The sequence below is a fragment of the Dermacentor variabilis genome, chromosome 9 (genome assembly GCF_050947875.1).
Source record: "Dermacentor variabilis isolate Ectoservices chromosome 9, ASM5094787v1, whole genome shotgun sequence".
Lineage (NCBI taxonomy): Eukaryota > Metazoa > Arthropoda > Arachnida > Ixodida > Ixodidae > Dermacentor > Dermacentor variabilis.
Window position 1 is genome coordinate 125,150,872 of NC_134576.1, and position 58,655 is coordinate 125,209,526.

At 45.5% G+C, this 58,655-nt stretch overlaps 2 protein-coding genes and 2 long non-coding RNA genes across 8 annotated transcripts in view; all 4 read right to left on the reverse strand.

Annotated features, from left to right (window-relative positions):
* Positions 1 to 3,058, reverse strand: part of LOC142557424 (uncharacterized) — a 16,892-nt gene extending 13,834 nt beyond the window's left edge. For all 3 annotated transcript variants that reach the window (XM_075669263.1, XM_075669264.1, XM_075669262.1), the window contains exon 1: positions 2,672 to 3,058. The gene's annotated coding sequence lies outside the window, so the exon portion shown is untranslated. The remainder of the gene's footprint in view (positions 1 to 2,671) is intronic.
* A 2,938-nt stretch (positions 3,059 to 5,996) lies between these two features.
* LOC142557425 (uncharacterized) lies at positions 5,997 to 13,964 on the reverse strand. Its single transcript, XR_012822769.1, has 3 exons — positions 12,562 to 13,964; positions 10,840 to 10,913; positions 5,997 to 8,524 (listed from the first exon to the last, which is right to left on the reverse strand). It is a non-coding gene; the product is annotated as an uncharacterized LOC142557425 (long non-coding RNA).
* Positions 13,965 to 17,535: 3,571 nt separating this feature from the next.
* LOC142557426 (uncharacterized) lies at positions 17,536 to 34,110 on the reverse strand. The gene is made up of 2 exons (XR_012822770.1): positions 33,912 to 34,110; positions 17,536 to 29,255 (listed from the first exon to the last, which is right to left on the reverse strand). It is a non-coding gene; the product is annotated as an uncharacterized LOC142557426 (long non-coding RNA).
* Positions 34,111 to 51,411: 17,301 nt separating this feature from the next.
* LOC142557427 (uncharacterized) overlaps positions 51,412 to 58,655 on the reverse strand; it is a 57,370-nt gene continuing 50,126 nt past the window's right edge. For all 3 annotated transcript variants that reach the window (XM_075669266.1, XM_075669265.1, XM_075669267.1), the window contains 2 exons: positions 53,193 to 53,378; positions 51,412 to 51,549 (listed from right to left, as the gene is read on the reverse strand). In XM_075669266.1, the coding sequence (XP_075525381.1) occupies positions 51,539 to 51,549; positions 53,193 to 53,378 (197 nt within the window). In that variant the 3' untranslated portion in view covers positions 51,412 to 51,538. The remainder of the gene's footprint in view (positions 51,550 to 53,192; positions 53,379 to 58,655) is intronic.

Sequence of the window (58,655 nt, forward strand, 5' to 3'; positions counted from 1 at the left end):
TATGTGTTTCACGCATGTTACAACCGCCCGAGTAGGTTCGCATCCACAAAACCAGCAAAAAACTGCACAATTTGCAGATTGTGTATGTTCGAGTGAAACCATCATTTCCTTCTTTCGTAGTAATATGTTCGCCATGACCACTGTAGGTACAAGTTTTCCTTATTCAAAGCAACCAAGGTGAATATTCCTTGTTCCTGAATGTTCCAGAACTTACAGATTCCGTAAGAATTGCAAGTTTTCAATTTTTTCCCCGACGGCAGACACCCAGATGCTACTTGCATCAACAGCCTTTTACAAGAATTTACTCATCAGAACCATTAGAGTAATAAAAAGCATATTAAATTACCTCTCACAATAATGCCAGAGCAAGAGGATCAAAGAAAAGTTTCATAGAGCGTAACATAAACACCTGTAATGTTTAACCCTTTCTGCACAATAGGAAATGATAAAAATTGTGCCACATTTTCCAGGTACTTCTCAGAAATGCAACATGCAGGCCATCATGTTTTCTATGCAAAGCATTCAAGCTGCCATAATAAAAAACAAAAAATACACACAATGCCACTAGCACTGACAGGTGCTGCTGTGTGTTGTCAAAAAATGCAACTAGAAAGAAACTGGTTCAAACTGAAAGGCACTTTCCCTCATGACAAGAGTACAAAGGGTTAATGATGCCAGGTGGGCTCCTATGAGCACATTCTGTCATTCAGTCTGGCAATTTGTTACCCGAAAGAAATTAAAAAAAAAAAAATGTTATCAACAGGCATCCAGAATTAAGTGCCACCTTTTCCACAGCATGCTTCACATTTCGTAAAGATGCGAACTTTGTCAAAGGTTATCACGAGCATCATTAAAATCTTTGTTGCCTGTGCAATGTAAGACCTCACAAGAAGGGGCTCAAGAGAACAAACTGGTGGGCTAGTTGGTACTGCATAATTTGAGGCAAAGCACAAAGCAGCACGTAGGACAACAAAAGGGAACGAAGACACAGCACTGCGTCTTCCTTCCCTTCTGTTGGCCTACATACTGTTTTGTTTTTGCCTCAAGTTAAGAAGGGGCTGCATCACAACTGCTTCTCAGTGCAATTGCATATCTTCAGATATTTAGCTGCACTTGTATTCTATATTGAACAGTGGGTATAAAGTTGAATAAGTGTGCAAAAAAGTATTTGCCGTAATAAATGTGTGCATGTTAAACACCAAATTACTGCAGCTTTAATTTATCTATATCTAATTTCTGAAGGAACATATGAGCCTCCCATGTCCCCTCTTTCTCAGACACAAGTAGCAAATATAGACATAATTGACAAGAGCCAGATTAAGCTAATGCTACGATTTCACACTATGTGAGCTCTTATCACTGTCTTCACCAGCAGTCTCTTCATCATCATCATCTGCCTGGCTACACAGACTGCAGGGCAAAGGCCTCTCCCATACTACTCCAACTACCCCGGTCATGTGCTAATTGTGGCCATGTTGTCCCTGCAATGCTACGCTTCCCTTCTCTTGGAATCCAGTCTGTAACCCTTAAGGACCATAGGTTATCTTCCCTCCTGATTACATGGCCTGCCCATGCCCCCCCCCCCCCTTTTCTCTTTCTTGATTTCAACTAAGGTGTCGTTAACTCGCGTTTGCTCCCTCACCCAATCTGCTCTCTTCTTATCCCTTAACGTTACACCCAGCAGCCTCTTAAAAAAGTGCCCTCTGAATCTCTCCTTCGCCAATCTCGACAGCAACACAAACAAAGAAGGTTAGCCTAGCTCCATGCATAATATCACATCAGTGCATACGCAACAATACCAGCAACCTTGAGACACATGGATGACTGATGGATGCAGGAAACAATGCTGCCCGTTTGAATGTCTAATGCACTGGTAACGTAAGAGAAGCTGTTTCACTTATTTGCACTAGATTACCTTGCAATCACTACTTTCGCCCTCAAATTATGACCATACAATGACAGCACCAAGCAACTAAGCGCAAGCACATTTGACCGCTCAAGGGAAGATTATGCTAGATTATGCTATATACTGGTATGACAGCAGCGATACCGCATGGTGTCACACAGCTAATTTTCGATCGCGATTCGAAATATACCGCGACACCCGCATGAATCTCAGTTAACGTCTGTAACAAACGTCATTAGGAGGTACTGCTCTCGCCTATAACCAGACAAAACCCTTATTTTCAACAGTTGCGTTACTTATATTCTTTCGCGGCAGCCTTCATTTGAACGTTCTGCCATCGAGCAAACAAACTATTCCGACGTTTCCAGCACGAAAATAGACCTGACAGGAACTTCCGGGACCGATTTCATTGAAAACATCTGCTACGACGTTCTACGGGAACTTGACGAAACGAAAGTAGCGAAGTACCTACCGTCGTTCAACATTTTTATACAGCTCCATTTGAAACGAGACAAACACGTTTTTCAACAGCCCACGCGAATAGACAGCCACTGCGCCTCACAGCTGCTGACAGGCTCGTCAGCGTTCACGAGAACTATACTGTGGCCGCAGCGGTTGCATATGAACGACTTCATTAAAGATCCATACCGAGAGTGCAATTAGGCATCTGCTTACAAGTCCTTATGCTACGCAAGACGCGCCTTTGCTGACGCTCTGCTAGGAGATTACGACAGGTTTCACAGATCGCAAGCTTCCGCGACTCGCCTTTTAACCGGTGGCCTTCTCGGTTCATTCCACTCTCACAAATCACTATAATGCGCCTGGTGAATCGAACACTTCAATCAGTGATGCAAGCGTTCGGATCCGGGGCCGAAATTACGAGGAGACACCAGTTTCACTGAAGACTTGTGACACTCTCTGCGACAGCAAAACTCGTAAAAAGAACACAAGCGCCATGTCGGTGATGTCTATGAAAGAAGGCGATGGTGCTGGCTAAGGTCCCTTTAAAGCTTTAAAAATATTCCGAACATAGCACTGCTATAACCTTGCATTTTAAAGCGAATACTTCCTTTTGTCTCTTTCGGCCGTTTTCGTGGTTGGTGGTACGACGGTGGTAGGTCGGGCTTGGGCGAGAAAAGACGCCAGGGGAAAGGGTGTGTGCTCTCGGGCAACAAAAGTTTCGAAGAGGGGCGGGGGGAATGTGGAAGGGGGCGTCGAGCGTACCCTCGCGTGTGACGAGGAGGAGCGGGAATGAGGGGAGGGGTGCGCACTGTCGCTCGTTAGCACGATCGCTCGTCGTGGCAAGACGAGCGAGATATAACGTTAAACCAATTTGCCCAACAGCTTACTATCCTAGAGAGAAAGGAAGCGTGCTACCTAAAGCCCCTTAAACTTCGTAAAGTAGCGACACTTTCCTCCTCGTTTTCTCCTCTCTTTCACGCTCCTTTCTCGACCGCGGCGCCGCCTGCACTGCTCGAGCGTAGCATACGCAACAGCACAGAATAGCGACGGCGCCAACATTCGCTCCTCGCCACTCCGTAGACGCGCCTCAAGCGAAAATGGCGCTGAAGCACGAATGTAAACAAATGAAGCCGGCACATTGGCCGGCACTAGGGTCCACGTGATGCTATTAGGCCAATAGCGACGCGGCGTCGGCCAGAGCGCGCTAGGAGGTGGCGGCATTCTTCAAAGCGTGGCGCTACTTTACGAAGTTGAAGGGGCTTTAGTGCTGGGGAGGGCGGGGAGCATTGAACGGGAAGGAGTAGGAGGGAAGGCAAGTTCATAGCACATTCACTGGCCAGCTCACCGCACATTGACGCGTGCACTCTCACTGCTGAACAATTCTTTTTTTTTTGCACTACGGCTGCCACAATGGAACTCCGGGAAGAAGGAATGCGCCAAGGGAAAGGGTGCGTGCTTTCGGGCAACCGAGTTGCGAAAATGGCGGGGGACTGTCACTCACTCAGTTCGTTTGGGCAATTATTTCTGCATAACTTTTGTGGACAGGATTTCTTGCTGTAAATGTTGGCACACTAGCACTGGTTGGGTGAGAAAAATGCTCTTTTTTTTTGCAGCAGCATGGCTAGAGTATCCTGGCACTGCTTTTCAAGATTGGTTTACATTAATTACTGTGGGATACATTCGACTGGTCACTTTCAAGCATTCTCGTGGTGCGGCATACGTTCGAATGGTTGAAAGTGAACTCGGATTTGACTGGTTTGTTCAGTACGTTCGAATGGTTCCTACTACAGTTCAATTCGGTTTGGAGCGATGCGGAGCCCTCTCGAGATTGGATCCACAGAAACCCTACCCCAGCCAAACATTCTAGTTGCTCCCAGAGCAATCAGAGCAGCCACAGAGTTTCTGTCGTATTTTGGTTGCGCTCTCAGGTTGAAAGGTGGGCACATCTCCGTGCGTGTGATATCGACCATCTGGATGTAAACCGGTCCACAAAAACGCTCGAATGCAACCAGTTGAATGTACCATCCCACTCACCTTTGAGCTAGGAGCACATTGGGAGTATAGTCGAAACACCGAGATCCAACTATTCTGATCACATGGATCTGCCAATTATTCTGGGAGCAACTGAAGATTCAGCTCAGACATGCTTTCGCTAGCTACAATATAGGCGCCTCTACCGCCGATGAACTTCGGAGATTGACAATGCCGCCTCCATATCACTGCAAGCAGATTCGGAAGCAGCCAAATGTAAATTCAAACGAATGTATAATATGTTGCTGAACCTTACATTACCATTCCCGAACACCTCGAACCTCTCGTATTCAGCTTATGCACATGGGACATGAGTGACAGCCGGAGCCGCTGTCATGGTTACGCAACTATAACAAGAGATGGTGCGAGTGTCCCAGTGCGAGTGCCCCCTGATGACGCCGATAATTAAGGAACTCTGGGTGTAACTGTACAGGAGCTTTTGCCGGTTGGACCGTGAACGACTTTTTCAAAGCTCTTTTGAAGTTTTCAGGTAATGCTGCAGAAGGTACGCGGCATGCTTTAACAAAGCAGGTGGCATTTTCAATAAACATTTACGTTGGAAAAAAAGTAAGCAGATCCAATGTATTGTTGGAATCTAAGTGAAGTAAATGTAATTACATATAATGAATGCAGAAACTATGCTCACGCATCTCACACTCATGCAAAGGTTGTATTCAGGGCCACTGAAGAGTTTAATGCATTAATTGCCTTGTTAATAGTTAATAGCTCAAAATTTTAAAGGTGCACTGCCACGTTTTTAGAGTCATGTAAAAAGTGGTCGATGAGCCATTCGGAGCGATTCCAGATCTTGCCAGTTTCATTCCCACATCTCTTCATCTCCAACTCCCGTATGGCTAAACACTGTGCTTCCCGTTACATTTCAAGAGCCTTTTCCCATTCCTTCTTATCCAACGTTGCCTGTTTCAACTCAGGTGCAGTATGCCACTATTTAGGAAAATATTTGTGTTCCTTCTTGTCTATCATAGTTTGATTATTTCTCCTTTACAAGCTCCTCAGGTGACTGAAAGCAAGATATTGTGAAAGGCGTTGCATGTATTAACACAGATAAGCATTCTTTTTGTGACCATCCAGCAGGCTCAGCAGAACCATATATCACACTTTGTTTAGAAATGAGAGGATAGTACATGAATATTCAATTCAGTATTCGAAAGCCCTTCTCAAATATGCATAATTAATTTTATTTAGGAACTTCATTATTTGCACACCCCTATTTATTAATCTTGAAAGACTGCTTGCAACTTTGATGTGCAGGGTGCAATATGTCGCAATACCATATTTTTTACCCCGTACATCCCATGGATGATGTGTTGCTTTTTAGTGGACAGTACAACATACATGCGTAATGTGCTGTAGTAGAGAGCGTCTTCTTTGTGTGCTGGGACAATCAAATTGTCAGACAGCGCACAGAGTTAAGTGAATAACATTTGGTGCTGTAAACACATGGCGTGTAGAAACTTTGGTTCCAAAGATCTTGTATGTTTGCAAATTTACTAGCAATCCCAGTAAAGCTTCATCCATTATTCTAGCAAGACCACAATTGACAAGGTAGTTCAACAAACAAGACAAAGACTGCACCTCTGTTTGTTATGATTTATTTTCAGCAAATGATCGAGAAGCAAGAAGTACCACAACCATGAAATGGCAAGTCAGAAACACAATCTGCTTTCAATGTGACGGTATGTGCAAGTAAATTAACAAAGAAAGTGGGTGAGAATACAGCCGAAACCTCGTAATAACAGTCACGGACAACACAAAAATAATTTCAATATATCCAATATTTATCAGAAGATATAAAGTGCAGTCGCAGTTTTACAGAATATTAAAAATTGCCTGTGGCAGTTAGCATAATTCCAGTCCTTGAGCTGGATTATTCAGGTGTGGACATTATACTTGTATGAGAGATGGAAACAAATTATCATGCAAAAATTTAGGAATGAACTTCATTAATGACTTTACAGCACATACTGCAATTTAATAATTCTAGCCGTTGAGTTTGCAAGGTATGTCCATGAATTTTGAAGAGTGTAGCATGCATTTTGAGATACGCACAACCAAACTAGCATATGTATGCACTGTTGTCTGACTTAAATATTTTAAGAAAATGCTCTTTTATGCATTGAAGCACAATATTAACTGGAACACCCATGTATTTCATCGCACTTTGGCAATGAATATCTTGAAACTGGGGTCATTCTGAAAATTCCAAGTGGATATGCCTTGCAAACTAACCACCTACAATTAGAAAATTGCAATATGTGCTGCAAATGAATCAATCGAAAACTTAACTAGTGAATTTGGGGGATTAGTTGGATATGTGTTTCAATTTTTCTTGCAAAGTAATGCCCGCCTCTTTAAATACTTCTGCTCTAGGACTGGAATTATGCCATCTGCCACAGGTGATTTTTAAAAATTCTGTAGAAGTTAAAATTGATCACCTGGTATTTTAATTACATGCAATAAGCTATAATCATTCTAGCATTCCTTCATTATATTCAATAATTTTTTACATCTATGTCTGTTATACTGACATTTAACTGTATTTTGCAGTGAAAGAGCTTTCATTATTTGATACAAGTTCCTTCTGTGCGGACTGCCATGGTTATGATACCATGCCGCTATAGAGGGTAAACATGGGTAGCCCGACAACTTATAGGCAAAATGACTTTGTCAGGGCCTTCAAAAAGTTTAGACAAATCCCCAGATCCCCTTGTCAAAACATTGGCTGAGGGTTCCCAAGTCCACCTAATGATAACTTCATCTTGTTTATGTTAGAGAGCATGTTTGTGATTATATGTCATCTTGTTGCGAAATGCAAACTTTCAGTTGACAAAGTGTTCGTGCGCTGCTATGTCAATGGCATGTTTTATATACATGGTTGTTTCACGCCTGTGAAGTCAACCGTTTCTGCCCAACATTGTTCACCACGGTGTACGACTTACTGCCGCAGAGAGCACAGTACCTAGTAGATCACGAGATTCCTGAAGCTAACAATACAGAAGGGACTGTTATAACTGATTGCGCTACTAGAAATGCAATGCTCAATAGAACGAGACTACCACCCCCGCAGAAGAATCTCGTTGAGAAAGAGCAGGTTATTTAGAGAAAGCTGCAAACCTATACTTATAACAACCTGCACATTCTTCATAAAATTTATCCAGAAAGATAAACGGACGCATGCCATCATGGTGCGAGGTCATGTCAACCCCAGACCACGTTACATGGGCAAGCACGGCATATACACGTAAGACAAACACAGAAATTATGGGGCACACACAATGGAAAGCGGCACTGTTCAGTTCACAGGAAGAGATTTCAACGGCCATCATACGACAAGAAAGACGGCACGCAGAAGCCAGCTGGGCCCTTGTCTAGGAATTAATGTGAGCTAATGCAGTTAATAGCAAACGCCTCAATACACTGCAGCGAGGACAGTCACATAAACCTTGTTGAAGGGTCTCCTCGTGCCCACACATAGCGTTTTTGGCCATTCTAATGCGAAAATCAAAAAAGCAAAAGAATTCGTAAATGCCATTCCTAGCATGTCTGAAAATTCAGAGTGGTCTCATATTGGCAGAGTCCAATTGGGATACAAAGGTGGAGCAATGAGTCCAAGTGGTGCGGCCGGTTGTCTCGAAAACTTTCGGTGTGTTCCACACAAAAAACATGACGTCTTGTGCAAGCACAAGTTTTCTAGTGGCACCTGACCTTGATAACAGTAATGATTCCTCTTTGATGTTGCCTGCTCGATCCTGCCTCAAACCGCTGGATTCGATCCCGAATGCTTGTGCCGCATTTCGTGGTTCGTGAGCCCCTGTTGCCTGGTGAAGGTTCGAAGGCAAAGCGTGCACTCGTAGAGGCGCTTGTGCGTATGCGTCGGTAAATGGAGTGCCAAGTTCTGCTTCAGAGCAAAGGTCATAGGGCACAGGTGGCACTTGAATGGCTTCTCGCCCGTGTGGGTCAACTGGTGGCGTTTGACGTGCCACCACCTGGAGCTCGTGTAATGGCACAGCTCGCACCGAAAAAAACGGTCTTGCCGCAATTCCTCCAAGCTCGAAAACGACGTTCGTGTTGTCCTCGCCGTTACTTGACTGATGGTCCCAAGGGCTGTGAAATAAGATTGCATGGACATCAGAGAAGGGATGGTCGGTGAAAATGCTTCCAACAAGATGGTGCCCTGGTAAAATTAACTATAACAGGTAGTCTTTAAGGAGAAGGCCTTAGCTCGAAGCCAACTTTCACTTTTTTGGTTCAAATATGTGCAAGATGTGCAAATAATTTCATTAGAGAATTGCTGAATTTACTTGAATTAACTTAGTTGCATTTGAACAGAGAAAGCCGGTCTATACCAACTGGAACAGGCAGAATTTTCATCCAGGACCTCGTAATTTATTCAAGAAATTGCTGAGTATTGGTCAGAAGAAGAAAAAAAAGTAAATAAAAAAAGAAAATGGTACAGAAAGATTGCACATCTGTAACTCTGCACCAAAATCAAATATCGCTGTTTCGCAAACAGCATCTACTAGAGCATAAGAAGCAGACTGATGCTATGTATAATTTTACATCTTGCATCAAACTGTTACTATGTTTACAAAAGTCTTGCGGAGGTCATACTCATAAATATATTGCAGTATTTCAGAGCAGTGCATATTATCGCAATACTTTGTCCGCTATCGTCTCAACCTGGTAGAATTTACAGAACCATAAATTTTTAAAGCTTTTTTTTGATATACCTTAGTTACAGAGGTATAAGAGTGATGCTTCAGTATATTCAAATTTTGAAATTTGTAACAAATTTGTGTAAAAAAAAATTAAAAATGACGTCCTAAATTGGAACTGCACTATCTTCAGTCAATAGATTTCAACTTTTTCTGTTGAATGCAACAAACTTCATAAAATATAGCGGAGTGGATGCCAAGCAAGACAACTTGCATTTCTGTGTGTCTAGATAAGAGCTCAATGAGATAACGCCTCCTCTAAAACAGACAAAACAAGCTTCTGTGGTACACATCAGCGTATATGTACTGCTGGCAACCATCACCTCTACTCTTGTTGGAACAAATACCACGACATCACTCACATGCACACACACACACACACACGCCCTTCAGGTGCCAATTACTTCTGTTTGTTGAAAACTTAGTTCTAGTGCATTTCTTAAAATTACAATATCATAACCATAAAATCATACTCATAAAATCGTAATCATAAGAAGCCATACAACAGCAGAACAAATGGAGAATTCTCAATTCTTCAAAGAGTTTTGCCAAGTTTACAGAATGTGGTCTCCATGTAAGAACACTCTGCAGGAAAGCCAGACGTGAGAACATCAAGCACACCACGTCAATGATAGTAGGAAAGCACCTATGAACAATATGCCTCGTCCAATACTTGAGAAATAATGAAAGTCAAACCGCGACATAAATACGATCGGACGAGAGCAAACACCCATCCTTCCAGGTCGTTTTACGAAAACGCTTTACAAATACTATTCAAACATGCAGAACAGGTGAGATAAGCGTTTTCAAATGTATGACATGTTTTACATAAAAATTTTTTCATCAGCATTTTTTTTTTGCTTTTGATGCAATATCTTGGCGTGCACAAAAAGATATATATACTTTCTGTTGAGAAGGCAAACATAGTGTTAGCGCAGCTTGAAAAAATACCACAGAAGATTAACTCAAAACAAAGCAAACACTGAGATCAGTACTGCAGTCGGGAACAATCTGCTTTGTTGCATATTTCATTAAAACCTTGCAGGTGGCAAAACAAACAAACGACAATATATGAGAAAACCACACATGAAAATTTTGAGACATATGTTGGGTCAAATTGGCTGTTGCAGCAAAAGTGAGGAAATACATTGTTCCTACTGCTCTCTGTTCCTTGCAGCATCAAAACTTTCAAAATTGCGTGTCTCGACTTTAACAGGGCTACTAGCAGGAATGCGGCCATTTTTGCTAGGACAAGTTATACGTGGGGGAAAAGCCTGGTTGCGGTATTCAGCATGTCATCCACTGAGCGCTTACGTCTACACATGAGCATTTGTTGAGGGAAGCAATTGCTGGGCAAGAGACTGTGAAGGCCAGTAACCAAACAGACTGACACGTACAATACTCAGTGATTATGAAATCCGGCATAAAGAATGCTTACCTCGCAGAAAACAAAACAAAACATAAAAAAGAACATACCGCTGTCAGAAATGTAAGCGAACATATTTACGCACTTGGTTGCCCTAACAGCCATGTAACGACAAGTGTCGTGCATGAAATGATAAAGGAACAATGCTCATTATAATGTTGTCAACGTCTCCTTCCTAAAAATATCTTTAGGCTGCTTCTATATTTCTGAATTCCACTAAATAAGAAAAGTGCACACTGCGGAATGAGCCACAAAGTGGAATTAGGCATCAGTTGTACTTGGAGATGTGCAGAGCCCAGCTGGGACGGCAGGTGGATATCGTCGTAGGCCCTCCATTGCATTGTTTTTCAGGCTGAAAACAAAAGGAACAGAAGTTAAGCTCCTGACAACATACAGCCCAAAATAAGGAATTGCAAGCAGATTAAAGGACTATGGACATGATGTTTTGGAACTGAAAAATTTTTTTTTCTCTACATGAAAGTCCAAAGCGTGTATACACTGTAAAAAATTATTGACAATTGTCAGAGCACTCCTAAAAATTTAATAGTGTAATGCTTGTTTCCGTAAACCAGCCTCAGTATCAGTACTTAGGAGGTGGATGCATCGCACTGTCATGATGCGCTAGCTTGCTTTGTTCCTGCAGCCATTGTGGCTGCTACATGTGAATGCACTCAAAAGAACCACGCACAGCGCCCTTCTTTATTTTTCATAAGCAACGACGTCACACCTAGCCTTACTGCTACATGACATCAAATTTTGCTCCGAGTCATGACATTACGATAATGTCATGACACTTAAAATAAGGCTTAAAAGGCTGACACTTACCAACTGGGTGTTGGTGTCAGCCTTTTAGGCTTTTACATATGGGAACTGTCTGGTAGAGCCTTTACAGCTTCGAAAAAAATGTGTCAATGCTCCTTGACCATTTAACTGCCAATCACAAACTGAACTTGTCCTAGGCGCTGTATCAATATTGCCAAACAAGCCGTACCCATCAACTTAATTCGCGTTGTGCATTTGAGTTTTGGCACTAGAACATATTATTTCAGGGTGCATTCAATTGTTTTCGTTATCTTCTCAGATAATTATGCTCAAACCTGTCACACGTGGCGAGGGAAAGTCTCCCTAAGAGCAGATGTCTTTTGTTAATATTTCGGATTAATATACAGTAAACAATCACTTCAACAAACTCGCCTTATTTGAAATATTGCTTTATTCAAAGTTTTTTACGTTATCACATTGCTATGACCCTATTACAGCTTCTCTGCTTCTAACGAAATAGCACTCATAACGAAGTAAATTTTCTATCCCAGTGACCTCACTACCGCAAGGGTTTACTGTAATCGATAAACCGTATGTGTAACACCTTTATTGAATAAACAAGAAAGGGGGTTAACCGAAGGGCCTAAATTTTGTTAAGTATATCATAAGAAGCCAACAAACACTGACACCAAGGACAACATAGGGGAAATTGTACTTACTAAATGAATTAACGAAATCATAAATTAATGAAAATAAAAGTGGATGAAAAGACAACTTGCCGCAGGTGGGGCACGAACCCACGTCTTCGCATTACGTATGTGACGCTCCACCTTTATCGAATTGGGATATAAGATGCAATAATTTGGTGGAACAAAAAGGAAACTAAATTTTTGTACTTTTTTACAAAGGAACTTGGTAGTTGAAGGGTTAAAAAAAGGGAGGAGGTGAGGGGAAGACTTGCCAAGGTTCGGTGTTCGTTTCCAGATACGATCACGTAGTTAAGGAGATAATTCGAGAAACGGGTGGCAGCTTGCATGCCTTGGGAGGCACCTCTGCTGGCTGAAGCTTCTTGGGCAAAGTTTGCACTGCGTATTGTGTGTCCATACATGCTTCACCATGTTCTCCTTTTGGTTAAAGGTCATCAGGCACAGGTGACAGACAAATGGTTTATCTCCCGGAGTGTGGACGGCCTGAAGGCGTTTGAGGTGCCACATTTTGCTGCTAACGTAGGGGCATACCTTGCATCGACACCACAGTTTTTGCAATGGCGTTGAGCTTGACGACGGTTCCTGCGTTACAGATGCAACTGCCCTGGCCTTGCCGCCGGCTTAAGCAGCTGTGAGATAAAGAGGATGCAGGGATGAGACAGATTTTCCAGAAATAATGCCACACACTTTGTAGCGAGATGTGCTCCAGCAAAACCAACAGTGACAGTTGTCGACATTCGAGACAAGCTCGATGAGCTTTAATGGTATATGAGAGTACTGCTGATAACTATCGCTTTCACTGTCAATACTTTTTTGTCATTTGGATAAGATACAAAATGTACAGTTGGCCACAAAAGTTTACGTGACACAGGATTTGAGAAAGCGCTGAATTCCAGGAAACCTGGGCACTTTACTATCACTTTCCTGTCATACTCTTGTTGTTTGGATAAGACAGAAAATGCACAGTCAGTCGCAAAAGTTTAGGGGACATGGATTTGAAATACCACTTAATTCCAGAGGAGCCTGTGGACTGAACTGACGCCTTCATTGTCGACATTTGTTTTGGATGAGACACAAGAACGTACATTCAGCCGTGAAAGTTTACGGGACAAAGAATCTGAGGAAGAGCAAAGTTGGAGTGAAGCCTGGGCACATAACTATCGCCTTTATTGTCAATACCGTTTATCACTGGGATGATATGCAAAATGTACAGTCAGCCACAAGAACTTACGGGACACGGGATTTCAAAAAGCACTGAAATCTAGTGAAGCCTATATTACGTAGCCTTGAATTCGAAGTTTCAATATGCGCTAGTGTTTGCAGCCTATGCAATGTCCCATTAAATTAGAATCAGCAGGCCTTAACAGAGTAAAATTGAACATTTGTTCGGATGTCCTGTAAACTCTTGCAATTGACTACGCACCAAGAAAACTTCCTGCATTTACTCCATGAAAATGTGCATGGTGAAAGAGGATCTTGCAGAACTTTCGGAGGGTGGGACCAAAGGAGTTTATGTTAGAGATAAAAAATAATTGCTAGCTTTATATATCCTTGAAGAGAGGAGGAATTATTGAGTTCCACTGTAACTTTGTCTGCCTTATTCATGAGAGCCAATGGCCCCCTGTGGTGTGGTAAAAAACAATACCACAAGAATTTACTGGAAAGATACTGTGCAGACAAGTATCTTTCTCTCACTCAGGTGCGGTCATCTTACTTGGATAAAAATGTGAAGGGTGGCGATGAAATTAAGGAGACAACGTGCCACTCCAGCTCAATCACCTGCATTATTAACACGATAGTTTTAAGGGCCCCGTGTCACAAAAAATGCGATGTTGGCGCTGGATGTTGCTTGGCGAAAAATCATTCCGAATCACAACCACGCAGGCCATCCGAGTGGCACAGAGGCATTACTGAACCAATTGAATTCCTCAAGGTAACCTAAATATCATAAAGTAGAATCTAAACACAATCTACAGACAGGATAGCATCGGATTGTAATTTGAGTATACTAGAAAACATAATTCTGTTACGCGGAAATTCAAACACAAACCCCTTTTCCAGCATTTCTACCATTCATAGAGGGGCCATGGCCTCAAAGATTTGCATGCGCCAGCTGGTGCACGCACGTGGGCCAATCTCAGAGGCCATGCAGCGGTGCGCCCATTTCCTTGCAACGCCTCCAGATGGCACTCACCTCCACCACACAGCGTGCCGATTCTACCAGAAAGCTCGCCTTCGTGCATAGCGTTCGATGCCAGTGTTTCCCGATAAACGTTACGGTTACAGAAGCTGCAGCTGCCGGCAAGTGTGAGAAGCAGTCTGAGATCTTTGGATGCTATTGCATTCCACTTTAAAGGCGAAGCTTAAGCATTCTCCCAATTTTTCAACACAAGCTTGCCGTTTGATGTATTTGTTATGCACGTGACGACAACATGCGCCATTTATTTATCCAGTGAAAAGGCTGAATACGTTTACTTCCCATGCCGCAATTCTGTTCTCGCACATTTTTGCACGAGACTTCTTTCAAATAAAGAAAGCTAATTGAAGAACTAATTTAATAATGCAGCCAGTGAGAACTGCTGGAATATTCTCACCACACTACTGTGGAGTTTTGGACATTTACAGTCAGAGGATTTACATATGTACGGGCTTCGTTAAGCAATTGCTTAAGGCAAAATACAGCTGTAGCTAGAAGGTGTGCAAGAAGTACATTTTGAGGCAGAATCGAATAGTGCTACAAACCAGTAAAACTTAACACTCTTCAAATAGTATTAAAATCGTGAATTATTTGTTTCATTTTGGTGGTAAAGCAACAACTGGTGTTCTAGTGTTTGCAGTGTTAGCACAGGTTTTGTTGTCACACTGCACGTTAGGATGGATGCTTTACTAAAGCACAAGTGCAGCATTAGAAAAAAAATATATACAGTTTATTGTCATACTGCTAGTTTTTCCGGAGCTTCAAAGGTCACGCATTATCAAAACGAAGTTTAACGAAACAGACCTACAGGCCTGTTCGGCATGTTTGTGTAATGTGAACCTACACAGAGTAAGTGTCGTGACTGACTCAGAAATACGTAGCCAGCAACAACAGCAAAAAAAAAAAGCCCCTCCCCCCCCCCCCATCTTCTGGAATGCCCAATGCCTGGTCGTGCGACTATTACATCAAATGAAATTAAGTTGCAGGGATTAACATTCCAAAGCAATGCACGATACGAGGGCCAAATTCACAAATGCAGGATTAGAAAAAAAAGTCAATATACTGACAGCTTTTTGGTGCACAAAGGGTGAGACGTTCAACAAGGCCATCTTATGGGCTTTGTTTGGCATTTGTGCATTGGGGAAGCTCCAGATTAACTTGGACCACCAAGGTTTCCTTAATGGGCACGAAAATCCGAGTACATGAGTGTTTTTCCATTCTGTGCTGATTGGGGTTGGGCCAACGTGGCCGTGAATTGAACCCGCGACCACTATTATATGAAATAGTGCTGTGACAATACATCCCAATTTATTTCGGAGGAGGACACTAGTGTGCTGCAACCAAAAGTAGTAGTAAACAACGCCTGTTGATAGAATGCCACATCTGATAGAAATATGAGCGAACCATCGTGACTTAGGTGGGAAATTTCGACTCCCTCAGCAGCACAGCACCTGTTAAGTAACTTCTCATGTTTTGCATCACTTATCGCTGGCATGAAAGTAATTACGTTCTCGCTTATGCTTGATCACGCAAGTTGACAATGTGAAGCATTACAAAATTATGCAAAAGATATTCATATTTGCGAATACCGACTATTTGACAGTGAGAATGAGTTGAAGAGGGCAATATTCTATTTGTTAGTCTAAAATTTCAAATGTTAGCACTTCCCTAGCCATTGATTTGCAGATAAAGAAACAAGCACAATTATGCAAACTGTCTTGTGGAATGTAAATAAATACTGTTCCTTGCACGTTACTAGTTATGAAGCAGGTTGAATTAGTATACTGCACACCTCATTTTAATTATGCCAGCACGCAAGTTAAGGAAATATACTTACCTCGACTACACTTTTTCTACACTGGTCCCAAAGGATGTGTATATACTTTCATGAACTAACCACTACGCCAACCTAAATTGAAATTTCGTAGTTCTAAATAAATAAAAAACTGTAACTTGTAAAACGCAACTGAAACACCCCATGAAAGGCCATCGAGAATCGGAAGAGTTGAATATTCTCGTGCACGAAATCGGATTACTCCCTTTTTTTTTTTTTGCAGCCAAGAATTGATATAGAAATTCAATAAACTACATTTGATAGAGCTGTGACAACAGCACTCAGACCAGAAAAATCTGATCTTCAAATATTGGCTCAAAGCCAAACGACTATTTTATAAACTAAGGCAAAACTCACACAGTGACACATCTGTCTTAAGTACAGCATTAATTTTACGATGCCAATATTGTTTGCTTAAGTGTGATAGTATCCCGATAGACTTTCTCTCTAAACATGTCCTAAACACAGTTTCTGAGTACTTCAAAGTTTTGTGGTTCTTAGCAATTTCTTACATAACATTGAAAGCATAAAGTGAAATTCTGCTACTAGTACCATTCGCTGAAGTATAATTATTTTTTCCTCTCAATGGGATAAATTTCATTGAAGTAGTACAGTAACCTCCAAATAAAGCTACTGTGTTTCCCATGTTTTTTTCACATACGGCACTTCAAGCTGACTTAAAAATTTTACATAAAGAAATTTCAGAAGTTGCAAAATGTAGCTGAACGTATAGCATACCCTTAATACATTTAGGCTCTATTCTCAGAACAGGACTAAAGGCTAAGTTTAAAAAGCAAACAATGTGCAACAAGAAATGGCCAAGGAAGTTAGGGAACACACAGTGAATACAGAAATTTCTCCATAGTACTGCAGACAGAAACAATGCTACTTTGCTAGAATTACTTTTCTGAAACTTCTCAAGAGGCCAGAACAATCACTCAACAACGGGCCAGGACACTACAGAAAAAGATATGAAACATACGCTGTGTGAAGTCAGTTAAAAAGATTACATTAAAAAGATTACAGTAAATGGCAAAGAAACTAATATCTTTGGAAAAAGAAAGGGTAAATAATAATAGAAAGGTTATGAAATAACACTTGGTAAAGACTTCAAACTTGCAGTTCTCAAGCTTTGAGAATTTAGTCCGATGTACAAACCAAGGCGTCTCGAGCAAGTGTTTTGGAAACATGTGCAGGCTATTAGAAGTTATATATTTTTAAAATTTCATTTAAAGACTCACATCAGTGGTCTATCTATAACTAGCATAACTGGGGAACATTTAAATGCAAAAATTTACAAACAAGCAAGATGAGGGAAACAAACAAGCAACATAAGCACTTCTAGACAAATCAGGGCAGAAATTCCCGTGCTATATCAAATAATTTAGTGGCATATATTAGTGAATCTGCAGAAATGTGCCTGTCAGGATTTCAAACACATTCCAATTAGTAAAGAAATGTTTTGATTCATGTGAGAGCTGCAGAACATTTTATTCCAGCAACACACTGCGACAGAGAATGCATTTTTTTTATGTGCAGGATAAAACTTTGTGTTGCACAACCTTCCACAATCAATGACATAAAACATGCAGTATGTATACAGTGAGCACGTAACAAACGTGCGTCTAAGAGTGTGTACAGATATACTGCAACGCGACAACTCAGTCAGAACTACAAAGAGTAAAAGAATGTTGCTGATCTTTTGCATTTACTTGAGCAGGCAGCAATAATAAAAATAGATTTATAATAAACTTGTTTTAAATATGACTGAATACTGCAAACCAGTTTTGCACAAGCCTGCTAAGTGGAGGAAGATTCATGAAAGGGAAAAATTGTCATCCACCCGACTGTACCACAAAGCTACAAAGGAACCCAGTACGGATTTCTCAAAAGGCTGAGGATTTTCCTTTCATGATTGAATACCATATTTTTGCGCATATAACCTGCACCAAAAGCGCAACGAATTCCACAGTAATGTCTGGCTACAGGTCATATGATGCAAATTTCACCTTGAAGTGTGGCTTGACAGCAGCATTAAGTTCGCCTGAAAGTGTTGCTTCACCACACTGCCGTGAAGCTGCACTTTTAAAAAGTTCACTGCAACGCAAATCTTCACTATCTCTTAGAGAGCCCTACCCTTTACTCACCCCTGCACTCTATTTTTTTGTGTTTGTGTGAGAGAAGGTTATATTTTTTGTGTGGAATTAAATTTGGTGCAAAGGTACTATACAAGGTTTAAAAGTTCATTCAGCAACCTCTGGACGACATTATCTTCTTGCCTTCACCAAAATACTTATCTCTAGGCTAAGTAAAATGTTCCATTAACACCAGAATGACACATGCACCCACACCTCCATCAAAGGAAAACAGGCCTGCAAGTTAAGGTTGGTGTAAAAAACCCGAATATTATTGTGCTTCTGTGTATTCAAACTTAGGCTGGGTCAAGACGGCAAGTTGGGCCAGTTGGCTGGGATTCATAGTGAGGTTCGTTGTAGCACAACACAAGACAAGGACAAAAGAAGGTATAAAACGACGCCAAATGGCTGGGTAACTAAACAGCTCAATGAATAAGCAGTGTTCCTCACCATCTACTCCCATCTGTAGACAGATACAGATTTGACTGCACACATGTTATGTTTATTCGACAGTTTTAGCTGAGCGCTGCTTATGCTCTGCTCCACTTCCACTTAATGTGCTCAAGTTACTGGACTGGCTTCACAATTTTTTATAAGGACAGCTCATCGAGACGCAGGAAATGTGAAGTCAGCTTGGTTCCAAAATGACAAAGAAGCCAGGTGGACACGCCCTCACAATCCACTCAGCCGGCTCTTTAGAAGAGCAATCGCAGCGTTCTGCCTTCTGCGGCCAGCCTGAGCGCCATGTGCTCTGTTGGGATTGAACATTAAGCGAACATTGAGCCGAGCGAGCGGTAAGCATCAAGCCAAAACCGTCTATTGATATTGAATTCCGTCTAGATCCACAAGGCTCACAAAAGGCGAATGCCGCATCCTCTGCGGCAGAATTTGGTTGTGGGCCCCAGCTGAATATTACCAGGATGAATTTTTATTCATGCAATAGAAGTCATACAGGTTCATTTTGTAGCTTCATCCTACACTCTCGTGTGTGCCAGCATTGTTTTTCGTGAACCTCGCATCTCTACAGTCAGGCTGTTAATCTAAACTGACACAAAACAGTTAAATGAGAGATGACTGCAGCTGACAGACAACTATACTATACAGGAACAGTGCACATTTCATGTAGAAGTCCTTTTCCTGTAAAATTCACAAATGTATTACTAAAGCTGCATCATTACACAACTACACCACAATACAGTCGTCAACCAATAGTTTGGTCACGAATAATTTCAACATGCTGAGTTATTTGGACAACTTTGTAGTACTGCCACTAACCGGAGGCACAAGAATGACCGAAATTTCTGACACCCCTAAGCATGCACGCCGTTCAATAACTTGGACTCTGCCTGCACAGCCACATGCTAATTTGGTCATTGAGTCAAGCAGAAAGATCAATATTTTTGTTTTGATACACTGCCAGCATAGTCATAAGTGCCTTGTCGAAATAGAAACTACTGAAGCCTAGTGAATTTAACAGTCACAGGTTGCACCCAAAGCACGGAACAAGCCAAGCCGCTATGTTCTAAAGCTTGTGTCTGCGGTTTGTAACACAAGTTCTGAATGTCTAGCGACCGTCAGTTTATGTTTTAAACATCAGGATGGTCTTGGGCAACATCTTTGATTGCCGTAGTGAATTTTAGTCAGTTAGCGTCATCAAGCAGCTTCATATGGCACCAACTCTACCCTTGATGTCTGCATCAACAAGGGTAGTGATTAAGTGAGGGAAGTGCCAGAGAATGACGGTTGTAAAGAAACTTGCGATTATTCAGCTATCGCAACGCAATCGACTTTTGTCACGTTACCAGGGGCTGGAGATATGATGCATGCATTGTGGGTGTTTGTTCAGTGTGCGGAGGTCACTCACAGTTTTCAGCAGGTGATCCAATCCGGCAGGTTAGAGGTTGGGTGCCAGAGAGAGGGGGACTCCTGCGGTGACGCGCTTTTATGTCTTTTTAACGTCTTGCGAGGGGAAATGTCACCCTCGCTTGTCGGATAACTTTCCCTTTCTCACAAAGCGAGGGGGAGGGGTACGCTCGTCCAGAGAGCAAAGGAGAATGGGAGGGTGCATAGTGCCTCTCTCTCGTGTCTCTCGTGTTCACAATGTACGAACGGGCCGACATGGGTATGCGGCACATGGGTACAGCGTTGACTGTACTTCCATGTATCTGTAGTGACAGCATGATAATGGTCGAAAGTGTGGATTGACCACATTGCAGGCAAGTGTATTCAGGTGCAGGAATGTGTTAACAAGGCCTTTTGGCTACTTGTGGAATAGTCACTTATTTTCTGGCACATCCAATATTTCGGACTCTCAATTATTCTAACTTTTTGATGGTTCCCGTTGAATGGGCTGGTGAATGTTAACACATCATAGCACCTATCCGTCTAAGTTGACAACAGTGAATACAACAGTGACAAGGGGTCAAACAAAATATTTGCAAGTGAAAAACTTAAAAGCTAGTGTAAAATGATGTCGAGCCATGCAAACACTACTCTGAAAGCTTCCACAGCAGACAGCCATTCAAGAAGCCTTGGGGGTGTAGTGGGTTTGTATTTATGAAGAAAAATGTTAATGTAAGTAAGCACACAGTTCAAGCCCTGTGTTCAATTCTTTTCTTTGAACAAGTATACTACGAGACCTCATATTGGTTTACCCTGTACTACCTGCCAAGCAATTACATACACAGCAAATATCACCAACGGCAATCAACATAAGGCTTACAAAAGGACATAATTTGGAAAAACAGCAGCTCAGTCAACTTCACTTAACAACAGGCAGCATGAACAAACAACAGTGGAACGTGCAAACACGGCACAACTTACACCAACTTGACTAATTGCACATTCATCGCCATAGGAATGTTTTTACAGTCACCCAGTGCTTGTGGTGCACAGCTATCACCTGCACATCAAATGGCTCCAACAGACTAATGCTTATGTGGATGAGAGAAAACAGCATCAGAGGCTATGCTATACGAGACTATAAATTTGCACCAAGATATGAAGACGTAGCATTTAAAAATGATCTGCCTCAACAATTCTCAGCACTTCATTTAAAATGGTATGCTCAAAGTTAAGCTCCCTTTTAGTCACACCAAGAGAAACGTTACCAGTGTAGCAGGTTTCATCTGAATCACTGCGATACTAGCAGCTCCAACTCTGCATTTCAACACAGAAAGCAGACAGCGGCACGGTTACATTCTAGAGCAGTTCAAAGATGTTGCTTCTTTTAGTTCTTTTAGTCGCGAAGCTCTGCTCTCCCAAGCAGCACATCTACTGGATTCAAATGCAAGACTCACTATCAGCATGTTCAGCTTACAGATCTTGCACAATCCAGCAGTCGTGTGAACAAACTGGAGAATAGTAATCATGGTCACTGTCATTAGGCTGTTTCAGGACCCGTACAGGAGGCAGCTAAAGCGTCAATTAAAGGCCAACTGCAGCGAAATTTCACTATGCGCAAGATGTAGCTGTAGCATAGCTACAGGAAACGCTTGGTGCAAAATTTAAATGCAAATCGATGCATCAGAAACAACTTGAAGAAATTTGCGCCTTCAGTGCAAAAAAAAAAGTGCGGCTGTTGCAGCTCACTTGAAGTGACCGAGAACCCAGAGTTGGCCTGAACGGAACTGGCACGCCTGCCGTCCATTGTGTGAAACTGCAATGCTCAAGACATTTTTCACACATTTTGAGGACAAAAAAATTTTACTGGGACATCACCCAGTAAAATGCTTAGGCATGCATATTGGGATTGACATCACATTTCCTTTATTGTGTAGCTGCACAGAACCGTTGTCTGCGACATGTGTTAGGGAACATGTTAGTCAGCAGACGACTACTGCTATCTGCAGTCAAGGATGAGAAGTAGCTTAGGCTTCGGTCGGTGGTTGCGAGGGGGACGGCAGAGAGAATCATTGAGGTGCTCAGCCAGAGTGCATGGGTGCACGAAAGTTCTAGCTGATTGAACAACAGTTCTGGTTGATCACAGAACAACTGATACCATTTCCTGGATTCTTGATATCACAAGGAGAGACGATAGATCCATGGCACATGGCAGCGATATCGAACTACACTGCGCCACAGTCCAAAGTGAACTGAGATCACTTGAGTCACATTAGTGAAAATATATCAATAACTTTGCAAGAATTGCAATACCGCTGACACTTCTTACGAAGAAAGACACAATCTGGTGGACACCAGAGTGCCAAGGGGCCATGAATATGTGGAGAAGAGAGACGGAGACGCGATGAGACGTCCGTGAATAAAATCGCTTGTTCTCTTTGCCAGGCACGGCTCCACCTCAATCTTCAGCAGCACGTTAATACTGGGCAGAAGGTGAGGCTCGATCGGGACGTTTGCGGTCAGCAGCTGTGGTGCTCAAGTGAGACAGACGCAACAAGACATTCGTTCAGTACTGGGAACAAATCTTTTTTTATTTCATGGGCTCATGTCCACACCCCACCTCAAGCACTCCTGATGCTGGTGGCATGGCCTGGATGCTCTCGTTTCGCTGGTCATGACAATGGCGTTGTCGCTGCAGATACACTCAAGCAACAACAAACCAAGGTACCAATCCTGGCATTGTTCAACCCAAGCCTACCCACTTAAGTACACGTCGAAGCCTCGCACACTGTGCTTGGAGCACTCCTCACTCAAGTATGCGGTGACACCACGCAAGTAGTGGAATACGCAAGTCATGAGGGTCACCAAGAGCAGCAGCCACAAAACAGTCTACGCAACTTGAGGCAATTGCTGCTCACTGGGCTATAACAGAAAACTTCCATCCTTACCTGCAAGGACTGGACCATTTAGTGTTTATCACAGACAACTGTGCCTTAATGCACATAATGTTGAAGAAATAAGCCGCATGAGGTGATTCGGATGCCTGACTTTTTACCTGTTCTCGTACTATTTCACAGTGCACCATACATCTGGCAAGACAAACACCGTGGCGGATGCGTTACCAAGACTCAATGCAGTGTACGTGCTGGAGGTGAATGAGTAACACCTGCGCAAAGCCCAGGACAAAGACACAGAGCTGGTTGTCACCATCATAGACGTCAAGACTGCTAGTGAAACAGCAGGCCAATGAGAAGCTGAGAAAAGTTACCAGTGTGGAGAGTTGAGATTATTGGTACGTCATCTTGAAGGCTTTTCAGTGTGGTGCAACTATTACATGCACACAGAGACAAACGAGGCACATACACAGCTTTAACTTCCAACAATGGTTCAATTCCAGGATAGAGGTGACACTTGTACATCCCGCACACACGGTACAGACACATGTTCGTTCAACTGCAGTGATAAAAAATGAATTCTAATAGTTAAAACTTGGGAAAATAGTGGAACAGTCGCTACCGGGCAGTCAACCAGAAAGTTATCAGATCGTCAACGGCATGCTGGTGTACACTATAACTCAAAATGGCAAGACAATACAGCACATTGTGTTGCCCAAATCACTTCAAAATGCTTTGATGCGAACCACGATGATGTAGGCCACGGAGACTCCGAACGAAATCCAACCTGTCCAAACGTTATTGCTGACAGAATATGGACCAAGACATTGCACAATATGTCAGAAAACGTTGCATATGTCAACAGCACAACCATGCAAGTGGACTGCAACCAGAAATACTCAACCCGAGGGAAGTGCCTCGAATGCCCTTCCACACGGTTGCCATCGACCACATAGGGCCTATCAACACAGCCGACGAGAACAAGCGCTTCATAACAGCAGCAGATGCTGCTAGAAGATTCACTGTTACATGGATGGTGCCGAGAGCTATGATCTGAGAGCTATAATCGGCGAAAACGACATCACATTCCTGTCAAGAGCAAGTACGTTGTGACCACATTGAACATCGCCACATTGAACATACTCTCACAGCATTTTGCGCACCATAGACCAATGACATTGTTGACATAGCCAACATTCAAATTCTCCCACCTGTGAACAAGAATGTAGATGGAGACATCGACCACTAGACTGAATATCAGGCAAGAATTACACTGCAAATCAACATACAGTAGCATGATAGACTAAAATGTCACAATTTCAAATGTTGTTTAACTACATACCCCGGAGGATAATTGATAACCAACTGCAAGTCAACATCCAAGAAGCCCAAGAAGACATAGACATAAAAGACTACCTGAGTAGCATGAAAACCAAGTATGACTTGACAGCACCGTATGAAGTGAGCAATCAAGTATAGTATCAGACCTTTAAAAAAATTTACCGAACATTGTGACACTCCCTAATGCGAAATTTGAGAGCAGCTCTATATGTGTTTTCATTTCGCGATTTATTGGCTGGTGAAGACAGTCTGTCTCGTGTGGCACGATGCAAACGGAGCAAAGCGTTGCAAAACAAGTAACACTCAAGCACAACAATAGCGGCAAGCAGAGTCGGTGATCGTCGGTGCCCGCGTGGCTCCCAGAAAGTACTACACAATTCGTGCCACGCATACAATCAGATTACAAAAAGCTTTGGTGACAATAGCCAATGGATAGAACTATCGATAACATTTGAAAAACTTCTGATACATGCAGGCGCGTCATGCATCGAGGGATAACACTTAAATTTGTTAGCCGATTAAAAGCAGTGACCGAAGAAAGATAAAGAGGTGAATAGATGAAGTGCGGTACTCTGGCACCACATCGTAGCGATCGTCACAGAACACGTCGCACGCGGCACCATGGTGCACAGCACCAGGAAGCACTATGCTTTTCTCTTTCATCCTTTGCTGTTGCGCTCGTTCGCTGTGATGATGCTTGAGCACTGCTGTGTAGTGCGTTGCCGCGAGAACTATGATGGTGGAAAATCTGTGTGCGTGTTCCCATTCCCCTTGGACTCGGCATGAAGAACACCACGGATTAAAGCTATCCACTGTGTGAATTTCACACCAGGAAAGCGATCGTTGGTAAGGCAAACATTCCTCTTAACTACCGTTGTCTACGCCTTTTTGCATTGCATAACAGCACATGCATTAATATGCGAGATAATGTGGTCACCCACTCTAGATTGAAAAGTATGTTTGTCTAGCCAATGTGAAATTCTTCTGTTGGAGTGTGTGAATACGGACTGACATAGTAGTGGTGACATTAAGGGAACACGAAATTTATACAAAACTCCCATTACTATACTGCTCTACACCTAAGGTATCACTTTTGAACTTACGGTTCTATGTCATTCTAATGTCATTTTGCATATCCCAGGGCCGCTATCTTGTACACGTTCGAAAAGCCAACGTTCGATTTCGCCTCGCACGATTGTCCAGGCTGTGCCGATATCGCGACCTAGGCCAATCTAGTCCAATTGCGTGAAGCGAAATCGAACGTCGGCTTTTCGAACGTGTGCAAGATAGCGGCCCAGGTCTGCAAGCACCACTTCAAGCTGTTGGGCATGGTAAAAACAACAAGCTATGTGGATATGAGGACAAGCAAAGTAATTGAAGCATAGCTGAAGTTTACACATCTTTAACCTGACGCAGTTCCAATCCTGCCTCTTTCCACCCCAGCTGCAACCACATCTCGAGAGGCTCCAGATGAAAAGAGGACATGTTGTGAGGCACCTTCACTGCAAGATGCCATCAATATGTCTAAACAGACACATCAAGAGGAAGAGCAAAATAATGAAATTGGTACTTTTCAGGCACTCAAACTTCCTCCCACGTATCAAAGCTCCAAAACTCTGGACAGTTGTTTCACAGCCTGACTGTATACTCTTCAACCTCACTCTCAAGGTTCCCCAGCTATTGGAAAATCAATTAAAATCAGAGAGGACCTCTCTTTGAAGCTGTTTTTTCACGACGTTGAGCTCAGCAAAGTTGATGGCATAAACATTGTTCCAAAATCTGTGAATGACATTCGATACTGAAAGCTCGATGCCACATCCAGCTTTCATCAAGTAATGCTGTCTATATGATCTCAATTGTACACAACATTCATAACCCCGTTTGGTCGCTATTGCTTCCTGCGGTTGCCATTTGGCCTTAGATCAGTGTCCGAGTACTTTCAGAAACAAATGTCCTGAATACTCGAAGGCCAAGACAGTGTGGTGGACATAGCTTGATGACATCTTCGTTTTTGGTGAGACTCGTGAAGAGCATGACCAGCACCTCCAGCATGTCCTTGGCCAACTCTCCAAGGCAGGCATCCCGCTCAACCGTGACAAATGTTCCTTGGGCACCAGCAATGTCAAGTTTCTAGGAGTCATCATGAGTGCTCAGGGAATTTCACCAGACCCCGACAAAGTAGCAGCCATCAAGCAAGCGCCACCACCAGAAGACGTCCCTAGTGTTCGTCTACATGGGCTGGTAAATCATGTGGGACATTTCTTGCCAAATGTCTCTGACGTCACTGCTGCCATTCAAGCCCTGCTGCTAAAAAAACTGCTCTGGTCTGAGCAGTGCGTTCCAAGGTACAAGACGAAGGTTTCCACAGACACAAGCTCTTTTGGTGTGGAAGCTGTGCTTCTACAAGAGCAACTATAGGGACAATGTCAAGCAGTTGTCTTCGCTTCAAGATCGCTCACACCGGCAGAAACATGGTATAGCCAAACTGAAAAGGAGGCATTGACAGAGAGCTGGGCAGTGCAAAGGTTCGACCAGTATGTACTCGCTCTGGACCTCACCCTGGAGACCGACCATCAGCCTCTCGTTGCTCTCTTGGGTGACAGGAGGTCAACCTTTTGCCACCATGAATCCAGCACTTTTGTCTGAAGCTTATGAACTATCAGTTCAAGGTACTCTATGTAACCGGCAAACTCTTGGCTATGGTGGACACAGTCTCTCATGCACCTGTGGATGCTCCTTCGTCCCTGTGGATCGACCAGGTGAAACTCTATGTGCAAGTGCTCGTCAAGTTCGTGCTAGGCCTTGTCTCCATACAGCTTGACGGTCTGCGCATGGCTCAAGCAACCGACAGCGAGTGCGATCTTCTCATTGAGTACTGCACCAAGGGTTGGCCCAGACAGTCGCGGATGCCACTTCCCTTGAAAAAATATTGGCAACATAGGGGAGACCTCAGCATATGTGACAGTTTGCTCCTGCAGGACACCCACATCACTGCTCCCACCTCTCTCCAGCACTACACGTTGCGACTGCTCCACGATGGTCATCAAGGGATCAACCGCTGCAAAGCAAGGCAACGAGAGGCTGCATGCGTGCAGAGACACAGGTTCAACACTTGGAACCCATGACAGCCTCAGTCAGTCCAAGTCATCCTTGGGAAGAGGTCAGGGCCGACCTTTTCAATCTGAATGGCAAGGACTATATTCTTCTTGTTTACTACAGGTCCACATTCTCTGAGGTTATCAGCCTTGGCTTAACATTATAAGCAACAGTTATGACTACCAACAAGAGCATTTTTGTATGCCATGGTGTCCCCAAGCTACCATGCACAGACAATGGAGGACAGTTTGTAGCCAAAGAATTCAGGGACTTTGCACAGTTCTATGGCTTCTGTCATGCCACCAGTAGTCCTCGATTGCCGCAATCAAATGGAAAGGTGGAATGGATTATCCGAACTGTCAAAGACATCCTCCTCAAGTCAAAAGACCCATACCTGTCCCTGCTGGCTTATCGAGACACACCCGGGCGTCAATGGAGCTAGCCCTGCTCAGCTGTTGATGGGCAGACACCTGCAAGCATGCCTCCCCAAGACAAGTAACCTGATGAGGCCAAGTTGGCCATCGTCGTACCAAGTCAACTACAGAGATGACGCTAACAGACAAAGACAGACGAAGAACTTCAGCAGAAGGCATGTTGCTTGTGAGCTCCATCCACTTCTGCCTGGCGAACTGGTTTGTATGAGTGACATCAAGAGTACGGTGGTTGTCTTAAGCCCTGCACAACATGCGTGCTCATTTAAATAAAGAACGCCAGGGGCATTTCTCGTTACGGCCGAACTATTTGTGTGCCAAGGAGGCTGGACTTGTAAGGGGACATGGAAGGGGAGATGTATTGTGCCGAGCTTAACATAGATGGTGCCAGGGCACCTATCATGGTTTGTTGTAATAAAGCGAGTTCCCAGGCGGAGGCAGCCAGTCTCCCGCTGGATGCAGTTGATCTCCTGGGTCCATGTTGTCGGCATGCGAATGCCTCAGTGTACCCACTTAGCCACTCTCCGCAACTAGTGCCATCTGCCATCAAGGATGGGAAGAAAGTCAGGTTTCGGCTGGCGGCTGCTAGGGGGATGGTGGAGAGAACCACTGAGGAGCTCAGTCGAAATGCATGGCTGCATGAAAGTTCTAGTTGATCTACGAATAAATCATTAGTCATTCCCATGGTGACCATGTATTGACTGATACATGGCAACCTAAACGCTGTCGATTATAAAACCATGTGATTGCTAGCCATATAGTTTTTCCGCAGTAACTTTCATGACGAGCTGAGCTCAAGTGACGCTTCATTGCAGTTGGCCTTCTCCCGAGTTATAGACAACCCAAACCTCTTTTTTTCCTAACACACTACATGACCAGATAACCACTATCTTCATAGCTCAGCTGCAATAACTTCAATGACATCTACAATTCATTTTCAACAAGCTGAGCTCAAGTGAGATTTCATTGCAGTTGGTGTTCAGGTCCCAACTTGCTTACTGACTACAATCACTTCTTTCACTAATGTGCCACATGACAAGCTACGTCAAGGCCATCTTTGGCCATGTCACACAGCTTGTTCAAAGCTCGTACTACCGCAAGTCTCCATGTGCCTCGCCAGGCGTTGTTGCCGTGTAAAGCGTGCCGGACACAAGTTGCATGCATATGGCCGCTCGCCTGTGTGCCGACGCATGTGAATCTTGACACTCTGCTTTGCGGTGAATCGCGCCTGGCAGATGGGGCAGTAGTAGCGGCGTTCTCCGGTGTGCGTCACCTGGTGTCGCTTGATCCGATAAATGTCAGGAGCAGTGTACAAACATCGGTTGCATCGCCAGACACCCGACACTCTTGACCATGGTGGTGATGGAGGACTCCGAACACCCGATGACGAGTCATCAGACGCCTCAGCCTTGATGGTCCACAGATTTTCGTGTGCTGCCCAGGCCTCTGTCACCGCTGGAAAAGACAGACAGGGTGCTCTGCTCAGAAAGGCATCATATTTTTTTAAAAACTCACCACTCGGCAGCTTCAACATTTATTAAAACACAGAGTAAAGAATAAAGTAAACACATGTTGCTCCGCCAGATGCTCAGCTTCAATGCTGTAATCGTTTAGCTAGCATGAAATATATGGCAATTTCGTTACTTCAGCTACATTTCCTGAAGAGGTGAACGCTACTCGCAAGAGAAATTGGAGTTAGCTAACTAAAAATATTTCACTATCCTTTGTAAATATTAAATTTTGAGCACATGTCCAAAAAGTCAAGCAGTAAAGAAGCAATATGCATTTAGCAGATATCCTAAACTTAGCAGCAATTTTGATATATACTTTTTCAATATCTGCAGCAAAATGCATTGGTGTGTTATCACTTAATATGATAAATCAGTTCCGCGGAGCCTGCAAAGTGAAGGAAGGTTCGTGAAAGGGAAAATTGTACTAAACCCAACAGCAGCTTGAACCTGCAAAGGCAGATTTCCTTTGTAGCTTTGCGTTACAGTCAGGTGGATGACAATATATTCCCTTTCTGCAACACTGGTATCACCTCTGCTAAAGAAAACAGGGTGTTAATAAGTGCTCATAAGATAACTGCTGATAATCGCATGCTGAGAAGTAGATCATAAGTTTGTTTCCATCAATATATGTAATCTGGCATACAACCATTCATGTTTGAACGTTTGCACAGAAACAAGGTGAAGTATACAATGAGATACACACATTATCAGGTCACCACAATTGTAAGCTAAAGAATTGGCTTGCTGATCCAGAAACATTATACAGGTATGATAATGGACCAGCCACATGTATGAAAAGAGCAGTGGTAGTCACAAAAAGGGGGCATTGTCAAAGTGCGGTGAACATGAGTTCTACTACAGCAAAAACATGGCATATTGTACATGGAACAGGTGTATAACACAGTGTCTGTCACACACAAACCAAGCACTTCTTGCTCATCCAACAAGCCAGTGCAGCTGGGTCATTGCCATACTGGTTCACGTGAATACTTGAGAATGGCACAGTACAAGTGCATGTGTTACCTGTCTGCGCTCTTGCTGTTCGGTCATCTCCTGTGGTTTTTCACATTGTTCCTTATTCCCACAAACACAAATCAAAAGCTAGTTCACAATCCTTCTGCCATACTAGGTGAAGCAGCAAAGCAATGTTGCAATTTAAAGACCACGAAACCAATTTGGCCTCTGGATGCCTTCTGAAACTGGAAGGAATTGATTGCACATCTGCACCAGCTGACAGAGCATTCTTCGAACACAACATCAAAATGCACAGAAAATTTGATATGATGTCTCAAAGTTGTAACATAATAATGGACAGAAAATTTGAAATGATTTCTCAAAGTTGGACCAGTTGGGTAGAAATTGTGGTGGCAGAAACAAAATGAGAGCAGACAAAAGGACTACCTTGCTCCTCAGTCCCTTCATTTTCGCAGCGGTTTTTGTTCTACCATAAATGCCATTATACCAGCTGTCTTTTATTATGTGGAACACATCTTGTTATTTAAGACGTACATCTAAAACACCGTTTGAATCTGACACAATGGCATTTCATCATTTAATTTTGGTTTCACGGCACCCACTGTGCAACCTTTCCTTTGCACAACGTTCTCAGGTTGTCACACATGTAACGACATCAAGGTGTTCCTTTTCGGCGATTCTCACCCCTCTGGCACCCAAAGAATGACATATGTGCACACTATGTGCTTACACACTCATTAAACTCCTTTGGATCAAGCTCCTGTGATAAATAGCAGACTGTGGAGTAGTTGCTAACCGGCACGCGAACATTACTGAAAAAGGCACAAAATGCACGTGGAGATGTGAAGAGGTCAGCTTGGAAAGAAAGTGGTAATCCTCATAGACTCTTCTTTGTAGTCCTTGCTGAAAAAAAGAAAAAGGAAGTAAAGAAAAAGTCTGTTCACACACAGTAAAAGAAAACAGGAGTTTCCACGCCGCCTCACGCCTTCCCTAGCTTACAAGTTTCCCCCCTCCCTTTTGCAGAAACGCATTAGTAGCAGAAAAAGTTGAGCACCAGTCACACGAAAATTGTGGAAAGTTAGGTATGAACGTTTTCCAATGGTACACCACATTAGCAAAAGTGTAAACAACCTGGAGAAGCTATGTTAGTTGCATCCCTGGCTTCACAATTATCAACTCGCCAAAGCCATGAAAGTATTTCTCCGGTGTTCTCGCTGTGTTCCACTAAGCAAAAGAAACAATGAATGATTTCATAAAACATACAACAGAGCTGGGCGTCTGTGATGCTTCATGTTCTCAAGCATGGATTGCTTTATATGAAGAGCTGGAAGCTCATTCTCTGAACAAAAACAGGCTATTCCTGCACAAGTGCACCTGAAAGGGCTTTCAAAATACACATCTTGCACACGATTACAGTGATGTATGTTCTATTGCTTATCAACCGCTGTTTTATGTGCACTTTTATGAACTTGCGCCGGCAAGATGCAGATACCACATGCTTTAGTGCCTCTGTGTTGGCTGGATGGAAACAACTTTATAGAGAATATGGCAAAATTTAATGACCCGGGCACAGGTCTCCCACGAGGGGACTTCAAGGCATTGCCTCGTAGTTGGCTGTGGCGCAATATGGTGGGACCATCTAGAGCATGCTTAGAAAATGGAGCCTATTTCCTGCGAGATTTTGGTGTAAACATTTGCACAATATTCCATCTTTCTTTTTTCTCTGCTGAAGTAGACATATGATGCACAAAAGGCTAGAGATGAAAAATGAACAAGTGCAAACATAAAGTATAACCTGCTATCAGGAGTAAAATTTTGCACAATTACACATTATAAAGGCCAGAATGGCACGTAAAAGGCTTCATGAACCAGTGCCAGCAGAAAGTACACTACTTGTAAACTGAAACACGAACAGCGATGAATGTAAATTATGCGTAATTACATAGAAGCACGACACCCAATTGCACTGTAGCTGGTTTCTAAGCATGGAGTAGTCCCAAGTGTACATAATGGAGTTTGAAATAAGTCACTGTTGTAAACGCTGGTGAACTTGGAAATTAAACAATGCATTGGAGTAGTTTTGGAATTAGTCACATTTGAATTTATGGGCCCTGTACACCACAAGTAAAAGTCCTGAATGGGCATGCACACTGCAAAACCAGCATTCCTCCAGCGCTGCTCATGCACTACAAAGATATTAACATCATTGTGGATTAACATCAAATAATTGTTTCTGCCAGTGCAATGAAAAATGTGATGAGCTATGGCTGCATCATACCCGAAACGGTGCATAACTTGTATTTACCTGCATTTTCATGTGCTAGAAGCCTCTGCAGAAACCGACACATTCAATGTAAACACCAAAAAAAAACGCAGCTGCAGTGCATACAGAACACTACACTAACCTATGTTTGATTACAGAAAAACTGTGTATCTCGTCCATGTTAGAAATGCATGGTAGATACAAGAATAATTAACAAGAACGACATGAAGCAAGGTGTAATCATGAGTTTCACGGAACATCATCTGGTCAGGTAAATGCATTGTTCGTACCATTGGCAAATGGCCAATGTCAAAAAGAAAAAAAAAATGACGTTTTGAAATCTGCACGGTCTGAAAACGTCACACTGTGTTTTTTTAACATTGGTCGGTGACCTATTGTATGAGTAATGAAGCAAGATGCTACAGTTTCTTTTCTAAGCACCTACTAAACTCTTCACCAAACTTGTTCCAACATAAGTGAACATAGTTACACTTGATACATGTATAACGTCACAATGTCACACGTACCTCGATCCACGCAAGATAGACAAATAAAAGTTTTTGGAAGCAGGAAACTAACAGCACAGATAGCTCGAACGATCAACCTACTGACAATGTAAAATGCGTCGCTGGTCTTCAGCTAATTACTTCATCAATTTACAACACGCCACTTTGTGCTGCAATGCCACCTTTATTATAAATCGTGAGCAAGGCAGGCTCGTGTGGACAAATAAACAAGAAGAGCTCGCCCGTCAAGGAAATGGTGCTACAGTAAAATGAAAGTTGCTGCTGTTACAGCGGCAACTTCACACACATTCTCTCGCATACATTGGGTAAGAACGCCTGTGCTGGTGACCTAACAATAACAGTTTTTAACTGCCTTCGCTGGAGTTACTTTGCTGTGGCCTTCACTTAATTGTCCTACCTTAGGTGAGCGAAATACTGCGACGTTTCCAGCAAGAAACTCAACTTGCCATGTCCGAATTAATTGAAAAGAGTTGGTATGATGTCATGCATGTTTGTACACTAGCCAAGGAAAACGGAAGCAAAGCGCATACTGACGTTTAGCACCAGAAGTAGTCATGTTTAATATTGTACGCGCGCCGACACAATCAACTTATAGCTTTTTTTTTTTTTCTTTCGCGGACCAAGCACGCACGGAAATCGAACAAACACAGATGGTCGACAGGCTAGACGTCCTACGGTCGCCGAAACTACCATGTCGTGACGTCACTCGCGTGTCAATGACTTTATTAAAGATCAACAACAAGCACGCTGCTAAACATGCAGTTGCCAAAGAGTACTTTGTCGAGAGGTAGCTTTGTTGACGCTCTGCGATGAGCAGCGTCCGTGCACGACTCGCCTTTTTAGCGGGATGACTCCACGGCTCAGTCCACATAGCGGGTGAACGATAATGCTCCCGATCAAGAGAAAAGTGAAGCAAGCGTTCGAGTGCGAATTACGAAGACACTTGCAACACTCCATCAAAAGATAGGACATTTTTAACACGCCTGACACATTGGTAACACAGCGTTCGGAACACAGCGTCAGCAATCAGCGCCATGTCGTGATGTCGATGAAAGTGGGGGAATGGTGCTGGCGTAAGTGATGTTCCGTACTTCAGAGAAGAAATTAATATTTTATTTATTTTCATTAAAGTTCTCACTCACTCGCTCCCATCCTAGACATGAAAGTTACCTATTTTCAGCACTTTTCCCCGCATGACTCTAAAACATTCCCCTCAAATTTCCCTGCACATATATCACACTCTACACTCTTAGAAATATACACTCTAAAAACAGTTTGCACCCTTTGGGGTGTATATTTGTCCCACAACGATAATCGTCATCTGCCTTGCTTGCGTTTCCTTTCTTGAAAGGCAGTGACTACAGTGACGGGGCCCGGTACATTAACATCTGCACTACAGCGACGGGGCCCGGTACCTTAACATCTGCACTACAGCGACGGGGCCCGGTACTTTAACATCCGCACTACAGTGACGGGGCCCGTCACCTTAACAACAACACTGAAGCGACGGGGCCGTCACTATACAATGTCGGTATCGGGGGCGAGGACTTACCGAGTCACCCTTGTTGCGTTTCGCCTGCGACACGTGGTTTTGCCGGCGCATCTGCGGCGGGGCGGCAGACATTTTGGCCCGATCGTCGTCGCCGCAACACTCATCGCCAGGTGTTTCCAGGCGCGTCTGCGGCGATGCGACCGCCTAGGGATCCTCCTCGCATTCCAGTCATTGTGCCCGAAACAGGCGATGCCAAAGCAGGGATCTCATTCCAGTTATTGGGCCCGAAACAGGCGATGCCAAAGCAGGGATCTCGTTCCAGTCATTGTGCCCGAAACAGGCGATGCCAAAGCAGGGATCTCATTCCAGTTATTGGGCCCGAAACAGGCGATGCCAAAGCAGGGATCTCGTTCCAGTCATTGTGTCCGACCGGCAGCGCCACGACAGGGTGCTACGAGATCGTGCGCAGCGCCACGACCAGGTGCTACGAGATCGTGCGCAGCGCCACGACCAGGTGCTACGAGATCGTGCGCAGCGCCACGACCGGGTGCTACGAGATCGTGCGCAGCGCCACGACAGGGTGCTACGAGATCGTGCGCAGCGCTACGACAGTGTGCGTCACCATTAGCCCATTGTACATTCACGTGCTCGTCTTTTGAGGGGTTCCTTCTTGCCCTCAACTGCGAGAGTATAAAAACAGCTGCCCCCGGACGCCAAAAGGAGGGCTCCGATTTCTTCTGTTGAGTGAAGTGCTCTCCCGTCTCTCTACTTCGGTCAAACCTGACCGCCAACTCTTTGCGATGTTAAAATAAACAAGTTGTTTCGTTGTTACGAGTCGACTCATGCTTTGCCGGGACCTTCGGATGCTTCCAGTTGTACCCCAGGCCGCCAGGCCAACGCTACCCTTGGGGCTTGCGACCCAGGTACAACCACGGGCGTCAGCGCCGAGTTCCCAACAGATCGTACCAGCAGTCGGGTCCAAACATCTGGTTGGCAGCGGTGAGATCGCCTCCGACTTCAAACAACGGTCTGCCAGCGGTGAGATCGCGACAACGGAGGCCAGCAGCGAAGAGATGCAGTTGACGGTATGCTGAGCAGCTCAACGACGATCCGGGAGCAGTGCAACGAGCCCTGTGTGACGACTGGTTGCCTGCAGCGGAACGACTGCGCGGAATTCCTGCCTGCGAGGTTTGGTGAGTGCGGGACTTTCTTCTTCTGAGCTTTGCCAGGCTTTTGTTAGTGTTAGAAACAGAGCTGGTAATTGTGGTTGTCGTTGCTGCCGGGTTAGTTGCGGCAAGACAATAATAGGCAGTAGAGAAAGCAGCATTCAGAGCAGCCATGGATTTGAAGTCGTTGCGCAAACCGAAATTGTTGGAGCTTGCAAGAGAGTTGGGTCTGGATGTCTCAGACAAACTAAGAAAACCTGAACTGCTAAAGGCTATTCTTGAGTTAGAGGCTGAGGATGACGAGCTGTCGGAATGCCTTGAGACTATTGAGGAGAGGTCAAAAAGACAGGAGCGCGAACTTAAAGAGCAAAAAGAGAAACATGAGCGCGAACTTAAAGAGCAAAAAGAGAAACAGGAGCGCGAACTTAAAGAACAGAAAGAAAAAGAAGAGCGTCAACACGCTTTGGAAATGAAGCGTCTCGAGGTAGAGATGGAACGCGCTCGTAATGGAAGTCAGGCACACGGTGCAGGAGAACGAGTATTGTTCAAAATGACTGACCTGATGCGGCCGTTTAAGCTTGGAGAGGACATTGGTTTGTTCCTGGTTAACTTTGAGCGAACGTGCGAGAAGCAGGGGTTCTCTCGGGAAACGTGGCCACAGCGCTTGCTCACTTTGTTACCCGGCGAGGCGGCCGACGTAGTCGCTCGCTTGGATAGAGAGGAAGCAGAGGATTTCGACAAAGTAAAATCGAGTCTGCTAAAAAAGTACCGGCTGTCTGCGGAGGCGTTCCGTCGGAAGTTTCGGGAAAATGAGAAAGGCAGAAGTGAGTCATATACAGAGTTTGCGTATAGGCTTATGTCGAACATGCAGGAGTGGCTCAAAGAAGAGAAAGCGTTTGGTGACCACGATAAAGTTCTGCAGTGTTTCGGGCTAGAACAGTTTTATAGTCGGTTACCGGAGAACGTGCGATACTGGGTCTTGGATAGGCCAGACGTGAGTACGGTGGCTAGAGCCGCTGAGCTAGCCGAGGAGTTTGTGACGCGTCGAGCTCGCGGAGCTAAGGACGGTCAAAAGGGTGAATTTGGCTCGAAGTTTGAGAGGCCAAAGTTCACACCCATGAGATTAAAGGGGGACACGCGTAGTGCGGATGCGAGCGAAAGCAGTCCGACCAGACGTAAAGAGACGGCGGCAGCCAAACGCAGAAAGCGGTTCGAGATGAGGCGAGCGCGCTTGTGTTATACGTGCCAGAAGCCGGGTCACTTCTCGGCGCAGTGTCCGGAAACAACACCAAAAGTTGTGTTTTTTTCAATAGGCAGCACGGACGAGAACATGAAGCTTCTCGAGCCTTACATGCGAGACCTCCTCGTGAACGGGAAAGAGTGCCGAGTGCTTCGCGATTCCGCAGCTACGATGGATGTAGTTCACCCATCTTACGTAGAACCCCATATGTTCACGGGCGAGTGCGCGTGGATCAAGCAAGCCGTGGAAGCTCATAGCGTGTGTCTGCCAGTAGCAAAAGTGCTTATTGAAGGACCTTTCGGAGCGCTTGAGACGGAGGCGGCAGTGTCATCTATGCTGCCACCCCAGTACCCGTACCTATTTTCAAACAGGTCCGATCACCTCCTGCGCGAGAAGGGGCTTTTGTTTGGTGAAGCTAGTGTTCAGGCCTTAACCAGGTCGAAGGTTCGGGAGCTCGCTGCAAAGGCGGTAGTTGCGGGGCCGACGTTATCAAACAACGAAAAAGGGTCAGAGGCGCAGCAAGCTGATATTCCGAGCACGCCCGAACTGAATAAACTTGAGTCTGTAACGTTAAAGGCGCCAGATACTGGAGAGGAAAATCCCGATTCGGGAAAGTTAGAAGAGCTATCTACTGATTTGCTCATCGCGCCTACGTCAGACGGACTTGATAGGTTGCTAAAAGTCAGCCGGTCGGCTTTGATAGCCGAGCAAAAGAAGGATGGCAGCCTAGAAAACATTCGCTGCAATGTCAAAGAAGGTATCGCCAGGAAAACTGCGCGTTTTGTGGAAAGAGGTGGAGTCCTGTACCGGAAGTATCTAGACCGCCGAGGAGTGGAGTTCGACCAGCTGGTCGTGCCTCAATGCTATCGTCAGGATCTGTTGCGCTTGTCACATGGGGGTTCGTGGTCCGGACACCTAGGAGTTAAGAAAACTAAGGACCGTCTCTTGCAAGAGTACTATTGGCCAGGGTGTTTTCGGGACGCAGACCATTTCGTGAGGACATGTGACACTTGTCAGCGGGTGGGCAAACCAGGGGACAAATCGAGGGCGCCGTTGAAATTGGTACCTATCATTACGGAGCCTTTTAGACGGCTCGTTATTGATACTGTGGGACCTCTGCCGGTAACAGCCACGGGGTACAGACACATTTTGACTGTGATCTGCCCAGCGACAAAGTTCCCTGAAGCAGTGCCGCTTAAAGAACTCAGCTCAGTTGAGATAGTTAATGCACTACTGTCCATATTTGCGCGAGTTGGTTTTCCTGCAGAAATTCAATCAGATCAGGGCACAGTGTTTACTAGCGCTTTGACGACAACTTTTCTCGAAAGGTGTGGGGTAAAGCTGTTACACAGCTCAGTGTACCACCCACAGTCGAATTCCGTTGAGAAGCTCCACTCCGTCATGAAGCGCGTGTTGAGAGCGTTGTGTTTTGAACATCGAACTGACTGGGAGCTGTGTCTGCCTGGGGTGATGTTTGCTTTAAGGACCGCGCCGCATGCGGCTACGGGGTTTTCGCCAGCTGAACTGGTGTACGGTCGCTCGCTTCGATCTCCGCTTCGCATGCTTCGAGAATCATGGGAAGGTAGGGGCGACGACCCAGTCGTGGTGGAGTACGTGCTTAAGCTCCTCGAACGCTTAAGAAGGGCACAGGAGTTGTCAGGTGAAGCAATGACAAAGGCCCAGCAGAGGGCCAAGGTTTATTATGATCGGACAGCCAGGGCCCGTCGTTTTGAGGTTGGCGATGAGGTCATGATATTGCGCACATCGCTAAACAACAAACTAGACGTGCAGTGGGAGGGCCCAGCACGAATTGTTCAGAAACTGTCGGACGTTAACTACGTGGTAAGTCTGCCAGGAAAGCGGAAAGCACAGCAAGTTTACCACTGTAATCTGCTCAAACCTTATAGACAAAGGGAAGCAGTGGTGTGCATGATGGTAAACGTTCCTGAAGAGCTTCCGGTCGAGCTTCCGGGACTAGGCTCAGTGACGAACAGGGAAGACACCGGTCAAGTCATTAGTGACCTTATCAGTAAAGCACCGCTGTCGCCCGAGCAGAAAACCGAACTACACCAGCTATTACAAGATTTTCAAGGTCTGTTCTCTGAGAGGCCTGGTAGGACTTCTGTACTTACTCATGATATAGAACTTACCTCCCCAGAGCCAGTACGATCCAAGGCGTATCGGGTGTCACCCCGCCAGAGCGATATTATGGAGGCTGAGGTAAAGAAAATGCTACAGCTCGGTGTTATTGAGGCAGGTGAGAGTGATTATACCTCCCCTTTGATTTTAGTTGAGGTACCGGGCAAGGAACCTCGTCCTTGCGTCGACTACCGCAGGCTTAATTCCATCACTAAGGATCAAATTTATCCGATCCCTAACATCGAGGAGCGCCTTGAGAAAGTTAGTGGCGCTCAGTTTATTTCCACCCTAGATCTTGTCAGGGGTTATTGGCAGGTTCCACTTACAGAAGAGGCTAGTAGGTATGCGGCGTTCATTTCACCAATGGGAACATTCCGTCCTAAAGTGTTGAGTTTTGGTTTGAAGAACGCGCCATACTGTTTTTCAAGCCTCATGGATAAAGTGTTGCGGGGACAGCAAGAATTCGCTTTACCGTATCTAGACGACGTAGCGATATTCTCCGCATCCTGGTCTGAGCATATGACACACTTGCGGGCAGTGCTGACCCGCCTGCGCGAAGCAGGCTTGACAGTCAAGGCTCCTAAGTGCCAGTTAGCACAGGCCGAGGTTGTCTACCTCGGTCACGTGATTGGTCAGGGTCGTCGCCGCCCCTCTGAAATAAAAGTGGCCGCTGTGCGAGACTTTCCGCAACCGCGCACCAAGACCGATATTCGGTCGTTCTTAGGTGTCGCCGGCTACTATCAGAGGTACATCCCTAGATACTCTGATATCGCGGCTCCCCTGACGGATGCTCTAAGAAAGACAGAGCCTCAAACAGTCGTCTGGGACGAGACAAAGGAAAGAGCTTTTAGCGCCCTAAAGAGTGCCCTAACAAGCCAGCCTGTGCTACGATCGCCAGACTATACAAAAGGGTTCATTGTTCAGTGCGATGCTAGTGAGCGAGGCATGGGCGTTGTACTGTGCCAACGGGAAAATGGAGAAGTAGAACACCCCGTCCTGTATGCTAGTCGTAAGCTGACCAGTCGTGAGCAGGCGTATAGCGCCACCGAGAAAGAGTGTGCATGTCTCGTGTGGGCCGTTCAGAAATTGTCATGCTATCTAGCCGGCTCGAGGTTTATCATTGAGACGGATCACTGCCCTCTCCAATGGCTGCAGACCATCTCTCCCAAAAATGGCCGCCTCCTGCGCTGGAGCCTCGCTTTACAACAATATTCCTTTGAGGTGCGTTACAAAAAGGGGAGTCTCAACGGTAACGCCGATGGCTTAAGTCGAAGCCCCTAACGTAGGAATCAGCCTCAAAATTGTTTGTTACTGATGTTTTTCTTCCTGAGGCAGGATTTTTTTTTAACATATTGCTTTTGTTTAGTGTTTCAAAGTGATGATATGCTTTCTAGTGCAATTTTTCAATTTGTGGACGCGTTCTGAGTGATGCTAGACTACTGTAAGGAACTAGGCAGTGGTATAAAAAGGGGAAAGAGCCTGGCAGGGCTTAGTGAGGGTTGTGCCGTGCTTGCTGACTGAGCGGTTGAGTTTCAGCGTAGTTCTAACGCTTGCCGGGAACGAGAACAAAAATGTGAACTCTCCCGAAGTCACTTTGCAGTGTCCCGTGCGAACCTGAACGAGAGAACGAGGCCTTCTCTGTGCGCTGCGCTCAAGAAACGTCAAGGGACGCCCGACTTCGGTTATGAGCATCATCGAGCGACATCCCTCCGGACAGCGGATGCAGTCCCCTGTCCATCGGGATCTCCTTCCCCCGGCGGGGCGGTCTGTTGCGTTTCGCCTGCGACACGTGGTTTTGCCGGCGCATCTGCGGCGGGGCGGCAGACATTTTGGCCCGATCGTCGTCGCCGCAACACTCATCGCCAGGTGTTTCCAGGCGCGTCTGCGGCGATGCGACCGCCTAGGGATCCTCCTCGCATTCCAGTCATTGTGCCCGAAACAGGCGATGCCAAAGCAGGGATCTCATTCCAGTTATTGGGCCCGAAACAGGCGATGCCAAAGCAGGGATCTCGTTCCAGTCATTGTGCCCGAAACAGGCGATGCCAAAGCAGGGATCTCATTCCAGTTATTGGGCCCGAAACAGGCGATGCCAAAGCAGGGATCTCGTTCCAGTCATTGTGTCCGACCGGCAGCGCCACGACAGGGTGCTACGAGATCGTGCGCAGCGCCACGACCAGGTGCTACGAGATCGTGCGCAGCGCCACGACCAGGTGCTACGAGATCGTGCGCAGCGCCACGACCGGGTGCTACGAGATCGTGCGCAGCGCCACGACAGGGTGCTACGAGATCGTGCGCAGCGCTACGACAGTGTGCGTCACCATTAGCCCATTGTACATTCACGTGCTCGTCTTTTGAGGGGTTCCTTCTTGCCCTCAACTGCGAGAGTATAAAAACAGCTGCCCCCGGACGCCAAAAGGAGGGCTCCGATTTCTTCTGTTGAGTGAAGTGCTCTCCCGTCTCTCTACTTCGGTCAAACCTGACCGCCAACTCTTTGCGATGTTAAAATAAACAAGTTGTTTCGTTGTTACGAGTCGACTCATGCTTTGCCGGGACCTTCGGATGCTTCCAGTTGTACCCCAGGCCGCCAGGCCAACGCTACCCTTGGGGCTTGCGACCCAGGTACAACCACGGGCGTCAGCGCCGAGTTCCCAACAGATCGTACCAGCGGTCCGATCCAAACACCCTGTGTCGGATGCGCCTTACATGCGTACGCGTAGTCTGAGGGATAACTCGGCGCGCTCCGCATAGGTTTGGCTATCGGCGCTAAATAAAGATACTACGCGGCAGCCCTCCTGAGCATTTTCGCGAGTACTCTCGAAATGACAGAAGTATTTTACCTTTAAAATAATAATGTTAAAAAATTATGGGGTTTCACGTGGCAAAAAAAAAAAATAATAATAATGTTGGAAAAACAGAAAGCACACAATGGTTTACAGACGCTATCTCTTTACCTACTACGTACGGTAAGCTGGGACACTGTGCGCGGTCGCCGCGATAGATTCCCCCGAACCGGTTTGCGTGAAACGTAGGCAATCGCCGAGAGAAAACTATGTGAAATATGTTCTTGTTGTGGGCTGGCTGTCTGTGTAACCAAATGTAGCATAACAGAATGAACCTTCAATGCAGCGATCGCACGTGTTCGCGGTGACCGACTTCGCGTCTGCATGCATGTCCTCGCACAATGTTTCGCTTTCGTTTCGAGCGCGTTTTCGCACCGTGCCGTGAGCTTTATGCCGCAGCATACGAGCATCACGGCGACTTGTGATGTGCCGTCGCGATGATTCAGTCTTTTTCTTTTTCTTCTGAAGTCTTGGAAGCTTCAATATCATCATTTCTCAAATTTAATCGAACTGCATGTTTATCGGTCGTCTAAGCGAGCAATTACCCGCTGCTTCTCTTTCTTAATCCAGTACAATATTCATTGTCTAGTGCTACACAAGCATGAACGTATGCCATGCCTTTCTTAATGTTTTTTTACCGTTCCCCTTCCATTACAGTGAACTTTCTTTCTCTTCCTTTATTATAATCATCACAGGTGTTACAGTGCATACGCAAAAGATTGTTAGAACAAATAGCCGCAAGCTAGTGGATGGGTCCAGATGCGAAATATAATAGACATGCGGTACAAGCATAGGAGGATCAATACAGAGGATGAAAGCGCGTTTTCGCACCGTGCCGTGAACTTTATGCCGCAGCATATGAGCATTTGACAGTACGCATAGGAGGATCAATACAGAGGATGAAAGCAACACATTAGCACATTAACAGAAAAAAAAGTTTTTTATTACAGCGTACATAAAAATTATCACCAGTTACATAAATTATCAAACCGCAAAGAACAGAACGCCAAGCATGAATACAGGTACCAAATGAGTGGTTTGTAGCTAATAAATACGATTTCAGTGCTCTGCCGAAATTTTGTGTTTCTTTTATTTTGGTGGGTATGTTGTTCAATGCCTTAACTCAAACAAATTCAAGTAGTCTTTTTCCACATACATTATGTACAGGAGGCAGTTTGACATTTCCAGGGGCAGTACTTCTGGTAGAACGTGAAAAATAATATGGACACACGGAAAGGATGATTGCGTTTCACAATATTGTTTACATGATAGATAGCTATTTTACGCCCACACATAAAATCGAATGGCAATGTGTTTAGTTGATTGAACAGTGGCCTGCTGTGTGTATCGGTGCTTGAGTGCGCCATTATTCTTAATGCCCGCTTTTGTATGCAACCAAATGGAGCATAAGAGAATGAAGCTTCAATGCAGCGATCGCACGGGTTCGCGGTGACCGACTGCGCGTCTGCATGTATGCCCGCGTTCTGCTTTCGCTGCGAGCGCGTTTTCGCACCGTGCCGCGAACTTTATGCCGCAGCATATGAGCATTTGACAGTACGCAAGCAACTATTGTTGCGTGGACGTTATCATACAGTATCTGTCATCAATCTGTTCATAGACCAAAGCTTCATGACAGTCGGGCAGCGCGCGCGGGCGAGCGTCTCAGTGCGCACTTTCTGCTATTCATCGAACATCGCAGCCCGACGTCGTATCACAAATCTTCCTCGGGGAAGTGCTTGCTGCACAACCGAGTTGTAGCCAATGGCTGCTTGCCGGTTCTAAGTTTCGCGATCAAAGCTTCACGCAGCTTTTTGTCCTGCGGGTGTGTCTGAAGGCTGACACCGGGCTCCGTTGTGTACGTCCAGCACTGCGGCACCGAGCAGTAGCCTACCATGTTGGGCGCCTTGAAAGGCAGCCACTACCTATTATGGTATTTTCAAGTGTTGTCAAGCACACACCTGAAGCGGGAAAACTTCCCCACTAAATCAGAACCGCAGCCGCAAGTGGAGACCTTAAACTTTCGTTTTCAGCTCGCTTCGGCGCTTCCGAAGCAGTCGACGCGGCCACTGTGTCCACGTGATGCTTCATACCACGTCACGCGCCGACGGCGGCGCCAGCTCTCCCAGTGGTGGAGCTCGCCCCCAATAGTGACGGGCCTCTTCCGAGCACGTGCTTGACCAGTCACAACGGACACCTCGTCCCTACACGTGTTTCGCCAGTCAGAAGAGCAATCTGTTACTGCACATGTGTCGTTAGTCAGTCGTTTTTTCTTTCGTTCTTTCTTTGTTCCTCCACCTTTCCACACACTTTGTGGCGATGAAGAAATTACGGCCACTGACCAAGTCAAGGTGAAAAAACACACAGACGTTTCGGGACCCGTACGGGTTAATGTGATCAAGGAACCCGTACGGGTCCCGAAACGTCTCTGTGTGTTTTTTCACCTTGACTTGGTCAGTGGCCGTAATTTCTTCATCATCATGTTACCTGACCAGACGAACTTTCGTCGAACTCTTGACTACACTTTGTGGCAGTTGCCACGGGCGTATTACGGGGCCATAATAATCATCATAATAATAATCAATGCATTCCGTTACTGCACGGAAGTTGCTGACATCGTGAAATTCACATGGTGCTGTGGACAGCACTGGAATAAAATCTCGCGGTCCGTGAAGTGCTCGGCATCCCCATAGGCTCGAGCACGGAGAAGCTCATGCAACTGGGGGTCCACAACACCTTCGATGAGGTTGTCGAGTCACAGAAGTCAGTACAGGTTGTCAGGCTCGCTTCCTCGCCTGCGGGGAGGCGGATCCTGGAGGCGCTGGACTTTAACCCACTGCCGTCAGGGAAAGGCGGTGCGCGCTCGACGCGGGAGGCCGGCACGCTCTCGCCGTTCCCGCGCAACATGCACCCGCAACACAATGTAGGCCGCTCTTCTCGGATCTGTCGGCGCGGCGATCCATGATCGGTCGCGTTCTTCGATGTCGCCCAATACGGTTAGTCCGACTGGTTCGAGGTGGCCGTGGTGGATCACAGCGTCCATGCGGGGCTCATCCCCGACACTGGCGGAACAGATTGCGGTGGCCCTCGCCCTCCGGGACGAAAGCAGACTGCAGGTCTACACGGATTCCCGGGCGGCGGTCAGGGCATTCGCTGCGGGTTCGGTCTCGAGGGAGGCACGTCGCCCCCCCGTCATCACTTGGTTCCCGGCCCACATGGGCAGCCTCGGGTCTACCCTGTCGTTGCCAACGCCAACGAGCTGGCACACGCCCGCGCGCCCGAACTCACCCACCGCGCCGGGGAAACGCCGCTCGCAGGCGCGGACGCAGGGCTCCACAAGGACTCGCTCCACACGTTGAACGAGATTACAATGCACTATCGACAGGAGGGTCTATCCCCCGCACCACGCCAGGACTCGTTCAAGCCCGATTGTCCGGAATGTGGAGATCCATTCTGAACATTAGAACACATGCTCTTGCGGTGCCCCTCGTTACGGGACCACGATCACCTCACGACGGAAGAAGAGTGTGATGAGGCGGTCAGACAGGGGCTGCCCGTCCCAACGTGGGAGCGGCTCGCGGCGGCTCCTCCCTCATAAGGGGGTTTCGGAGTCGCTCCTCAGGACCTTAATAAAGTTCAGTGCCTGTCGTGAAGTGCTCGAAGTTGTTTGCACAAAATGTTTGAAAGAAGTGCGGCCATTGACGTCGCTACAGCGTCACTGTGGTTAAGGGGCCGGGCCCCGTCACTGTAGTGTAGACGTTAAAGTGCCGGGCCCCGTCACTGTAGTGCGGATGATAAAGTACCGGGTACCGCCACTGTAGTGCAAATATTAAAGTACCGGGCCCCGTCACTGTAGTGCAGATGTTAAAGTACCGGGCCCCGTCACTGTAGTCACTGCCTTCTTGAAAACTCGGCGCTGGCTACTTTCCTGTCGAGAATGCTGCGTCACACTGATAACGCGCATGCCGTTCGTGACTGGGAAGTACCGGGCTCGCAGCGTTAAAGAAAGGAAACGCGGGCAAGACAGATGATGATTATCGTTGTGGGACAAATATACACCCCAAAGGGTGCAACTGTTTTTAGAGTGTAAAAACAGTTTAGCGAAAATAAGAGTAACATTATAGGCTCTGTGTAGGCAACATTCCAAGTGTGTGAGTTAATTAAGGCCTTCGCAATAAAGTGTGTATTCGAGCGCTCCACGGCGTAATGTAACTAAATTTTACGAGTGGCGCAAAATAAAATTACCACACATCCTTGTAATAATTACAAATGCCGCTAAGATCAATCTTAGTAATAAAAGGTGGACGACTATGGTAAACCTGTGTACAAAGTTAAACACGTATGAATAATCTAGAGTTTTTTGCAAAGCATTTCTAAATGAATTGCCTGAAAGTGTCACGTGGCCATTACATGCTACGTTTCCTATTAATGATCCTAAACAAATCTGCTTTACTCAAATTTTATATTTAGAGGACATTTCAGGCATCTGAAGTGATCGATATGTATCGCAGTTTTAACGTTTCTTACTTAAGTAGAAGGGTTACAGATAATTACTGAACTCCCACTAAAAAAAATCCATGCGTTATACAATGCTTTGCCCTGTGTCCTCGGGGTACTGTACGAAGCATCTTGTTTATGTTTGGTGAAAATAACGGCCAAATATAATAACGTGTAGGCAAAGTTCAATCTGGGTGGTTTGCAAAGGGATAGGTGGGCTAGTTGGTAATGGATTATAATAAAAGCTTAAAGCGCTAGAAACACAAAAGACGTACACGAAGTCGTATGGTGTGTGTTTCTTCTTCTACGTCGTTTGTGTTTTTAGAGCTCTAAGTTTTTTTTTATTATAGCGGGTGGGTTACTTGCCACTATTGCAGTAAATTACGCATGCCCTGTCTCCTTGACAGAACTACAGGTGCTAACAAGATGAAATTTAACGATAATGGGGGGTAAGGCTGTTGGCAAAATCCACGTGCTAATTTAAATATGGATCAAACACAGCCTTTGCGAAAAATTCATTAAGAAATTAAGTGCTTGAAAGCATTTCACGGCCAATTTATAACCTATGTTTCCCAGTGTACCGAGTTTTCCTCGCCGGAAACTGAGGAAAGAGTTTGAATTTGGCGACAATTTGAGGCACACGCACGGTGTCGGCTAATTATATGTGTAGGCATAATCCAACGTGTTTAAGCTTGCGCTATAAATCCCATATTCAAGCGCTCCAGAGTGTTTATTTACTATTGTGAAAACTTCGTGGCGTGAAACTTCGTGGCATGGGGATTGCAAGCAAGTTGTGGGGACGATGATAAATCGTAGTCTCTCGTCTCGTTGACACGCATCTGGCGGGTTTTGTCAACGCCACCTAGACAAGAGAAGGCCTGAGCGCTCGGCGAGTGACGTCACGGAGAAGGGGCCGGTGACGTGCTCGGGGATACAGGTTGAATGAAGGGATCGCGCCCTTATGGGCAACGTTAACCAGAGCGCAGTTAATGTTTTTTTTAGGCATAGTTGAGCAGACGGCCCGCAGAGTACAGAGGGTGTTCCAAGATGATTTTACTTATGCAAAACTATTTGCGCGCCGCATTATTAAAAAGCCCATCCATACAAAAATTAAATGGTTCAACCTTAGGATTGAGAACGAATTTCGGGTAAATGATGACAGGGAGCATGACTTATATTGAAAAGTTACAGTGCTGCCCTCTTCTTCAGAGCAGCTTCTTTGCCTTGATTTATCGTCGGCGTCCAAGAGTTTGCCGTTCATGCGACCACAAATGTTCTTCAAACAAATGGTAGCACTGCACCATAACACATGTCTCATGACAACTTCACTGGTGTTCCCTTCTTCACATTCGGGACACATGTATTTATTCCAGTCTAGATTAGGCTCTAAACGAATACTGTCGCTTTCGAGGCATTATTACATAGAGTACCGCAGTCCACATATTTACAACACTTAAAACGAGTTTAGCAGTGGAGATACAAAACATTCGTGCAACTATTTACAAAGAAACAACTGCCTTATTCCGCAGAATTCCAGCTTACCTCTTTGCCTTAGCATTGGCACCATTATTCTGTCATTGATCTTGCGGAAACATGAACGCGTGATTTTTCGGTCCCGATTTGTAATTGCTCCAACAATTGGGCACGCAGCACTTATTAGGCATATCCTGGCATGAACATAATCCCCATTCAGCAGCGATGAAGGCTTGCCGGACACACAACCGCAATCGCAGCACAAGCGCAGACTACACGCACGGTTCACGTCCAGAAAAGAAGTGCGCTCGGAAGCATGTCGCATCATGCCAGCACTTTTCTCACCTCGAAGCTATCCAAGGAGCGGCAGGGCTCCCGGAACTAATCGAATTGTTATCGCCGTCGTCGCCCACTCGGCCTTCCGCGTCTCATTTTCAAGACAGATGCGTCGCTCGTAGCTTCGTAGCACGTTGCACGGAAATTCTATGTGGGCCTCTTTTGCGTGACGTAGCTCAAGGGGAGAGGGTACAACCAGAAGGACTTCAGTTTTCTAGAGGGTGTTGGTTTTGTGGACTCTGACCCGCACCGGAATGCTGCGTGACCATTTTCGCTATAGGGTGCCTTCATGTTCTCCTCCAAGGAGGTTTGAAAAGGAATCTTCTTGGTTCTCCCGAAAAGAGGTTCCTCCTTGGTATTCTCTAGCCCGGCGAGGAGGAGACCATTCAAGCCAACGTTGCTAGACTAGTGTAGTAACGCTGATTCAAGCACCCACGCTAGGCTGTTTTCTTTTTAAAGAAAAACCCTCGTCCCCGGATGACATTTCTTGCAGTAAATGTGGTTCCCCAAAGTTAAGGAATAGCGATACTTCACATTGTTTGCTCGAGTGTTTAAAATGTTGTTAGAGTTGGCCACGCATCGTTCTGTTTAATGTATAGTCAGTACATAATTTTATTAGTACATCCGCATAATGTTGTTTTTATGCACGCGTGTTTATTCAATAGGCGATATTTAGAGCTTTTAGCCTCGTTGATGTATGATATGTACTTTATATTATTGCTAAATGATATGAATAATTTCCAATCAGATGCTATCAGTATACGTAATTTAATTTCCTCGAATGCCGTGTTTTCCTCTATGCTTTGTCTCTACCGTGTGACATTGTAATGCCCCCCCCCCCTTACTGATAATAAAGATAGACTTTACACAGCTATCCGAACAACCCATAGGTTTTATTTTGTTCATTAAATCGCAACATAAGTTGAAACGCTAACATGAAATACATAAGCGAGAATGTACTACTGTCAAGGTTTCCATTCGCTTATAGTGTCAAGAAAAAATTAATCGTGCACACTTCAATCACGTATCAAGGTAACATCCTCTTCCGACGTGAAAGCGCAAATGCCGGCGTTATATTCTGCCGAGTTTGGGTTTCGATTTATGTTATTGAACAAAGTTGTCTAGCCGAGAAAGTGCGGTTAACTAAATGAGTAGATAAATGTTCTTACTATACTTCAATTCTGTATTAATCTCCCGCGCAGTATCATAAATGAATTCAAAATCTAAGAAAATAGGACTAGAAAGGTGGGAAACAAAGTAAGTTACGGTAAAACTTGTCAACGCGACACAGGACATTGCGCCTGCGGCACTTCACGGGCCAATAATAAGTGTCCAGAAGCCACGGTACAAAACCTGAGCTGAGCCTTCATTTCGTTGCAGGAAAAGAAAAAAATATAAACAATGCAGTAGGATATTGAGAAACTCTCTTCAGAAATGGAATCATATTGCTTGTAACACATCAGGAACCCTTTCCAAAAATCAAGTATTGTTTGCTCCATCTTAAACCCCTAAAACCCTAGTAAGTATGGAAGTAATGTTCAGTCCAGTTTGAGCACTTAAAGCTCTTTCAAGAAATGAAGTAATTTTTGATGTCGGCGTGGCAGCCATGATCGCCACGCCTGGGCCGTTGGGCACGCCGGGACAGTGGCCTGAAGAAGGATACACGGATGCAGAAGAGGACCGAAGCTGAGGAAGCGTCTATAGCGTTCATTCAGAGCGCGGCCACTTAAATAGGCTCATCATCACTCTGTTGTATCATCTGTTGTCATCATCACTCTGTTGTACTGTTGTATCAGAGTTCCGAAACCGAAACTCTGATACAACAGTACTTTTCACTCTATTTAGGACACCTGAAAACACCTTCTAGAAATGAAGTAATATCCACTCCCATTGGAACATTTATAACGAACTCCCGGCTGTAAGAAATGAAGACATATTTAATCCTATTTGAACACCATAAAGACTCTTGTGAGAGATGGAGTTAGATAAAACTCCATGTGAATGGAGTATTTTATACTCTCATTTGGGAATACGCCAGGTGATGAGGCATTTTCTCCCATCTGAGATCATTTCTCTTTAGCGCAGTTCGAGCAAGATCGAGTTGGTGGAACTGGCTCAGCAGCACCGAGCGCAAGCTGTTGAAAGTTGCGCATTCTATTAAAGTTGTGGAGCGTTTCGTTGTAGTGTCCACAAGCTCTCGGCACGATGGGCTCCGTGAACGTGCTTGCCGGTGAAGGTAATCTGTTACATTAACGCACGGACATAGATCGGTGCAAGAATATACGATCCCTCGTCGATGCGCTCATGCTGGTGCGAGCGCTGTAGGTGGCGGCGTCTAAGCAGTCGCTCGTCGCCGAATTTGCATAAGGTAGCCAAGGTTGCACGTACGCTTAAGTCGCTAGAGCATCGGCTCCGGCTGCCTTGTTTACTGAGATACCGTTGTGTGGTAATATACCGATCGACTATCCCGAATTTACTGCAATGTTCACGAATTGAGCCGCCTTCTACGAATTTACGAATGTTGCGTTACGTCTGACGAAAAGTTCTGTTCGTGAGAACATTTTGCACGTCGGTCTACGACCACGCCTTTGGAAGCCTTCTGATCATGAGAAAGAAACACAAGAGCTGTACCTGCTTCGAGCAAGTTTATTCAGACACGTTCATATAGCAGGTAAAATCAGCAACTGCAAAATCGCTGAAAAAAAGCATTGCGATATAAAAGCAACGTGTTGCTTGTTAGCCTCTTCTGATCCATGGTTTGCTGCTGTTTGCGTGCTGCATCTAAAGGTAAGTCATCTTTGACAATGCACATACACAACCCACAAATGTTTGCGCGCTTAGGGGCAATAAATGTTTGTAATGCGCGCTACAGATGTTCAGCAGGGATGTATCAATGAGGATTGCACTTATATATCGACGCGAAACGATGCCATTGTTGTTTTGCGACATGCATAGGCCCGTTCATATGGCTGTCTCGCGCTGACGTTTACACGGAAGAGAGAAATGAAGGAGCCACATAAACGGAGGTGTTTTGGGGGAGGTGACTGGCGCGTATCGAACGTGATGCACTGCAAAAAATGGGGCACGCTTCACATCGGCGCATGCGCACTGCTGTTTCGATAAGCGCGTGAAAAATGAATTTTTTTAAGAAAACGACCACTTGGACTGCTATTTTATTTTCCGCAAAAGCGTTCCCGTGCTGACATAGCTTGCGTGCTGCGTGTTTGTGCACATAACTCTAACGTCCTCGGCGTCGCACAACCCGCGTGTTTACTGGCCTTGTCACGTCCGGCCTGCAAAGAGACAGAAATGGAGACTGTAAGAAAGTGAACGGAGCTGCGAACATATATACTCATGTTCGAGGCCAACTCGAACTCATAACTCTGTACAAAAAAATATCGCAGTTATGTCAACTTTACATGCAGAAGGGACGTACTTGACAGAAAGTTAATTTCAGTTCATTTATTTACGCGCAGGGCCGTAAGGAGAGGAGTGGAAATAAAACAAAATAAACAATACTAGTAAGTACATGTTCACAGACAGCAGATTTGAACGCATCATAATCTATAACGCTGACAGAGGAAGCAGCAGGGCGATTACAGCCTTGATTTCTTACAAGAATGAAAGCTTCGAAGCACACGGCACTTCTAAGTACTTCATATAAAGTATATTAATACGTATAAGAAAGGCGCGGTATAGCGTGCGGAGCTACAGCTATAGGATGCACATTTGTGGATACTCTGCACGACCACCAATTACAAAGGCATTTGTTGGCAAAAAGGGTTCACAGGTCAACTGAGCCTTGCGGATACGTTGCTCTGGCTCCCCTCTCACTATATGATTATGAGGCGCGCCATTTTGTTGCCCCCTTCATAGACTCCACTGAGCTGCTGAAGATAAGCGGATCGAATTAAAAGCCCAGATTATCATTGTAGGGGCTGTACAACAATATGACCGCCTCAACGGTCTCAGAGCACGTCCTCTATACTGCCATGGGGGTACATATGTAATCGCGACAGTGCAACGAAAGGTTGGACGGTGTTCCACCGGTCAACGCCCGTTTACGCTCACTTAATATCTGTTGTATGTGCAACGCCCTAATGGAAAATAAGTGCTGCGAAAGCCCGCAACGCCATAATGTAATAAATTCCTACCAATATGTTCCTGTTACTGCCCTATTGTGCCAGGCCCCGACCACTATGAAGTTCCTGCGATCGCCGCAGCGCAAAACCAACCGCGACGCGCTCCAGCACGAGGCGCATAAGTGGAGCTACTGTAATTTGGTCGTACGCGTTAATTCGTACTTTTTCTGCTAGGGGCGCTCAAAGTTTCAGTCCACTCTAAACGTTTTACACCCTTTGGGGCGCATCTTGCACGCAAACAGTACACTCTAAAAAAGTTTGCACCCTTTGGGGCTTATCTTAATCGTCATCTGCCTTGCTTGCATTTCCTCTCTCGAAAACTCGGCGCTCGCTACTCTCCTGCCTAGAATGCTGTGTCAAGCTAATAACGCGCAAGCCGTTCGTGATAGGAAGGAAATGCGGGCAAGACAGATGGCGATTATTGTTTGAGGACAAAATACAATCCCAAGGGTGTAAACTTTTTTTTAGAGTGTAATAGTCATCTGTCGTGCTTGCGTTTCCTTTTTTTTGAAAACTCTGCTCGCCCTGCTTGCATGTCAATAACGCTATACCACGCCCGATGACGCACATGTGGTTCGTGACCAGGAAGTACTTACTGGGCGCGCAGCGTTAGAAAAAGGCGTATACACGCAGGATAGATGGCGATTACTATTCGGGGACGAGAAAAAGCCCCAAAGGGCGCAAACGTTTTTCAAGTGTCGTTCTAAGACGACGCACATATCTGCATTCGTCAACGCTCTGCCGACATGCTGATAGAGACAGGTCACAGGGACAAGTGCGCTGTTCGGACATGCCTTCGATGCAGATCTTGCGGCACTCCTGCTTAGTGAGGAAGTTGTTGAAGTTTCGGCCACAGCCGGTGTAGGTGAACTCGTTGCAGGATCCCCTGTCCGGGTCGTAGTAGAACATCACCATGTTCTGCAGGCACCAGCCGGGCTCCGGCGGCTGCGAGCACGGATCTTGAACGCACCGCGTGAATGCTGCAACGAGAGAAGGGATGCACCACGTTCCAACAACCACGTCCTTCGAGACTGTTTGACGCCACGTAATTCCCGACCTCGTAGGCCATGGAATAACTAGAACGGGCACATCATAGAGAGAGAGAAAGAGCATTGTGCAATACGACTGAAGCCAGACGAATGGGAACAAAACATTCGATCGTCACGCCAGATCACGCAGTGGGTTTCAGTGCTTCTGCTCTGCAGGAAAAGCTACGGCATAGGGAAACTGAAACAAGTGTGCATCGATTAAACACTACCCCAAGCCAAACATTCTAAGCCAATAATCCAAGTCTCAGAGGTCACTAGTTGTTCTGACACTGCGAGGGTGGAAGCGAAGTGAATGGCTTCACGGAAAGTTCACTTGCCAAAGCTGGCTGCGTTGACGTGATGCTGCCTCCTTTACTTCCTCCCCATGGTGTATATAAATATCCCAGACGAAAATATGTGATTAACGCACGTTTCTGCAGAGAAGCTGGACACCCAATGCAGTCATATTGTCGAATTTCGCTATGTTGTCTGGTCTGACTGGTTCACATGGCGTCCGAGCCCTGTCTGATTGGCTCAAGACGAAAATAAGGCGGAGTTTGGGCAATGTAGCGAAATTCGACAGTGTCGCATCCCATGTTTCTTCAGCAGAGTTTGAACGGTCATGGTGTTGATGGGAAGTGGGACGTACATTGATTTGACTAAACTTCCTTCATCGAGCTTCAACGATCTTGTGGACTCTCCTATATGTTCGAATAACCATCGCCCCACACGTTTGAATTACTATGGTCTCAGAGATGGGGAGAGCACTTCGTATCACCCGATCACGAAAGGTCCAACGTGTCGAAATTTATTCATACGTTAAAAAACTACGCACCTAATTTCCAATTATTTCATACGTTTGACACTTGACTGCTCCATGGGAATGCTGTGAGGTTTGAACGGTGCACAACTGAAATGGAAATAGCAAAAGAAAAAGAATGTGCGATGTACAGTGCCAGACGATCCATGCCAAACTGTCGACAATTATCCCTGACAGAGTTAGTATACGAGTAACCATGACCCGCTGCGATGACTCAGTGGTTTTGGCGGTCCTGCTGCTATGCATGAGGTAGTGGTTTCGACTCCTGATTGTACTCATGCACTTGGGTACACGACAAAACACATCATGTGGTAAAAATTAATTCTGAGCCCCCTACTACGGTGTCTCTAAAATCCGCAGTGTTGCATTAGGACGTTAAACCAGACGAATAAGTAAACCAATCAATTAATGTAACTATGGCTACACTAACTCTAGTACCTAAGATTATCAGGGTTGCTGAATGACTGAATCGCCGTATTTTCGCCTATGGCGGCAAAACGAAGCGCACTGCGAAAAATCGCCTCCGAGATTGGGCGGCGCTCATGATATCCGCGCGACATCCGATATCGGAGGTCGTGCTATAAGTCTACACGGCAGAAAAAGAGAAAGCAGCAGCGGCCACCGAAAGATCACACAAATACGCAGCTCGCATTAGAAGACACGAGGTCGGAAATCGTGTTGCCTCACGTGTCGACAAATAAAAAATCCGAGGACACCTAAGCACTTCTTGTGAGTTGTGAAAGCGAAAGCATAAATGTCCACTCGAATGCCGCTCAGCGGTCCTTCGAGTTTTGGGCTGCGAGTAATGTACCACAGCGGTGCGTGCTGCCCGAGCCAGCAAGCAGCAGCAACCTGCGGTGCCAACGCCGCATGCCACCGACGTCCTTTGCGACGAGAGACCCAGGAAACAGCACCGGCCACCAAGGCCGGCACTCGTGTGCAGCAGCTAAGTCGAGTGGGGGTGAGAGAGAGAGAGAGAGAGAGAGAGATACGGACAGCGCGCAGGCTTCCTTGAGCCAGAGCGAGGATGACGTGGCGTCGCGGCGATGCCCTCTCCCCTCACGCAACACCTGGCGCGTTAGCTCGGCAGCAGGTGTTCCCTGAGGTGGCGTCGCAGCCAATGGGAACTCTGCCGAGGCGCGGTCCTGACTTGGCGCTGCAGCCAATGGGAATATAAGTGCCGTTTCACTGTTCCAGAAGACCGACGCCGGCTTTTTTTCGCTCAATGGGCCATTTGACGCTTTTGCGTCAAAGGAAAGTCAAACTTCGCGGTGATACGGGGGTCCTATATACGAGCTATGGCGGTGTCTACGCGCGGAATCTCGTTATAAAGCCGTCGTTTTATGGCATCGCTGCAGATGTCACAACAATTAGCCGACATCGTGACAGAAAGGCCCCGGAACTATAGTTATACATTAGGACTCATCGCTGCTGGAAAGCTGTCCATGCACGTTGAACCGATGTCGGCCGTGGGAGCAATCAAAGGAAAGCTGTTTCGGACGCTGCCGCGATTTTTTCCCTTAATAGTCTAACGCACACATTTTACGGTTACGCAAGTATAGAGAAAACAGCATCAGTTCGGATGTACAAAGTATTGTTTTAAAACTATTTTTATCAATCTAGCAATTAGATTTTGATTAGTAGAAGATTAAGTGAACGACAGGGAATATGTCGTGCTTGTCCGGTGTGTTCTTTCGCGGTTGTCAACTGTACTCCGCACATAAAAGGGCGAACCCAGCGACCCCGCTGCTGTCCTCCCAACAGAGCGCATACAAGGAGCGACGACCTCAGAGCGAGTAAGCCGAGGTACGAAAAGCAAAGGCTGAGTCATACGCCATCCGTGTCGTAATACGATGTACGTATACATAAACTCGCACAAACGTGGCCACAGAAGTGCATGGCACGATCCAGACCGCGCGGACGCAGAGGGAACGTCAGTAAGGGCAGCAACAGCTGCGGACCGACCGATAGCGCGTGCTCCGAGGAATGCGGCAAGCAAGGAGACCTACCCCCCACCCCCTTCCACCCACCCACCGAGATGGCGTAGAGAGCGCGTGCTCAGTTCCGTGAACCGACGATACGGGGCCGGTGGTTCGCGCGTGATTTACGGTCGCCCATGGATGGACTCCGCGGAGTGAGGATCCACGTTTCCGGAACCACGAGCGGCGCAGGCACGGACAAGGCGGCTCGGACTCCGCGCCCCGCCTGCGTCGGAGTTTCCGCGCCGTCTCTTTTTAAAGTGGTAAAGAGACGCTAAATGGAAGTACTACATCAGTTATAGGCTGATACAATATTAATGCGAAACATTCTTTGCCTCATTCTTGGCACTTCGCCGTAGGTAGGTGGGTAGATAGGTGGGTAGATTGGTGGGTAGGTAGGTGGGCAGGTAGATAGGTTGCTGTCTCGCCTCGCTTTGAGAAAAAGCGAAATAGTGCGCGACCGATGGTGGGATCGAACCTCTGCCGCTGAGTACAGAAACCTGGTGCTCGAACCATTAGCGATCTCTTTCTTTTTTTTTTTTCATGCGTGACATTTATTGCAGCTTTTTAGACCACGACCTCACGCGTACTTCTCTCGTTCCAAAGGCGCGGCCAGCTCTTCGACAGATTCGGAGCGCGCTCCTCGTGCCCCAGTCTATCGTCTCATTTTGTTGTGCTGCAGCTCGCGCTTTGAGGTGCCACGGTGTACTGCAGTATCTCTGGGACCCCGGCCCGCTTTTTCCACCCAGTACTTTCCTCGTAGCACCTAACGCTACGCGGAAACTGTGCGACGTCGTATACAGACGAACAGAATGAGACTCAAAGTTACACGTTTCGAATTGCGCGCCAAAAACCTCGATGCCGGTACGTCAGTGTGACGTCACAGAATCGGTTGTTCTTTGACGCCGTAAAAGTCTTATTAAAAACTCGCTTATTTCAGTCTACGGCTGCTTTGGAAAGCGATGTTTGGCCCAATAATCAGGCCCAAACAGACACCGTCAAAATCTTTGACGTCACGGCAAGCTAAAGCGGGAACTTAAATGGAGCGTCGCCACTCATTCTTTTCTTTTTTTGCGTTTCTTTCTGTCTTTCTGAGCTTGCGATATCGCTAAAGAGATCTCATTCTTTAACAATAGAAGGGTAGTTTACTCATAAAGCTCGAATTATATTTTCAGTACGTAATTGCACGTCTAGTACGCCTACTGTACACAACATACTTTTTTTTTGGCGAACTTAAATGCCAGAAACATTCGATTGATAGTTTTACGGCGACACAAATACAGTGATACCTCAGTGCCGGCAAAAAGGTCTATATTCTCTACTGCACGGAGTTCCTTCAGAAAGTTAGCCAGAGACACGGCCGTGCCACAGGAAATGAACCTGGCGTCACCCCGTCTGCACAAGTTTTCCTAACACGGGTCCTGTGCCACCATGGAGATACCGCGATATTAGTGCATCGGCTTGCATCGAGCGTCACTTGTCTTAAAACTTGGCTGAATCTCCGCACGTAAACATTTCTTACGATGGAACGTTCACAAATAGTCTCAAGAGGAAGCTTTACCTCGGGGGTTTCCATATAGATACGCTCGTACATTGGAGCGTAGAAAGCGTGCTTCCCGGCAACCATTGCACCGAATTACATCATGTTTGTTACATTTAAAAGAAAAAAGTTAAAATCTAGAGGCTGTAGGAAACAAATTATTTGTTAGGCCTCCAATATTTTGACAAAATGTTGAAAATTGCAACATTTCAGAAAACGAAACTATGAAGTATGCAACTCTGTAATCCAGCGACAAAAACGATATCACAATTCTGTAGACTGCGCCTAATCATACATCTAAAGCGAACAAAATTGATGTATTATACACGGCTCTGAAATATAACACTAACTTGTGAGTATGAACTTTTGCAAGAGCCTCGTACACATTGTAACAATTCCACGTAAGTTTTAAATTCATATATCAAATATGTCCGCTTTAGACTCTCTAACAGATGCAATTTCAGAATTGAGATACATGTTTTAGTGCAGAGTGACGGATTTGTCAACTTCGTGCTTCGATTTTTTCGAAACTTTCCAATTCTTGGCAATCCTTGTAAAAAAAAAAAATGTCAGTCCCTGTATCGAAATGATGCTCCCTGCAATCACTAGAACAGAACTTTCTCTCTCAAGCTCAAGAAATTTAATTCAAGTAGCTCCAGCGGTCTTTTCATAAGAGCATTTCTGCGTTTTATATGTATATATGAGTTAGCCACGAGATAAAGCTTCCTCTTAAGTATGGCATAATACCTCTTGCATCATAGATAAAACGTCCCTCCACTCAGCCCTCCACAGAGACTCAAATAAGTCGATGGCAGCGCTGCCCCTCGACGAAGGTAGTCACTGCGCTTTATTTAAACTCCACTGCAATTCTCGAGAAGCACAGCCTCTTT